This window comes from Elaeis guineensis, chromosome 9 (genome assembly GCF_000442705.2).
Source record: "Elaeis guineensis isolate ETL-2024a chromosome 9, EG11, whole genome shotgun sequence".
In the NCBI taxonomy this organism is placed as follows: Eukaryota; Viridiplantae; Streptophyta; class Magnoliopsida; order Arecales; family Arecaceae; genus Elaeis; species Elaeis guineensis.
This window is the reverse complement of record NC_026001.2, coordinates 21,095,396-21,162,997: the sequence shown is the minus strand read 5'-3', so window position 1 is coordinate 21,162,997 and position 67,602 is coordinate 21,095,396. Positions and strand designations below refer to the sequence as shown.

At 37.4% G+C, this 67,602-nt stretch overlaps 3 protein-coding genes across 32 annotated transcripts; 2 read left to right on the top strand and 1 right to left on the bottom strand.

The window, feature by feature from the left end:
* Positions 1-7,605: 7,605 nt before the first annotated feature.
* Positions 7,606-15,160, top strand: LOC105051309 (uncharacterized). Of its 10 annotated transcripts, none has more exons than XM_073243350.1 (5): positions 7,606-7,917; positions 7,994-8,089; positions 9,208-9,318; positions 9,396-9,479; positions 14,604-15,160. In XM_073243350.1, the coding sequence occupies exons 1-5, from the start codon at positions 7,825-7,827 to the stop codon at positions 15,099-15,101; spliced, it is 882 nt and encodes a 293-aa protein (XP_073099451.1). In that variant the 5' UTR covers positions 7,606-7,824; the 3' UTR covers positions 15,102-15,160. The 10 variants fall into 10 exon arrangements, with proteins under 10 accessions (XP_073099451.1, XP_010929973.2, XP_073099450.1 ...); XM_010931671.4 differs by having other exon boundaries at positions 14,568-15,160; XM_073243349.1 differs by having other exon boundaries at positions 7,607-7,917; positions 9,390-9,479.
* Positions 15,161-25,744: 10,584 nt separating this feature from the next.
* On the top strand, positions 25,745-45,459 carry LOC105051306 (uncharacterized). 21 transcript variants are annotated; one of them, XM_073243348.1, is made up of 7 exons: positions 25,745-26,102; positions 26,203-26,289; positions 27,127-27,255; positions 27,330-27,416; positions 28,337-28,393; positions 28,522-28,608; positions 44,874-45,459. In XM_073243348.1, exons 1-7 carry the CDS (start codon positions 25,845-25,847, stop codon positions 44,883-44,885), a joined length of 717 nt encoding a protein of 238 aa, XP_073099449.1. In that variant the 5' UTR covers positions 25,745-25,844; the 3' UTR covers positions 44,886-45,459. The 21 variants fall into 21 exon arrangements, with proteins under 21 accessions (XP_073099449.1, XP_073099448.1, XP_073099447.1 ...); XM_073243347.1 differs by lacking the exon at positions 44,874-45,459 and adding an exon at positions 37,819-38,435; XM_073243346.1 differs by having other exon boundaries at positions 25,748-26,102; positions 28,337-28,447; positions 28,525-28,608; positions 44,874-45,458.
* A 1,525-nt stretch (positions 45,460-46,984) lies between these two features.
* LOC105051305 (probable pectate lyase 5) lies at positions 46,985-50,661 on the bottom strand. Its single transcript, XM_010931660.4, is given in 6 exon segments — positions 46,985-47,538; positions 49,400-49,538; positions 49,621-49,639; positions 49,642-49,926; positions 49,929-50,359; positions 50,455-50,661. Coding segments are annotated over 6 exon segments (1,224 nt in total). The 5' UTR covers positions 50,583-50,661; the 3' UTR covers positions 46,985-47,316.
* Positions 50,662-67,602: the final 16,941 nt, after the last annotated feature.

Sequence of the window (67,602 nt, the reverse complement as noted above, 5' to 3'; positions counted from 1 at the left end):
GCTTCCATCTTCTCGGCCCCTCTTTTTTTCATCTTCTCTCTCTTTCTCCCTCTCTCTGGCTTTGGGGCCGATGCTGTTCCTCTCTCCCTCTCTTTATTCCTCTCTCCCCTCTCTTTCGCCTCCCTTCCCATCTTTATCTTTTCCGACTCTTCTCGTGAGATGGCGAGATCTCCTTTCTTTTTTCTTCGAGCATCGAGGCCTCCTCCAACGACCGACGGCCGGCGACCGACGAGCCCCTCTTTCTTTCTCCCTTCTCTCTCCCTCCCCTCACTTTCTTTCTCCCTTCTCTCTCCCTCCCTCCCTCTCTTCCCTGCTCTTCCCTCATCGTCTCCCCTCCTTCCGGCGGATGGCCAACTCCGAGGCCTTCTTTCTCTTCTCCGATTGATGGTGAGGGTATCCTAGCTCTTCCTACTACAAAAGAGGATTCCACTTACGTCTAATGTAATTAAGGCCAGATTTAAAGAACCACAACCCTATCATCATCCTGGCATTCCACAATCCAAGGTTCCTTATGTGCACCATCTAGAACCCACTACTTATAGTAGGTAACGATGGTTTCTCTTAGTCATTTTTTTTCTTTAGTGGTTGGTAGACAGATCTAAAGGATTTTGCATTCCAGGCTTATGAAGGCATGTGATTTGCTCAAAAAGAGTCAGGGTGAATATTGGGAAAACTAGATACATTTATGTCATGATTGTATTCATTACAATACTTGGTGCATTTTACAAGTAAATCTCTTGTTTTGGCATTTCCCTTACAGAGGTATTAAACTAGAGATGCATTAGCATGTTGGTACAATAGAAACTTCCATATAAAGGAGCTAGAGATGCACCATAAAGCAAACTCTATATGGTCCTTTATAGAAACTTCCATATAAAGCAAAACTTCCATTTATAGAAGTTCCTCCCTATAAAGCAAACTGTATAGAAACTTCCATTTTAGAGTTTGCTTTATATGGAAGTTCCTTTATATGGAACTAGAGATGTAGCTCCTCCCTAGGGACCATAGTATCCACTAGGCAACTCCCGCCTGCCGCCAATGGTCTCCAATCCAGACCACGAATAATGAATCCCGCTCCTCTTCTCGAGCCAGACACATTGCCATTGAAATTGATCTTAAAAAATATCGGGGTAGGGGCTCCTAAGAGATGAACATCTGACGGATCGCTGACGAGCCCAACAAGAGTCCAACAGTCCGCCATTCTCATGATTGTATCAGACAGTGAAGAATAAACAAACTCCATTGCTTGGACTAGTGCTCTCTCCATCACAATAGCCACTGATGATCTGTCTCAATTCGAACACCATATTATTCCTAGATAACCAAATGTGGTATACAATGTAGACCACACGAATCCCATCAAGTCTAACCAAATCTGAAGCTAAACTCTACTGAAAACTCCTCAAAGGTCTAGGATGGGGTTGTAGTCAGAATAGCAGTCGCAAGTGAACATATCCACTGCCAATCTAGACAGCTCTCAGGCAAAGGAGCAACACATGCTTCATAGTCTCCTCCACCTCACAACAAGGATAGGTAGAAGGGAGATCCAGACCCTTATTCCTCAGCATCGCTCTCAATAAGAGACAGCCCCGGCCACCTTCCAGAGAAATAGATGAACTCTTGGGTGAACAGCCATCCTCCAGATCTAAGCACCGTCAATACGTCGGATAGGCTACCTCCGGAGCATGTCATATAAGTCTCTTGTCGCAACCCTTGGTCTACATACAGAACTCCACACTTGCACATCTGAGCTAGAATGGATAGGAACAATGGTAGCGAGCACTCTATCCACCAAGTCAACCTTAAAAACTAGAGCCACTATCTCTGGGCTCTAGCCCCACCCTTAGGCAGAAATAGGTCACAATCCTCATAGATTCTCCATCTCAATATTGACAAAGATCGGCCACCTACTCAGGGAAGGTCGGCCAACCAGGAGTCATGATAAAAGCTCACTGTACGACCATTGCCCAGGATCCATTTGATTTGAGTCCTCACCGCAAAGGCACGAGAGGAGATGTCTTTTCATATAAAGGAGTTGATCCTACTCATTTGAATATCAACACTAGAAGTCCACGGGCCATAATTAATAACCATTAGCATACTCTAAGGGCTCTCTAGACACAGCAGCAGCCTAGCAGCATGTCTCTCCAATAGGGCCTCTCATCTCACCATCAAGGATTGGATGCCGAGGCCACCCTCACCAACTGGCTGACACAACACCTCCCAAGCTAAGAGATGCACCCCCTAACATCCTGGTGAGAACCCCAAAGGAACTGACGGAACTGTTGCTCCAGCTTCAATAGATAGGACTTTAGTATAATGAAGTTGGATTGTAAGTAGACAAGAATAATGCAAAGAACTGAGAGAGCTCTGACTTGCCATCCCTAGATGTGATCTTGAATCATCTGCACCACCCCTAAACACTTCGCTCTTCTCAACCTCCGACAAGAAATCGGGACCCCCAATTACTGTCAGACTCCACTCTACTCTGCAATACCCAGCCACCCTTTGATCAAACTCCTAAGATGAGCCTAGTCTTCAAGCTAAAGTAGACTACTGATTTGTGGAGGTTCACCCATTGTCCAAAGGCTTGACAGTAGTGATCGAGGATTCTTGCAAAGGCCTCCGTATTCTAGATTGACGCCTTATCCACCAAAAGACAATCATCTGCAAACAACAAGTGGGAGATCAGGAGGGCTCTAGGGGACAGCATGTATGGGTCCAAAGCTGAACCTAAAGCCACGCCCTCAAGGCTCGAGATAGAATATAAGCACAACAATAAAAGGAAGGGTGAAAGAGGGCAACCTTGGCAGAGATTGACGGTGGAATGAAAATAGTCTGACGATGTGCTATCGATGATGATGGAGAACAATGGATCTTGAACACATGCTAGGATCCATCAAATCTACTACTCATGAAACCCCATGCTCCAAAAAAACTCTAGCTTATACAGTCATAGGTGCGCTCCATATCCAGCTTAATTGCCATAAGACTATGCCGAATCGAGGCACACCGAAGGTCACGCATAAATTCTTGGGCAATCAAAATATTATCAATAATACTCGATCTCTGACAAAAGCCCCCTACTCCAGACAAATGAGGTGTGACAAAATGGGCTTCATTCTCTCCACCATCAGTTTGGCACAAATCTTGTACAGTATCGTGAATAAGCTGATCAATCTGTGATAGCTTAACTCAACTGCATCCTATCTCTTCAGGATTAGAGTGACAAAGGTCCTCATCCAAGACTCCGACATCACATCAATACCAAAAACTCGACCACAACCTCCACAATCTCCATCAGGACAATGGGCCAGGAAGGAAGCCATCTGGTCTGGGAGCTTTATCCTCCATCATGGATCAAAAAAACTCACAACATCCTCCATTGAGACCGACCTGATTAGCTTCTTGCTCTCCTGCTCGATGATCCAATTGGTGGGAGGCAGAAAAATAGGGGGGACCTAGCCCCCTATTTTGCCATCCATCAAGATCTGAAGAAGGTGACAATCTTCTGCCTGACCCCCCCTCATTATCCAACCACTGGCCACTACTATCCCTAACAATGTGGATTTGATTCCGTAACTCCTGATAATTGTGGCCTGATGAAAAATCCTATGTTTCTATCATCCTCCCTAGCCACTGAGTTCGTGATTTTTGCCTCCAGAACATCTCTGCTTCTTAGTAAAGAGTGATAAAGTAAAAGCTGCCCCCGGAGCTCAGCCAGCTTAGCAGTGGAGAGGCTGCCCTCACTGTCCTCCTGTTTTGGAGCTCAAAAATAGTAGCCTCAACCACCTCTAATCTCCGAAAGATATCTCCAATCTCGATCCTACTCTACCGCATAATCGCCGCCTTGTAAGCTCCAATCTCCAAGTCATCCGATATCTAACATCGCCCCAGATAGGAGCCACCACATCTCCCACACAATGTCCCATGACCAGGAGTAAGAGATCCAGAACTTCTCAAATTGAAGGGGCTCCGATACTGCAAGAAAATTGGGTCATAATCATAATACGATGATGATCAGAAGCAATTCTCGGGAGGTGGTGGACCTGATGATTAGGATGCGAGTGAAGCCTACTAGCAATCGTAAACACTCGGTCGATTCTCTCCCACACCCTAGCACCACCCTGCCTATTGTTGCACCAAGTAAAGCGAGGACCCGTGAAACCCAAATCCACTAGCCCATTAGCCTCAGTAAACTTTCAAAACTCCCTGGACTCCACACCACTACAAACGCCCTCCCTCTCTTTTTCTGTGGCCCATCAATATAGTTGAAATCCCCCACCACTAGAATGGGAATGCCTTGTCCAATTATACTGGACATCTCAGACCACAACTCCCTCCATCCTTGTAATCCATACTAACATATAATCAGACAAAAGCCAAGGATCACCATTCATTTTAGAAACAACCATAAAAGCTTAAGTACATTTGTGAAAAACATCAACACTAGCTGCTCCCACTCTCCAAGTGAAATAATACCCCCAGCCAACCCTTGTGACTCGATAGCATAGAACCCCAAGATTGTGGAAAGCGATGCCTTGCATGAACTAAACTCACACCAGATAATCATGTTTCTAACAAAACACATAATCTGGGCTATGAAGCTACATCAATCTCTGAAAAGTCAAGTAGAAAGCTGGTTTACCCGCTCTCCTTACATTCTACAATATAATCTTCATGATGGAATCAATCAGAGTATAGATCGGAACCTAGGTCCCCCCAACTCCCGACTTGCCGCCTGCTCTAGGCATCCCCAGAAGCTTCCAAGACTATGCCACAACACCCTAATATTGAGTCACCTCCAATCTGCTTAGTTGACTGAAGCATCAGGCTGCTTGGGCTCACCAGCACCCATCTCCATTGTCCTCGCCATGCTCGATCCAGTAGAGTGCCATCTTTTTTCTCTAATCTCCATAGACAATATCTGTGCGTCTGAGGACAGCCCCACCTGTGCCTTCGATCTAAGAGGGGGCCCATCTACCCGACCCCTTCCTTGCTGCCGTCAACCCACCAAACTCCCCACTACCGGACATCACTCCGCAAAGCATCGATCAGATCCATCACTCCCGGGGCCGACCATCTCTCCGTGGATGCCACCAAGGCATTCGTGATCGTCTTCTCCTGTCGGTAGGCAACCTCTGCTTTCCCCTCTAGTAATAAAGGCTATCTCTCCGAAGAACCACCATGGCGCACCTTCCAGCTTGAGATTTTCGACTAGCCTTGCCGTGTCAGGCCTAAGTTAGAGGCTCCTTCGACAAACCCCCAGATCTGCTCATCTGGTGGACCTTTGGTGGGCTTCTGGCCCACTTGAGACATGACCTTCCCAGGTCAACACGACCACTCCCTCGAGCTCGGGCCTTCATGATGGCCCAAGTCCATCTAATCCTCCATTGGGCCGTAGGTTAGTAGGGCCGGCCCTAAAAAGAACCCCGATCCTGGTTCGGACTCACCCGAGCTGACCCGCCCCTCCTCTAAAGATCCCCCCGTTCATTGGAGATCGACAATGGCAACCTTACTATGTGTTTGCCACCCATCCGAGTTAGTAGGGGAACCCGATGAGTTGGGCCTAGACAGAGATGAACTCAGACCAGATGAGTCAGGGTCAACTTAGTTTCCTTCCTCACCTTCAACCCTGCTCTTGGCGCCCACGGCTGTCGGATTTGAGAGGTGATCAATCAGGGCCCCATCCTCAACCAGCGACCCATCATGGAACTCTTAGCTTTGACCTCATCGACTGGGTCTCCCTTTTTCCAACAACCATTGGGGCCAGAGATCCTTGCTCAACTTCAACCACATTCCCTGGCTGTAGGGAGTAATCACTACTCTCTGACGATAGTTTGGCCCTTGGATGCCGGCAATCACTGTCCGAATACCCTAGCCACCCACATTGGAAGCACACAGAAAGATAGGTTTTCATATACAAATGGTTCCAAAACACCTCCGCCTTCCCCTAGGCAAGACCCTCGGCTTCAAAGACTTGTCGGAGTCGATCTCCACCCTGATACGAGCATAACCTATCTTTCAAAGCTACTCAGTGAAGTCATCAATGGAGATCGATTTGCCAGCCCCAGCTGCAATACCTAAAATAATGTGATCCTCCAAAACTCCATCGATAACCCCGTAAGCCGCATCCATATCACTGTCCGTCGGATGATCTTCATCCCCGGCACTTAGGGTTCCATGGCCATGAGTTGGCCCGCCACGAACCACGGACCCTCCTTGAGAGCCACTACACAGTCCCCCTTCGATCGAAACCGAAGAAGTTGATGATCCTCAGCGAGGGAGAACGCCTCCACCTTATAATCAAGTTTTCTTTCTCCTTCACTTCCTTAGCCACCCATTCCACTAGCACTTTACGACCCAAGCTATAGGTGAACACTGCCAACTTCTCCCATTGCCGCCTGGACTCATTCATCTGCGCTTTCGCATATTCCAGCACCTTGGTCCAATACCGCTGCAACTACTCGATCTCCACTTTAGAGGTCTTGTGCAAGGTCCACAGTGGCTGCCGTGGTTGTCCCTGCACCACTCTTGCCAAGACCTTCCTCCATCATAGGAGTCCAACGATGGTTGACCCCCCTTGCCGCTTCTGCTTTCCTATTTTTCCATCACAGAACCCCTCCATCCAGCGCCCACTAGGTGTTTAGTAAAAAGTCACAAAGGTGCACGAAGATTAAAGCAATCGCCCAACGACAAATCTCAACTGAACTGTTGGTGGTTTAATGTTTGTTCTCTTTGAGACAGTAAAATAAGAGAATACATTAGCTAAAAGTGAGATCCAAAACGGTGTAAATTGAATTTCTTCGAGTATATATAATATGGGGTGTGTTGGCTAAATTTTATATTTTTTTTTTATCATCTCCTCTCTTAATTTATTTATTAAATAAAATATATAAAGTAGCATGCCATTATTTTGCTGAGAAAGAAAATATTATAATAGCTATTTCTTTTAAACAAAATAATTATGGTCCTTAATATAATTATTTTTACTAAAACTGAACCCTAATATCTTATAAGCTTAGTTTTACGAGCCTAAGCTATTGGTGCAAACAACTTTAGCTAATGCAGCAAATAAATTAGGACAGATTGAATCAAATTTGAAAATCTATCAAGTACAATCTAATTTATTTATTAAATAAATTAAAATTTAAAATCAAATCTTTTTATTAAAAAAAAGGTAACCTGACCATTTCTATAATCTATTTAATAAATAAATTAAGTTAAGCTAAACATGTTAATGAGCTTAAACATTTTAATTAAATCAGCTCGTTCTAACTATTGAACTAATCAAAACGTGAAACCGGACTTTAATCCGGTTTATTTAGTAACTAAATAAATAAAAAAATTAAATAATAAATAATTCATCTTCTTTTACAATCCGTACAGAAAGATGAAAGAACGGTCGGGATGCTTTGAAAGTCGTGTAGGATGTGATTTGCTGCGGAAGAAGATTCATTCTTTGGCGCGAAAGATACAACCGAACCTGAAAGCTACAGCCACCCATCACATCACCTGGCAACCCGCCTCCCATCTTCGCAAACCGCTCGTTTCTTTGTTTTCCATCATTTTTCTACGTGTAGTCTTTGCAGAGGGCCTACCCAAGTCTTCCTTACGCGGTATGAACACGGCCACTCCTCTTAGAGCTCCCGAGCTCCATCAGCTCATCGGAGCTATCGGCTTCTGGGCTTAGAGGAAATTTCCCCAATCCTACTGTTTCGCGCGTCGATTCGTCGTCGTCCTCATTGCTCCTCTCAGACGTTCGACACCCTCTTTTTAATTTCTTCGATCTCTCTTTCCACTCTCCACAAACATCTCCAAGCCATGGCTCTATTCTGTGTTCTAGCTTTTCTCCAAGTTCTCGCACTCATCGCCATCGCCTCCGTCAAGAAGGCAAGTCGGCGCGGAAGCGACGAGGTAAGCCAATCCTCACTCTCAAATCCGTATACCAAAATTTCGGCAGCTCATTTGCTTCTACTCTTCTTCTTTTCAGGAAAACTGCGCCGAAGATGTCGAGAACCAGCTGGGGAAAGAGGCAAAAGCCGAGATAAACCCGACCACCCGGCAGAGCTACCATGAAGTCCATGAGGTAAATTGCTTCCAGTCCCATGCTGTTTATGTGGTGCTATATGTTGGAGCAAAACGCAATAATTGGAACAAAAATGCAATCGAAAATAGAATTGTATTTTTTTCCCTGGGAGGTGACAACACTAATTAGGGTAAGGCGTCAGAATCTTTGAGATGGATAACACTTTGTTGCCATCTGCAGGCTGCAGCCGTGCCAATGAGGATATATCATTTGGTATAGCTTGAAGTCCCATTAGCTCTGTTATGTCACCGAGATTTCGGTTGATTAACACCATGGAAGATGATGCTCAATTAAGGAAAGCAGTCAATAAAACCAAAAGGTGCAATAAAGAAAGCACTTTATCCATGAGGAGGGCTGAAATTTTTGCTTACCACTCTAGTTGTGATGGTACAATCTGTTTCTTGGACAATATATGATTATTGCAATGGTCAACACCTGATCGATGGAGTTTATGCAGAGATGGTGGTTCCAATGTCTGTTTATTTACATGATTTTTTTCCTTTCCTAGCCTATTGATCATATTTGTTCTTCAAATGAACGGATTATTGAATTTACAAATTCTACTAACTGATCAGAGTATTCATGTATTATTCAGAATTTCTGAAATATTGATGCTCGTTGTTGTTCCTTGGTAAGGATGATTGACAAATATGTATTGTAAAGCTTATATGAAGGGGCTTGATTGTCCTTTTTTTTTTTTTTTGTTCATGAACTCATGCTATTTGTTGCTATTGTAATTTCCACAATACAAAAATGCAATACAAATGCTGATTTGGCATAATTTGCATATGTATATTGATGAAGAACACGGTCCCCGCCAAGGCCCAGGGGTCATATATTATAGAGGTGTCTTGCATTTAGATTAGCATTGGCTACAAAGTTCATAGGGATCTTTCCATCTTGTACTTTGTAATCTCCAATATTGAAGATAGTGAAAAATCTCTAACCATCTCTGCCCATGGTTTTTCCTTTTGATGTAAAGGGCTTTCCATGCAAATCCTGAATTTGCATTGATCTTTATTTTCTTCGATTTCTCTTTTATTTGGCGTCTTGCTACAACATATATATCAATTTCTACATGCTTTTTAAATCAAGAGTGATTTGTTCTCTTCCTCTAGCAGCATTGTCTTTCACAAGCTGAAAAATCCTGTGGCAGAAAAGATAATCATCCCATGGTGAGTCAGTACCATGATGACATTGGGAACAACACATTAGATCAAACACTCCAGGTAAATTATATGTTACTTGTTTAAAGCAGTATGTTCTGAAGAGTAATATACTGACTCAAAGTTATGTATAGCATCAGCCAACTTCATCTGCAGCAACCACTGGTGGAGGTGCACATGAGCCAGCTGAAGATGATAGAGTAACTCATAGGAACTTAGAGTTGGTATGGTAACCTCCTAAGTATATAACTTAGATTTCTGCATGTTCCTTTTTATGATAATCTTGGCAATATGATTATACTAATATCCTGTGGTGTATAGGTATGACTTTCTAATTTTTGTATAGTTGTTCTCACCACTAACTTTGTCATGTTATTTGATAGCTAGCTCCATATAAAGGTTTTCAGTCAGTTGTTCCTCTCCTCCAACTAGTGCATAATATAACTAAAATAAAAACTAAGTTTTGCTGTCTCGATACCGGACCTCATACAGATACCATTCTATTACAATGTCAATACATGGTATGATACGATACAATACTGTTGATATAGCGGTACCGCATATCTATATGGTACCAGTATGGTACAGTATATCCCGTACCGGACGGTAAAGGGCAACACAGCAAACACTGTATGTTGAAACTTTTGGTGGCAATATTCATATTACCAGAAAATTTGATGTTGTTTAAAGGTCATATATGATTTATTTTTCTCTATTTTTGATGAGGAGTACCTGTGCAAGATCCCCCACTCTAACCACAGAAGAAAGAAAAACAAAAGTAACAAGATGAAAATAAAAAGAAATATGGTGGGCCATGACAAATGGTGATCCATCTTGTGGGCGACCTTTGCTCGATTCATGAGAAACATGAATTTATATTAGATGTTCTTGGTTAAACATGAGAAAATTGATTCTTAGGATTCTTGTTTGAAACTGATAATTACATTCATTAGGTACAGGAACTCATAAACTACCTCTATTTAAGTAGCTTTCTCTCTATTATTTTGATGCGGCAAAGACATGTTTTGTCCTTTTTCTATTTCAAGAACGGTCGAAAAATACGCATCAAGCTTGATTAGAGGTACGTATTCGATCCTAGCTCCCGTTCTTCACCTTCCCTCTTCTTTTTTTTTTAATTCATGAAAAATGGAAAAACTAGAGAAAATTATGTCAAAATTTTATTTTTTTGTTTGATTTTAATATATGTTGTAGATCTATGGAAGATCTATACAATGACACTAAAATCATTAATTTTTATTAAGTATATAATTTTTAGAATTAAAAATATTTTCAGAATAAAAAATTATTTAAAAAAATAAAATTCGAAAAAGAACTATAAAATTAGATTATGAATGAGGATCTTATAAGTTACTTTCGACATAAATTTGGTGTCGATTGATCAACGTTTTGACGCATCTTGCGCATAGTATTCTAGGCTTAAATTTCGAAAAAAAGCATTTTATCGCTCTCCATGGACTAAGAAATTTATATGTGGCATAAATAGTGGGATCCTACTTGGATCTAGGATCAGTTTTTTTCATAATTTTTTATTTTTTTAATATAATTATTTTTTAAAAAATAATAAAAATAATTAAATAATTCAAAACATGCCTCAGACTTTATAGTTCGGATATCGCTAGTTATAGTTCGGATATTGCTAGGTAAAAAGTGATCAAAAAATTACAAGATCATAGATATACTTAATGAAATTGAAAGGAAAAAAGGGCTGCCAACTTGTTAGGGCTGTCAATCCAAACATCTGGCCTCTCCTTTGAATTATTTGTTACTTAGTAAAAAGGTGGCATTTTTTTTGGATACTCATTCTTCCTAAAAACACAATTCGGGATCAAAGAATAGTTTTATTAATCAAATTTTCTCAAAAAACAAAAAAAAAGATCATTAAATACTCCTTACAAAAAAATAAAACAAAAAAATAAAAAAATTGGCGTGCCGGTTTGACTGGCACCCCTGCCGTACCATGTGTCGGTATGGTACCGAACCAGTATCATACCGTACCGGCTAGCGACCAGAATGATATCCGGTATCGGTTCAGAAAATCTTGGTCATGTGTTTTGTGCCCTCATATGCCTAAGTCCTTATTCATTGTGCCCTCATAGGCATGTCAACTTTTGCTTGTGCCCATGGTTATTGTCATCACCCTATGTTTGTAGTGTGAACTCATGCTTTCATACTTGTGCCCCATGCCATCATGCACCTACATTCTTCTCTACTTAATGCCTTCATGCACTTGTCTCCTCATGGTTATGCCCAAGGTCATGCCTGTTCTTTCTTAGTAGTGTCCCCTGCGGCCTCATGTACTCCGCACCATTATGCAACTGCACTCTTATCCACCTTGCACCTTCATGTACTTTTAACCCTTGTTGGTGCTCATGTTTTCCTCATTATCTCATGCTCATGCCATGCTCATGTGCCTCCCATCTTCATGAGCTCTTTGTAACTATGCATCTTGATGAACATCTTTCTGCATGCTCTCCTGATCTGCACAATGGACACCTAATTCTATAGCTCATACCAGCTGCTGTACTACTGTCTGGGGCTTCTTTTTCTTCCATTGGCAGATTGATTGATCTTAGCTTGTTAAGAACATAGTGTGTTTTTGGCCTTGCATATAATGCAGACACGCTGACCATGACATATTCTCTTTTTTCCTTATATGTGATGAGTCCATACGTGTTCATACCTATGCATGGCAGCTGACTTCAATCTGAGTCCTTGTGACTTGTGTATATTTGGCTGGAGCCCCCCAAAAAAACCTTGGACTCTTGAACTTGGCTTCTCAAACTCTTCAAATTTCACCATCTATCAACCTTATTTTGCATTGCAATTCTTTACTTAAAAGCTAATGCTCATAAGGAGAGGATTCTGAATTTCTTATGTTCATCGAGAGTTGAAATCTCTTGATACCAAGAAAACAATAACTTGTTCCTGCTGGAGGAGGAAAAAATGCAATTGAGATAGATGAGAGTAAATTGTTTAACATTTTCTAAATGCAACTTTGGACAGATTGAAACTAGGTTTCTAGATAAAGATACGCACAGATATATAGTAATCCTGAAACCATTCCTCAAGGGGCTGAGAATATTTATGTATAAGAATGATTATTTTTAGAAGAATGATTGAACATTTTGTGATTTTTTTGGGCTTAGGTTGCTTGTACCAGACACTTCCTATTTAAAGGTACTATGATGGTCCAGAAGCATATAACATTGCTTGTTATTAAATCTTTAATGAAAAGATTGTGCACATAACAGTGAATTAATGGTATATTCATGACAAGAGTGTGAAATAGGATCTAGACACACCATTCAATAATTCTTAAGATCATGTGGCTTATCTAGTCAAGAAAAAAGTTAGGAAGAAAAAAAAAAGTCTAGGTATTGTTCCAAGCTTGAGAACATAATATTTAGCTCCTTTTGGCGGTTCTTAAAGAATTGTTGGTTTTAATACATGACAAATGTCTGGATGTTATCCACAAAGTATGTACTGAATTAAAGAAATTCCTTAACCACCTTTTTTGGACCCAATCATTGTCGTATGATAACTTATAAGTGCGCAAACATTATGATCATTCAAGCATGAATTATTGCTCTCTCTCTCTCTCATGCTTTTTTTTTCCTTTTTTTGGTTTTAGGGGGGGTTATATAAATGTTTTCTACTTATTTATGGTGGGTAGGCATATTTATTAGATATTAAATGGATATGCATCTCAAAAAACTTAGATGCACCCATCAGAAGTTACATAAACACTTTCCACTTTCTATTATGTTAATTTTGAGGTGCATCATTCAAGAAACTTTGGGATGAATGGAGTCTTGTAGGTAAGTATTGTGAGTAGGCTGTGTACTCTACTTATTCTCCAATAGCATTTTAACAACCTAAGACCTCATCCAAAAGGGCTAGGTAAAAGGTATTATTTGAGTTTCTTGGTCCTGCATAAGTACCCAATATCTATTCAATGCATGGTTGATGTGGGACCAGACAAGTCCACACGGGTCCTCATATATGCCTTCTGTTTTAGCACTAGTGTCCTCACCAAGCTAAGGATCCAAGTCCATTCACATCCCATCACAAGTACCACAAATCCAATCACAACCATTATAATCAGCTCGTAGTCAATCCGAAATAGGCCTATACTATAATGTCCCCTAGTCCATATGGACTATGAGATGGATTTGCTCCGATACCATTTGTAACAGCTCAAGATCTCATCCAAAAGCTAGCTAGAAGATATTATTTGGGCTCCTTGGCCATGTATAAGTATCTAATATTTACCTAGTATATAGCCGATGTAGACTAAATACACATCTGTATGGGTCCTCGCAAGTATATATTGGGAATATTAAGTGAGACTCCTTTTTCTTTTCCCTTGTAAAAGAAAAATAATCCTGTAACCTTGATTTAGAATCTCTTTTGTTTTCAAGTCCATACAAGAAAAATTGCATGTCACAACTATTCATGAAGTATTCCTGCTTTCACATAATCACAACTATTTAATTAAATATTTGAATAATTAATTATGTTATTTGTTGTCTCTTCTGCTTTTCAATTTTTTTTTTCCACATGTAACATTCCTCTTAGTCAAATGTACATGTATACCAGATTTTCTGAATTCATCATTTTATTTTTTTTTATTTTAGAAAATTTCTGCTTTTTTCTCACCTAGCCAAATTCTAGCTTATTTTCTGACCTGCAATGGTGCAAGCTGGATAAAGCATTTTACTGGTCAAAAGAAAAAAAAAATGGCTTCTAGGTGTCTTGTTTAGTTTGCAGCAATTAGCAGTTGCAACCTAAGCCACCTGGATGCCTGCAGTGCATTTTATTACATGGTAGTCTCATTAAAACGATGGTAGCTCCTGGTTTTGGATGTGAAAAGGAGTCATGAGTTTGCCAATAAAGATATTTTCTTGATGTGGTAGCGCAAGCTGATGAGATTCTCTTTACAATGTGATCAAATAAATTCTGAGCAGTCTCTGTATCTTCTTTCTCCCTTTTTTTTCCTTCGCTGAGTGCATGCAACTTCAGAAGTTTGGTAGTCAGATATGTACCTTGTTCTTGACTAGCATTCATATGATGGCGGTCAATCCTTTTCAGAGAAAAGGATATATTTCTGTCTACACTCAGATATAATCAGAGTGCTATCTTGGCTTATAAGCATTTAAATCAATCATTATTTTTTCAAATTACATTTGGATTGTATTCATCCATTTCTGCTAGCTTGTTTTTTGTTTTTGATTCATACTACAATCTATTGTTACTTGAATGTCTGTTTTTACTTTTTTGATGAATCTGAGACCGAAGCCACTCTGTTCAAATGCAAGGATGGACAGAGAGAGAGCAGAGAAGAAGAGATGCATAGAGAGACAGAAGCAGAAGAGAGTAGAGAAGAAGAGAGGCATAGAGAGATGCAGTCTGCCTCAAAATTTTCTTACTTTTCAACTGGCGTTTCTGTTGCTGGAATCATAAGCATTTTCTCTGGATATCTTGGAGATCAAACAGGACATGCCCATACAGTCCCTCTAAAGATTTGCACCTTCTTCATGCTGGCCACCTTTGTATCTGGAGCCAGCATGCTGCTTCTGATACTCATCAATCTTAGCAGGCACATCTCTATTATATTCTTCAGAAGCCTCAAGTATACGGCATTCGGGTTCCTGACCCTTTCAATGTGTAGTGTCTCCATTCTTTTCCTAAAGATGTTTGCCATTCTTGCCTTTGTTCCGACGGTGTGTATAGTATTGATTTCATTCATTATGGCCTGGCATCCACGCAGTCATGACCGAGGTGATAGTGGCATGCCATTCAGTCGTTTATCAGAATCTGTTTGAAACATCTGGATGCTGTAGAATTGTGTTATTTTGAATCCTGGACTCCTGTTACTATGTAATATTAGTACTTTAACATTGTTTATGGTGATGATTGCATTCATTATGGCTTGGTTTCCATGATGTCGTCACCTGGGTAATGGGGTATATGTCATTCAGCCATTTATCCAAATCTGTTTGAAACATTTGGATGCTGTTAACTTGTGTTATTTTCAATCCTGGACTCCTGTTACCATGTAAAATTAGTACTTAACATTGTTTATGGTGATGATTGCATTCATTATGGCTGGGTTTCCACCGAGTCATCATCAAGGTAATCGTGTCATGTCACTCCCTCCTTTATCCGAAGCTGTCTGAAACATTAAGATTAAGGAACTCAAATGCTATTTGTTGGTTAGTCATTTTAGATGAGGTCCAGATCATGACATGTTGAACTAGTTTTCAAATTTTGGAAATTCAAGATAATTTTGATTATAATATTTTCACTGGCAATTAAGATCAACGCATTAACATACAATGCAATCAAGAGGATCAAACATATTGGGAGCAATAATTAAATAGGAGATAATCATTGTTGACCAACTCCACCCAAGATTATAAGTGAAAAGTATTCAACTGAGGAGGGTTCTACACCCTATGACGAGGCTAGATACTGAGCTCAGAATACTAAAATTGCTAATATATAATTTTCACTTGTAGAGTATCGATTTGCTATCATATAATCTCCACTGGCATGAAATCAATAGTTAACATATAATCTTATTAGCAACATATCAATATGCCAATATATAATCTTCATTGGCAAAGTATCGATATATTAATATACAACTCCTATTTATAGAATATTGATATACCAGCGTATAATATCTATTGGTAGAATATCAATGTACTAGCGTCTAACTTTCGCTAGTAGAACCAATGCACAACCTCTATTGATAAGATATAATGTATCAATGCATAACCCCTATTGGCAGAATATTGGTGTATAAAATATAACTACATTGCCAAGGTTCTGATGCACAGTCTACAAGTTAAAATTTGTGTCAAATCAAAGCCATTTTTCCATCAAATTGATTTAATATTCCAAATCGAACAATATGCAAAATAATCAGGAATTGAAATCAATCGATTATAATGCATAATAAAATCAATATTTTCGAACATGCATCAAATAGTATTTCATATAAAACATTCTTTAAGCAAATACTATGCTTCAAGTTCATTGATCACAAATAACATGATTTAAAATTTAATGATATAAATACTATATAGTTTGTCAATAAATCCATAAAAAAGTTATATTACTTATCTTACAAGTGAAACCAACTGATAGATTCAATTAATTTCAAGAATCTTCCTCGGAGCTTAATATCCAAAATCATATTCTATCAAAAGTTAACCATGATTAATTTAAGAATAGAAAATCTCAAATCCCATCATCTTTATAAGACTGGTCATGTGGTAGCACTCGACATCTTGGTCGGTTCGATCTAGGGCATCTAATGATCAATTATAAATCAAGAATTATGCTAAGATGCTAGGATGCAATTAAAGATGAAATTTAGTGGTGCCTTACTTGGCTGAGGTGGGGGATCGGCATATACCATCTGGCAGCCATGGATTTGGATCCTCTTCACTAGAATTGGATTAAAATTATTGAAGGAAGATTTTTATTATGTCAAACAACCCTATAGAGACAGTAGAGAGAGAGAAACTTATAGATAGAGAAAGTAGAGAGAAAGTAGGAAAGAGAGAGGGAAAGGAGAAAAGAGGAGAAAGAAACTATCTTCTTTTTCTTTTTTTTTCCTTTTCCTTTGTTTTCTTTTTTTTTCTTCCCTTTTTGCTTTCCTTCTTTCTTTTTCTTCTCTTTTCTACCTTTGGTTCTTGGGGAAACATGTTGAAATTTATTGCCAAGTCCAAATCTAACTAGGATTCAATTTTAAGTTGGTCATTAGTTTTAATGACTTTAAGATTCTATTTAACTATTCTTGGGTGTTTTGCATGTATACCCTTCCAAATATTCAAATTTGCATGAATACTCTCATAAAATTACTATTTACATATATATTCTTATAAATTTTTTTTGCACATCTATCCATAAAGATATTTTAGTCATTTTAATTTTAAATTATTAATTTTTAACTGTATTAGATGATATAGTACATATACAAAAAAAGATATTTTATGAGGATATATATATGCAAATATCAACTTTGAAAGGGTATTCATGTAAATTGAATGTTTGGGAGGATATACATATAAAAAATTTTAATTTTATTTGTGTGCAGATAATAGTCGATGCTCACAGTTATTGCAACCGACAACTTGATGTTTGTTGGGATAAGTTGAATACTCAAAAGAACCTTAGTATCATGATCGTGGAGTTATTGCCAAAAGAAGTACTACAAGAGATCATCATTTTCGACATGTACATCGAAAAGGATGAGCCAGCGAAAGAAATAATGTCCAAGCCAATAAAGAAGTTTTATTATTCAATTGTTGATTTAAAAAATTATTACATATTACTATTACTACGACAATGATAGCAATGGCTATGATGACGCTTCATGACATTGACAACTCCAGTACTGTCAGCATGAACTTTGTAATGAAAAAGAGCGTTAAGATTCATTGTCAAGTCCCAATCTAACTAGTATTCTATTTTTAGTTAGTCATTAGTTGTAATGTCTTGAAAACTCCATTTAATTATTTTTTGTGTCCTATTCAAATGAGGCTCTATCTCTAGTATTGCTATATCCATTTTAGAGTTTTATATTTTAGTAGATTTTGATTTTTGAGTTAAAATAGGAGTCAAACTCCTATGCATGTAGCGCTCCATATAGAAGGACTTTTGGTATTTCTTTTATGTGTGGAAGATGATGGAAGAAGTATGCATGGGCGGATGTGAGAGGTATGGGAAGAGAGTTAGAGATGTCCTTTTTAGTGAGGCATGAGAGAACCCTTTTATGTTGCTCAATTTGTTTAATAAAGATTTTTCTCCCTCTTAAATTTTCAATATTTCTTCTCTTTCTTTTTTTATATATATTTTTTGGATCTTAAGCCAACATGTTCGATCAACATTGAGTAGCATCTCATTCTACAAAATAGGGGGCCATTATTTTCCCTCCTTCCTAGAAGAGGAGAACCCACCAATCGATTGCGGCCAAGGCTGATGGTGGCTAGACCATGGTAGTGTAGCCGAGCTCACCCAATAAGCAGTTGGTGGTGATAATTAACACCGAAAAATCAAAGAAGAAAACAAAAAAATTAAACCAAAATAGGAGAGAGGTTTCACAACTTAATTTTCTTGCAGTTGACAAAATCCAGCCAATGGTGAGTCACTAAAGAAAAAAAAAAAAAAGACTAGCAAGGAAAAATAGAGGGGAATTGGATTTCCATACCTTATCCCCGATGAGGTTTCAAAGCCGACATAGTAAAAGATATTGGGAGGAAGAAGAGGAATAAGAGAAGTTTTGCCGGTGTTGATTTGATGGCTAACAGTGGTAAGGCTTGAAGAGAGTGAGAAGGTCTTTAAATAAAGTAGAAGGAAGCATCGGCCGGATTTTTCCAATAAAATCGGGAGGAAGAAGACTTCTTCTTCTTCTTCTATAGGATTTCCTTTCCTTCTCCCTTTTCTTTTTTTTTTTTCTTGTTTTGGGCCTAAATCAAGATTTTGGGCGGTCAAATGGATAAGCCCCAGCTTCTATTCAGGTCGGATCCTCACACTTATATCATGCAAGAAGTCTGCTTTCTTGTGATATGTGTCAAGCTTCCACCGGAGAGCAAAGAGAAGAGGAGGAAGGGAAGGGAAAAATCATCTGCTCTTGGTTTGAGATTTTTGTTTTTATCATAATTTCAAGTGTGATATGAATATCTTGTCCATGCTAACACTATCCATGGTGGCTACATTCTGCTCAATTTTTCACGCTAACATTGGCATGTAGAAAAGGTGTGGGTGATCATATTCGGGTGATATTATATTCTTAGATAGGAACTCTTTACAAAAAATTGATTCAAAAAATTGACCAAAAACATTTGGAAAGTTATTTGAATGGTTATGGTTGTATATCTGCACATACATAGAAATGCATAAAAATTATTTGTGCCAATGTTAAAAAATGAAATAAAATAAAATAATTTTTTTTGATATTTTATATATATAGAGAGAGAGAGTCAGACTAGAATCAGATTTACTTTCAGATTCGATCAGATCAAAACTCGATAATAGCAGTCCTACATCAATAATTCAAACGGTTGAATATGATCTACTACCTCAAAACTACTTATATATAAAAAATCATATGAGTTGAAGATCCCTGACCTATGCATCAAATGGTCAAAATTTGGATAGTTTAAATAAAATTAAATTACATATATTTTTTGATCACTTGATGCATAGATTAAGATCTTCAAATCACATGATTTTTTGTGTACAAGTAGTTATGAGATAGTAGCTCACATCCAATGATTTGGATCATTGATGTAGAACCCCATTGCTAGTTTTGACTGGACCGGATTGGAGTCTAAATCGATTGATCTTATTCAATTCTATCCCTATATATATATAACTCTTAAAAAACAATTGTACGTGGCTATATTATGGATGGGGTATTTGATGATGTTAAATTATATTATTATTCGTATGTATTAGATGCACTTACGCTACTAATTATATTGGAATTATAACCTCCACATGCAATGCAAAAAACAGAAGAAAAAGAGAATACGATGTTCCTTTTCTCCTTCGACACTGATGAAATGGGTTACAACGTCAGCCCTCTCACTCTGTTAAGAAGATGATGGGAAAAAAGAATGAAGGAGAGGAGGAAAGTTAAGGACGTAATTGTAGAAGTGACACAAATATGTATGCGTTAGCACTTCAATATGGTTAATTGGACCCTGTTAAAGAGTAGTCTCCAAAGTTAAATGATGTGGCAGTGATCTTAGGCTTTGCAGCCTCTTTGATGCAGTGGTTACAATTTGAATCCCTAGTTGTCATACCTTTTTCGTACAGTCAGAGATACTAGGTTGAAGTCTTGGTTAGCACATTTCTAATTATTTGGACTTGGATGAGTACAATGCAACTGGTCCCCTTCCCCCGCCTTTTTTTCTTCTCTCAGAAAAATGATTGGAACAAAAATATTCAAAGCTAGGGGACAATATGTTACAAAGACAACTAAATATATGATCTTGGAACCGGAGGCTAAGTTTTTGATACGGATGGGTCCAACGGCCATTTGGCTATCTTTCTGATATCTTACATTCACATCTTAGCAATCACCCTACTAACTCTGCATAATTAATCCATTAGATATTACATAGAAACATTTTGACCTCCAACATCTCCATGATTTTGCGTTTAGACGCGCGTGTTGCCATTTTGGTGCATGTCTTTGGCTCCACGAGCCCTTGTAATTACATAAGCGTGACATTTTGGAAATGCATCATGGGACTTGATTGATCTTTCAGAGCAACTTCATTAAAGAAGGTGTACGCAGCAAAGCATTGGACTGAATCTGTTTAGCAAAGAAATCAATACACAACCATCTACAATTTGACATCAAGTACATGAAAAGAAAAAAACATAAACATTAAATCTTAGTTGATTCAAGGCACTTGAAGATCTCCTGTTTCCTGGAGCTTTGCCATGTCATTCTTGCATGATATTTAGCATCACTTCCATTTCTTTTATTTTTGAAAATGAAAGAATAGAAATTTTATTTTCATTTTTCTAATTTTCAAAAATATAAACATGTTTGATATTGTCAACTAATCAAACATGGCAATAATAGTGAAGAGATTGATAGTTGCAACAGATATAGAGATGGCATAGATGATAGGTTTAGTGATGATACAGTAGAGGTAGTAAATATGGCAGTGGTAGTATAATGGAGGTGATGATAATGGTGAAGACAGTGGTGGCAACAATGCAAAAGCATTAATGATGTAGTGGAGCTACAACAATACAGTAATAGTAGCGGCAATAGTGGTGGAGGTAGTGGTGGCACCAACTATATTGTGAAAATGACAAAATAGCAGCAGTAATGAAGCAGCAACCGTAAAGATAGAAATAGTGGCAACAATGATAGAGATAGCAATGGTGATAGGCTATAGCAATTAGAGTGAAGGTAGTGTCAGCAACGATGGTAAAATAGAAATTTTTTATTCTTAAAAATATTAAAAGCAAGAATTCCTTACATAATCTTTTGGAAATAATAAATTTATTTCATGAATAAATAAATAATAAATTTATTTTTAAAAATAGAAAATAAAAATGTATCAACATATTTTTTGTCATGATTTTTTGTACTTATTTTTAAAAACAAAAATGATTAAATAAAAATGATGCTAATAAGATCTTTAGAGTACATTTTCTTTTCTTTTTCTTTTTTCAATTGCTTTATTCAAGTATGTATTAGATGAATATCATATCATATTATATATATATATATATATATATATATATATATATATATATATATATATATATATATATATATATATATATATATAATATATATATATATATATATATATATATATATATATCACAAACAAATAAATAATAAATTTATTTTTAAAAATAGAAAATAAAAATGTATCAACATATTTTTTTGTCATGATTTTTTGTACTTATTTTTAAAAACAGAAACCATTAAATAAAAATGATGCTAACAAGATCTTTAGAGTACATTTTTTTTTCTTTTTCTTTTTTCTATTGCTTTATTCAAGTATGTATTAGATGAATATCATATCATATTATATATATATATATATATATATATATATATATATATATATATATATATATATATATAATATATATATATATATATATGTTGGGGCAATTGGATCTACTTCTCCCTCGGTTCAATGACAACTCCCCCAACTTGTGGTCGGTCAACCCAACTCAGTGTCGAGAACAGATGATGGATCGTCAAAAAGAAATCTCCAAAAGAGTTATCGGTTCGACTGTAACGTCTACAGGATTCATCATCCGACTTTCTATCGGCATCACAGAATACAGATAGCCAACTATCAATCGGTAAGCTGGCTGCTTACCGATAACTCCTGATCATTTTTCTAGGTAGCAATCCATCTCAATGACTTAATCGACTGTATAGCTGATGGCCAATCGGTTTATCAAAATCTATAATTATGACATTACAATCGTGAATAACGATCCTAGATCACGATCGTTAGTGGGCACAAACCGCCCACTAACTCCATGATCATGGTCAATAATAGGGGTTAACTATCCTATCATGCCACAATAAGCGAGGCTCCATATGTTCGATAGTTACATCTAAAATGCCTATAAAAGAGAGGTAAGAGGGCAATAGTGGTAAGAGACCTTTTAACTAGGTAAAACTTTGTCAAATTTTATTCTTAATTTTATTGTTCACCACTCCTTACTAACTTAAACATCGGAGGGTCTCTATCGGATACAACTCTGATTAGTGTGGATTTGTTTTGCAGGTTGCTCATCATCAAACTCAGATGCACTCGAAGATTGACTGCAACAATATATATATATATATATATATATATATATATATATATATATAATATATATATATATATATATATATATATATATATATATATATATGAGATCTTCGCTCTCCCTAGCTCAACACATGCCCGAGAAACTTTATTTTAAAGAATGGATGGATATTTTTGGAGGTAGATTTGGCTAGATTAAACTAAAGAGGGGAATAAGTCTTAAACAGCTCAAACATCTTAATTATATCTACTTGATCTAACAACTGGACTAATCAAAGTATGAAACAAAACTTAAATCCAATTTATTTAGTAAAAAATAAATAAAATTTAAATATTTTTTTATAATTTAGTTTTTTATGTTGAACCTAAGTATTTAGTTCTAATCAGAATGGTGGGTTGGCTTCCCATTGTATCTTTCAAAAAAAAATGATTCCTCTCTTGTCCAATGTCAACTATCGAATTGCACAATATCTATTTAAGATTTTTGTAGTTAGATGGAATAAAGTGATTGGAGTGTTGTGAAGAACGTGATTTGTTGCTGTGAAAAGAAAACATATATCAATTATTTTATCATACAGAAGATACAACCAAACCCCAAGACTATAGCCAGCCACTACATCAACCAGCAATTTGGTTTCATCATTGAAATCGAAGGCAACAAAGTTTCTGGTTTCTTTGGTTTATATCGTCCAAAAACCGAACTCATTTCTTTTTACATGTAGACTTTTTAGAGTCATTACCTAAGTCTTCCTTTCTGAAAAGAGAATTTTATGCGGTTAGTACATGGCCACTCCTCTTAAGAGCTCCCACACTCAACAAGCTCATTGAAGCCATTAGCTTCTAGTCTTGCTTGCAACACCTGCGAGATAATTTCTCCCATCCTACTATTTAGTGTGTCATTCGCCGTTATTTGCCATCGTCATCCTCCAAACTTGCTCCTCTCAAATGGACGACATCCTTTTTATTTGTTCAATCTCTCTTTCCTCTCTCCACAAATATTCTCAAGCCATGGCTCTAATTTGAATCTTTTTATTTGCCCATCTTTATCCGCTAAAGAAACTTTCGTTTAAAGAATGAGTGGGTATTTTTGGAGGTTGATTTGGCTGCATTATGTTGGATGAGAAGGCAAATTCAATCGAGTTAAAATGTTATATGATCATAAATGAGGATCTCATTTGTGATTCTCTATCATTGAATTTGTTAATTCGCAATAGAGAATCTTAAAATATTTTTTTCTCTTTCTTTTCCTTTTTTGTAAATATTTTTTTAGCAATCAACGTATATTTTAGCCTACATTGCAATGGCTCTTTCTTTGATGGTCTTAAATACATGCTAATTACTAATGAAATATGTATTGGAAAGGAAAAGAAAAAAATAAAAATGGTTGTTTGTTTTCTATTATTTATTGTAATATGAATAAGTTGAAATTTCATGTAAACTAATTGCCGGTATTTTTCAATCATATTAGTTGGTAACATTTATCTCTTGAAAAGCCCATTTTCGAGTTGTTTAATATACCCTTCTATTTAATAAAAATAGCTTATTTCTAAGTTCCTTACTATAAATATCTATAATTAAAATCATAATTATTGACAACTACCATTTAAAGCTATGCATTTGACTGGATTTTCATTCAAGAATCTTGCATATAGTTAAATAAAAATTAAAACAAAGAAATCCTCGATATAGCTTCACATATCTTGCCCTATATATCTATGGATATCCTATTATTCGCACACTGCTGGTGGCTTAATATTTGTTCTCTTTAAGAGAGTAAACTAAGAGAAATACTTTGGCTAAAAGTGAGATCCAAAATAGTGTAGATTGAATTTCTTCAAGTGTATATAATATGGGGTGTGTTGGCTAAATTTATATTTTTTTTCCTTGCCATCTCCTCTTTTCTTATTTTATTTATTAAATGAAATTTGTGAAGTAGCTTGCCATTATTTAGCTGAGAAAGAAAATATTATAGCAGCCAATTTCTTTTAAACAAAGTAATTATGATCATTAGTGTAATTGTTTTTAGTAAAACTGGCACCCTAATATCTTATAAACTTAGTTTTTTGAGGCTAAACTATTGGTAGAGACAACTTTAGCTAACATGCAAATAAATTGGATTAGGTTGGATCAAATTTGAAAATCTGCCAACGACAGTCCAATATGTTTGCTAAACAAATTAAAAATTCAAAATCAAATCTTTTTATTAAAGAGGTACTCCTATAATCTATTTAATAAATAAATTAAATTATACCAAACATGTTGATGGGTTCTAAACAGTTTAAACATTTTAACTATATCAATTCGATCTAACTATTGGACTCATCAAAATACGAAACTGAACTTAAATGCAGTTCATTTAGTAACTAAATAAATAAAATTTAAATAATAAGTGATCCCTCTTTCTTCTGCAACGTACTATAATGTCCGCGTTGAGATCCATACAGAATGGTGAAAGGGCGATCAGGATGCTTTGGCATTCGTGTAGGGTGTGACCTAACGGTTTGTGCTGCAAAAAAATCATTCTTTCGCGCGAAAGATATGGCTCGGACCTACAGCCACCCATCACATCAACCAGCAACCCCTCCCGTCCGGACCAACAGAGTTTCTCGTTTCTCAGTTTTCTATCATCCTTTTCAGAGTTCCTACTCTCTTCCCTAAAAGTTTCTACTTTCTCGGATTTCTATCGTCTAAAGCTAGACTCTCCGGGTTCCTACCCACTTCCTTGAATAATTGCTGATCAAAAAATTTTCTATTCGTTTGAAACTAGATTTTATAAAATTTTATTCAGATTACCAAAATAATTTGGATTGTCATCCAAAAAAAACATAACCTAAAAATTTTTTGTTTCTCAATTTTCTATCATTTAAAACCAGGCTTTCGAGAGTTTCTATCGTTTCTTTAAATCATTGCTGATCAAAAAATCTTCCTTAAATCGTTCCTCAATTTTCTATCATTCTATCCAAGTTGCCCGCTACCAAACGCCACTTAAAAATTCTTTTGTTTGTCAGTTTTCTATCGTCTAAAACTAGACTTTCCGGAGTTCCTACCGACCTCCTTAAATCGTTGTTGACCAAAAAGTGTTTCAAAAAAAATTAAAATAAAATTAAAGTAAAAAAAAAAAAAAAAGAAGATCGTTTCTCGGTTTTCTATCGTTTGAAACAAGACTTTCTAGAATTCCTGCCCAAAGTCCTTCTTACGCGGTCTGTAGACGGGCCACTCCTCTTAGAGCTCCCGAGCTCAATGAGCTCATTGGAGCTATCGGCTTCTGGGCTTGGTCGCAGCACCTGCGAGGAAATTCCCCCATCCTACCGTTCCCGCATCGATTCGTCGTTCTTCGCCATCGTTGTCGTCGTTGCTCCTCTCAAAAGTTCGACACCCTTTTTTATTTCTTCGATCTCTCCTTCCACTCTCCACAAACAACTCCAAGCCATGGTTTTCTTCGGTGTTCTAGCTTCTCTCCAAGTCCTCGTCCTCATCGCCATCGCCTACATCAAGAAGGCAAGTCGCCACGGAAGCGACGAGCTAAGCCGATCCTCACTCTCAAATTCATATACCAAAATTTCGGCAGCTCATTTGCTTCTACTCCTTTCCTTTTCAGGACAACTGCGCCGAAGATGTCGAGAACCAGCTGGGGGAAAAGACAAAAGCCGAGAAAAACCCGACACCCCGACAGAGCTACCATGAAGTAAATTGCTTCTAGTCCCATTCTGTTTATGTGGTGCTTTATGTTGGAGCAAAACGCAGTAATAATTGGAACAAAAATGCAATTGAAAATAGATAATTTCTTTTTTTTTTTTTTCCCCCTTGGAGGTGACAACACTAATTAGGCTAAGGCGTCAGTCTTTGAGATGGAGAACACTTTGTTGCCATCTGCAGCCGTGCCAATGAGGATATCATTTGGTACAGTTTGAAGTCCATTTCTTCTGTTTTGTCACTGAGATTTCGGTTGATTAACACCAGTGCAGATGATGATCACTTTAGGAAATCGGTCAATAAAACTAAAAGGTGCAAGAAAGAAAGCACCTTATTCATGAATAGGGCTGAAATTTTCGCTTACCCCTCTAGTTGCGATGGTAGAATCTGTTTCTTGGACAATATAAGACTATTGCAATGGTTAATACCCAATCGATAGAGTTTATGCAGAGGTGGTGGTTCCAATGTCTGTTTATTTACATGATTTTTTTTTTTTTCCCCCTTTACTAGCCCGTTGACCGGATTTGTTCTTCAAATGAATGGTTCATTGAATTTACAAATTCTACCAGTCGATCAGAGTATTCATGATATATTCAGAATTACTGAAATATTGATGCTCGTTGTTGCTCCTTAGTAAGGATGATTGACAAATAAGTATCATAAACCTTATATGAAGGGCTTGATTGTCTTTTCCTTTTTTGGTTCATGACCTCATGCTATTTGTTGCTATTGTAATTTCCACAATACAAAAATGCAACATAAATGCTGATTTGGCATAATTTGCATATGTATATATCAATTTCTACATAATTTTTTAAATCAAGAGTAGTTTGTTGCCTTCCTCCAGCGGCACTGTCCTTCACAAGCTGAAAAATCCTGTGGCAGAAAAGATAATCATCCCATGGTGAGTCAGTACCATGATGACACTGGGAACAACACATTAGATCAAATACTCCAGGTAAATTATATGTTACTTGTTTAAAGCAGTATGTTCTGAAGAGTAATATACTGACTCAAAGTTATGTACAACAGCAGCCAGATTTATCTCCAGCAACCACTGGTAGAGGTGCACGTGAGCCAGATGAAGATGGTAGTGTAACTCATGGGAACTTAGAGTTGGTATGGTAACCTCCCAAATATATAACTTAGATTTCTGCATATTCTCTTCTATGATAATATCGGCAATATGATTATACTAATATCCTGTGGTGTACAGGTATGACATTCTAATTGTTGTACAGCACCATTCCTGCTACTGATTTTGTCATGTTATTTGATAGCTAGCTCCATATAGAGGTTTTCAGCCCATTGCTCCTCTCATCCCACAAGTGAGTAATATAACTAAAACAAAAGAACACTCAATATTGTTGCCATCTGCAGCCGTGCCGATGAGGATATCATTTCATAATTCAAATAGCTTAAAGTCCCATTACTTCTGTTATGTCACTGAGATTTTGGTTGATTAACACTAGTGAAGATGATGCTCGATTAAGGAAAGCAGTCAATAAAACTAAATGGTGCAAGAAAGAAAGCACTTTATTCATGAAAAGGGCTGAGATTTTCGCTTACCCCTCTAGTTGCGATGGTAGAATCTGTTTCTTGGACAATATAAGATTATTGCAATGGTCAATACACAATCAATCGAGTTTATGCAGAGATGGTAGTTCCAATATCTGTTCATTTACATGAACTTTTTCCTTTGCTAATCTATTGATCGGATTTGTTCTTCAAATGACTGGATTATTGAATTTACAAATTCTACCAACTGATCAGAGTATTCATGATATATTCCGAATTACTAAAATATGGATGCTTGTTGTTGTTCTTTTGTAAGGATGATTGACAAATAAGTATCTTAAAGGTTATAGCTTGATTGTCTTTTATTTTATTTTTGTTCATGAACTCGTGCTATTTGTTGCTATTGTAATTTCCACGATACAAAAATGCAACATAAATGCTGATTTGGCATAATTTGCATATGTATATATCAATTTCTACATAATTTTTAAAATCAAGATTGGTTTGTTGCCTTCCTCCAGCAGTACTGTCCTTCACAAGCTGAAAAATCCTGTGGCAGAAAAGATAATCATCCCATGGTGAGTCAGTACCATGATGATACTGGGAACAACACATTAGATCAAATACTCCGGGTAAATTATATGTTACTTGTTTAAAGCAGTATGTTCCGAAGAGTAATATGCTGACTCGAAGTTTTGTATGACAGCAGCCAGATTTATCTGCAGCATCCACTGGTAGAGGTGCACCTGAGCCAGATGAAGATGATATAGTAACTCATGGGAACTTAGAGTTGGTACGGTAGCCTCCCAAATATATAACTTAGTTTTCTGCATGTTGTCTTGTATGATAATCTTGGCGATATTATTATACTAATATCCTGTGGTGTATAGGTATGACATTCTAATTTTTGTACAGTGCTGTTCTTACCACTGACTTTTGTTGGAACATAACATAAAGAAGTTCTAAAATAATTTAAAAAAATTAAATAAGCTAACAAACTTTATTATAGAAAAATTATAATAGACTTATAGAATAATAAGAAATAAAAATAATGATCAAATCCAGAAGCATGTTGGACACTGTCCTAAGACGTATTTCCATCCCTCATATAGAAAAATCTGAAAAAACCATCCCGAGATATGATCAGGATCCTCTGTCTGCGAGCACGATCGTGGAGGAGGTTGATGAAGACTTTTCAAAACCCAGGAAGAGAAGAAGAAATATTGCAATAGAAAAGAAAAGTATTAGAAAAAGCTTGGAAAGAAGAAGAAGGGAAGGCTCTTAGATGGCTTATAGGATTAGGTCCCAAAGGGACCTTTTTATAGCCAATCAATATGACTGTTTATGATCGTTTGTGACTGTTGGGGCTTTTATTAACCCATCAAGGCCTTTAATAAGCAGTCCAACGGTCAAAATCTTTAATACAGAGTCCAACGATCATAAATTAAAAATAAAATTAAATACACATGACTATTGGTAATTAGGAATGCAACGGTCAAAAATTAAAATCATGATAATAAAGAAATTAAAATATTTAAACAGTAAAATTAAAATACTTGGAGGGATATTATAGGAAAATTTTGAGTTTTCCTCTAACAATCCCCCACAAAACTCAAAATTTTTTAAAAAATTATAAAATAAAATAATATAAATTTTTGAATGCTTATACTATACAATGGGCAAGATGACTTAACCTTATTTAGTGTAAATAGTTTCCATCTGAAGGAAACAAAATGAATCAGATCTTCAACTATATTTCTTTGACTCAGACTTCAACTATTACACATATAGTACAGAGTTTCTTCATCGCTAGTCTGTATATTAGTGGCCCTACATATGTATCTTGATTTTTCATGAGAGTTGCTAGAGATAGCCCAAATCTCATATCCGCAGCCATGTGCTCATTTAGGTGAGGCCCTCCAAGGATGTGTGTAGTGTCACATCTCGAAGAGTACCTCTCGGATCCTATTATGAGCTATAGCTCTTCGTAACCACTACATAGGAGCACTAATCATCATAGGGATGGGATGAATTCTATGACTCCTATATTAAATAAACCACATGTGCTCTCTGACCAACTAATTAACTTGTTATTACCATATTGAATCTCCTTCAAAGAATCTCCTATCACAGAGGTTGGATTCTCACCATTGAAAGGTTCATTATGGGCAAAGCCCCACCCCCTTCGATAACTTTAGGACCTTAGTCCTATTCAAACCTTTGTAAAGCAGACTGATATAAAAGGGTCTTCCCCCCACAATTTCTAAAATATACCAGAACTTATCTCATGACTATGTCTTGTAATTATTCAACCATGTCATTAGAATAAAGAAAATAAATAGAAGAAATTCTCATTATCACAGAATGCTATTCATCATTTCTTAAAAGATGATATTTCCATGAATAGATACAAAGGTTTATCAAAAATAACATATGCATTAAAACTCTAGCGTGTCCCTTTTATGCAACAATATTTAAAAGATTCATTTCATGAAATAAGTATTACTATAAAAGGAACATCAGTTTTAAAAGGAAAAATTCAAAATATTATTAAATCATCATTTGTATAACAGGCATTCTGAAAATCTCTAATCACAAGTTCTATTTAGAATAATTTCTAATTGTTTATATATTTTTCTTCCATCTAAATTTAACTTATTGACGTACAACTAAAATCTATCATGGTGCCATTAGTCACAGAACATGCTTAATGGGCAATTGCAAAATATAATAAATGAAGCAATTTAATCACAAAATTAAGAGGAAAGAGAAAATGATTGATGATAACTGAGCAAATAGATAGCAGGATAGAAAGAGTTTGGCGAAGAATTAACATGATAACAAAATGTTTTAATTCATTTACTTCCTGAGAAGACTTGTTTTTGTGAAACGTGCTTGCCACAGGTCTTGAATAAAGGAGTTTTCAGGATGACCGCAAGCACACAGTCATGGTATAAAAGTAAAGCAGATATAAAGCAATTCAGCGTTAGTAATAACAGTGCCTTTGTAACAACTGTGATGTCTACTTCCAAACATTTGAATGACTTAACAGAAACCAAAGAAGGGGAACATCTTTTCTTGTAGGCATTTCAACTTCACAGTTCGGTCAATATCAAAAGAAGCGGAAGAGAAAAGTATGAGAATATAAAACAAAGATAATTAATGGATGTCGGATAAGAAGGAAAGCAGTATCATACAAACCAGTGTTATTTACACGCTGAATTTCGTAAGGCAAATTATTCATTACCATAGACAACAAGTCACTGTACGGGAAGTCTATAAAATTTTCCTCATCTAAAAGAAATTTTATTCTATTAACAGTATAGATTAGCACTAGAACAAACAAGTTCTCTGTACAAGACCTTGATGCTTCCCTTGATACTAAACTGGGGATCAAAACAAATATAGTAAAGAATTCTGGGAGCAATACCTGACATTTAGCATTAGAATACGAATACATTATATGGTATTATATTCATGCAGTATCCAGTCATATATAGCAATAGACAAAGTTACAAAGAGCTAACCCCACAAAGAGTTGGAACAAACATGGGAAAATACTAAAATCATCACAACACAATTACTGTCACAAATTACTATTTATTAATAAACATGAAGAATGCCATTCATGTTGATCTCATCATTAAAAGATATCTAATGCATGCTTGTGTATAATACATTGCATATTTCTGAAGTTGCGTGATTTAATTTTATGCAATAGTAATTTTTCTTGATATTACTTTAGGCCTAATGTTTGAAAGATTATTATAGTCCTTTTATTTATTGGAAAACTGAAATAACAAATATTTTATTAGATTTACACTTTGATCTTAAAAAAATGCTGAAAACTGAGTGATGAGCAATTTATTGTGATATCTGTTTACATGATATCTCGGAGACATCCCATCTAAGTTATATTGTGTAATCTTGCAACTTAAAATTCAGGATTTGGACTACTGGGTTTTAGCAGAAAGTTTTGGTCTACTAGGTTTTAGTAGAAACCTTCTTCCATTTATTTTTCAATTCACAAGGGTATGAAGTAATATTAAATAAAGCATGATACTATCAAACAACAAAATTGATCTAAGGACAATGTTTTGAATTCTTGATCTCCATGAAAAAAACTTTCATCCTTTTAAATCCATCTTCTTATTTGGTTCATCGCACATACAGCAAATAAGGGAATAAATTTCTTTTGCCAATATCATCATACAGACCAATTAGACCGATAAAGAAAAATTTGTAAATTACCAGCACATAGCTACCTGTCAGAAGGAATAATTTTTCTCGTTGGTATCAGATTGTAACATTCTTAGAAACATCTGATGAAAATATGATTTATATTTCTCAACATTAGTTAATTCTACAACTTTTTAGGTCAACAGCTGGTCTAATCTTGCAATGGTGATTTGTTACTGATCCTAGGTACATCAGCTGTAACAATCCGTTGACATGTAATATAGCAGCAACAAAATAATCCATACTTTATGTGAAAATGTAACAGAAAGCAGGAATACTGTAAGATCACTAACAAAGATCAGTTTTCATATTAATAGCTAAGTATAGATGTAAAATATGACACTATCCAATTTAGCAATATCAAATGATGATCAGTTTCATATTAATAGCTAAGTATAGATGTAAAATATGACATTATCCAATTTAGCAATATCAAATGATGAAGTTTTTTTTTTTTTTTTTGGACAAAAAATATGCATTAGAATGTTGGAACATAACATAAAGAATTTCTAAGATGATTTAAAAAACTAAATAAACTAACAAACTTTATTATAAAAAATTATAATAGACTTACAGAATAATAAGAAATAAAATAATGATCAAATCCGGAAATGTGTTGGACACTGTCCTAAGGTGTATTTCCGTTCCTTATGCAGAAAAATCCGGGAAAATCACCCCAAGATATAATCGGGATTCTCCAGCCTGCAAGCATGATTGTGGAGGAGGTTGATGAAGACTCTTTCAGCACCTAGGAAGAAAAAAAGAAATATTGAAATAGAAAAAAAAAGTATTAGAAAAAATTTAGAAAGAAGAAGGGAAGGCTCTTAGATAGTTTATAGAATTAGATCCCAATGGGACTTTTTTATAGCCAACCAATATGACCGTTTATGACCATTTGTAACTGTCCATGACTGTTGGGATTTTTATTGACCCATTAAGGTCTTTAATAAGGAGTCCAACGGTCAAAACCTTTAATACAGAGTGTAATGGTCATAAAATAAAAATGAAATTAAATGCACATGACCATTGGTAATTAGGAACCCAATGGTCAGAAATTAAAATCTTGATAATAAAGAAACTAAAATATTTAAATGGTAAAATTAAAATACTTGGAGGGATATTATAGGAAAATTTTGAGTTTGCCTCCCACAACTTTGTCGTATTATTTGATGGCTAGCTCCATATAAAGGTTTTCAGTTAGTTGTTCCTCTCATCCCACTAGTGCATAATATAACTAAAACAAAAGATCAAGATTTGCTGTCTCAATACTGGATCCCATACAAATACCATCCTATTATTGTGTCAGTATACGGTACAATATGGTACAACAGTGTTAGTATGGGGTAATACGGCATATATGTATAGTATTGGTATAGTACGGTATATCCCATACCAGGTAGTAAGGGGCAGTGCAGCGAACACTGCAAAAAACACTCCATATTGTTGTACCTTTACACTTTTGGTTTCAATATCTGTATTACCAGAAAATTTGATGTTATTTAAAAGTCATATATGATTTATTTTTGTCTGATTTTGGTGAAGAGTACCTATGCAAGATCCTCCCGCTCTAACCACAGAAGAAAGAAAAGAAAAGTGACAAGATGAAAATAAAAAGAAATATAGTGGACCATGATAAATGGTGAATCCAGTCTTGTGGGCAACCTTCGTTTGATTCATGAGAAACATGAATTTATATAAAAGGTTCTCGGTTGAACATGAGAAAATTGTTTCTTACGATTCTTGTTTGAAACTAATAATTCCATTCATTAAATGCACCTATGAACTCATAAACTGCCTCTAGTTAAGCTGGCTGAGAATTTGTAACCCTTCCAATATGATAATGCCAACAAACTAATAATGAATTTTATTAATATGAACAAAAGTATACCATTTGATACAATATCATTTCATGAATGAATCGAAAAGTCTCTTCATCTAGGGATTGTTGACCCGTTATTTGTGTACGGTGAAATAACTTGGATCCCACTTGGACCATCCAGGGTAAAACATTTTTTACCTGGAGCATGTGTTGTGCACCTCCTCACTAGCGTGCGTACGTATGCATATGTATATAATTATGTATGTATGTGTATGAGTGCATACATTAGTATGCCGAAAGTTCTTTTGTCCAAGTTCCATCATCTATGTGCAGTATGACAAAGGAAATTATGCAGTATTTTGCATTGCAAGCTTAGAGAACAGTGATATATGTTGGTACTTTTCATGCTGGCCTTCACAGAGCATTATTGGCTCTTGCAAGAATATCCCAAACATAACCCTTAGGGTTGAAATCCTGTCCATCCAACCTTGTCATATCTTCGCTGGATTCTATCATCCCTCATGAAGGACTACCTTGTCTAGCCAAAATTCTTTCCAAACCCACCATACAGAGGTTCACCCATCTAACCCAATAGTGCTCCGATGGTCCAACAAGCCCCAAAGTACATTACTAAGCAACCCGAACTATTCTGGGTGAGTTCCCCAACCAATAGTAGCATCCACAATCATATTATGGTATCAAAGTTGGGTGCCATTCCTCTATCCATGCTTGTTCTTTTGTGCCACAGCCTATGTTTGTGCTTGAGCCCATGTTTGCATTGTCGCAATCAAGGGCTCATGGCTCGAATGGGTCAATCTCTACTCCTTCGTGTGAGATATTGTCCGTTTCGGCCTCTGGCCCATAACGCAGAATCCACGATTTTCTCTTTAAAAGATGCCTCACAGGAGAGAATGTCCCATTCCAAATAAGCCAGCTCTTCCCTTGACTCACAATCGATATGGGACTAATAATGCTATCCTCCCACAACATTAGCCGCCCCTAGTCAAGAGGGAGTCTGTGTGTAGGCAGGAGGCGGTTCCCACAGTTGGCATCAATATTGCGGTCAAGAGCTTGTGGCTCAGATGGGTCGGTCTTCGCTCCCGCATGTGTGAGATATTGTCCACTTCGGCCTCTGACCCATGGCATCGGGCCTCATAGTTTTGCCCTCTAAAATGTGCCTCATAGGAGAGAGAAGATTCCATTCCATATAAGCCAGACTCCTTAACTCACAACTGATGTAGGACTAATAATACCATCTCCCACAACAGCACCCTTTCTTACACATGCACCTTATAGACTTTGCGCCTTGTATGCCCATGGTCATGTGTTTTGTGCCCTTATAGGCATGTCAACTTTTGCATGTGCCCATGGTTATTGTCATCACCCTATGTTTGTAGTGTGAACTTGTGCTTTCATAGTTGTGCCCCATGCCATCATGCCCCTTCATTCTTCTCTGCTTAATGCCTTCATGCACTTGTCTCCTTATGGTTATGCCCAAGCTCATGCCGTTTCTTTCTTACCAGTGTCCCCCTGCGGCCTCATGCACTCTGCACCATTACCATTGTGCACCTGCACTCTTATCCACCTTGCACCTTCATGTACTTGAACCCCTGTTGGTGCCCATATTTTCCTCATTATCTCATGCTCATGCCCATGTTTGCATACTCATGTGCCTCCCATCTTCAAGAGCTCTTTTGTAACTATGCATCTTGATGAACATCTTTCTGCATGTTCTCCAGATCTGCAAAATGGACACCTAATTCTATAGCTCATACCAGCTGCTGCACCGCTGTGTGGGACTTCTTTTTCTTCCATTGGCAGATTGATTGGTCTTAGCTTGTTAAGGACATAGCGTGTTTTGGCCTTGCATATAATGCAGAGACTCTGACCATGATATACTCTTTTTTCCTTATATGTGATGAGCCTATAGATGTTCATACCTATGCATGGTGGCTGACTTCAATCTGAGTCCTTGTGACTTGTGTATTTTTGGCTGAAGCCCCCGCCAAAAAAACTTGGACTCTTGAAAACTTGGCTCCTCAAACTCTTCAAATTTCACCATCTATCAAACTCTATTTTGCATTGCAATTCTTTACTTAAAAGCTAATGCTCATAAGGAGAGGATCTGAATTTCTTATGTTCATCAAGAGATGAGATCACTTGATACCAATAAAACAATAACTTATTCCTGTTGGAGGAGGAAAAATGCAATTGATGTAGATGAGAGTAAATTATTTAACATTTTCTCAATGCAACTTTGGACAGATTAAAACTAGGTTTCTAGAAAAAGATAAGCACAGATCTATAATTATCGTGAAACCATTCCTCAAGGGGCTGAGCATATCTATGTACAAGAATGATTGAACATTTTGTGAATTTTTTTTTCGCTTATGTTGCTTGTACTCGAGACTTTCTATTTATAGGTACTATGATGGTCAAGAAGCATATAACATTGCTTGTTATTAAATCTTTAATGAAAAGATTGAGCGCGTAACAGCGAATTAATGGTATATTCATGACGAGAGTGTGAAATAAGATCTAGACACACCATTCAATAATTCTTAAGATCATGTGACTTATCGAGTCAAGAAAAAGTTTCAGAAGAAAAAAAATAGTCTTATTGTTCTAAGCTTGAGAACATAATATTTAGCTCCTCACGGTTCTTAAAGAATTGTTGGTTTGATTACATGACAAATTGTAAATGTTATCCACAAAGTATGTAGTGAATTAAGGATAGTCCTTAACCACCTTTTTTTTGGACCCAATCATTATTGTATGACAACTTATAACTGACAAACATTATGACCATTCAAGCATGAATTATTGCTCTCTCTCTCTCATGGTTTTTTTTCCTTTTTTTGGTTTCGGAGGTGGGGAGGTTGGGTTTATATAACTGTTTTCCACTTATTTATTGTGGGTAGGCATATTTATTAAATATTAAATGGATATGCACCTCAAAAAACTTAGATGCACCCATCGGAAGTTATATAAATGTTTTCCACTTTCTACTCTATTAATTTTGAGGTGCATCATTCAAGAAACTTCGGGATGAACAGGGCCTTGTAGGTAAGGATTGTGAGTAGGCAGTATACTCTACCTATGCTCCAATAGTATTTTAACAACCCAAGACCTTGTCCAAAAGGGCCAGCTGAAAGGTATTATTTAGATTTATTGGCCTTGCATAAGTACCCAATATCTATGTAATGCATAGTTGATGTGGGACTAAACACTCTTGTACCACAAGGATCCTCATGTATGCCCTCTATTTTAGCACTAGCGTCTTTGCTAAACTAAGGATCCAAACCCATTCACATCCTATCACAAGTACCGCAAATCGAATCACAACCATCACAATCAATTTGTGGTCAATCCTAAATGGGCTTGTGCTACAATGTCTCCTAGTCTATATGTGCTATGAGCTGGATTCACTTCGATACCATTTATAATAGCTCAGGACCTCATCCAAAAAAGCTGGCTAGAAGATAATTATTTAGGTTCTTTGGTCTTGTATAAGTATCCAATATTTATCTGGTATATAGCTGGTGTGGGACTAAATATACAGCTACATGGGTCCTCATAAGTATATATTGGGAATATTAAGTGAGACTTCTTTTTCTTTTCCCTTGTAAAAGAGAAATAATCCTATAACCTTTATTTAGAATCTCTTTTGTTTTCAAGACTGTACAAGGAAAATTGCATGTCACAACTGTTCATGAAGTATTCCTGCTTTCATGTACCCGCAACTATTAGTTAAATATTTGAATAATTAATTATGTTATTTGTTGTCTCTTATGTTTTCTTAATTTTTTTCCACATGTAACATTCCTCTTAGTCAAATGTACATGTATATCAGATTTTCTGATTTCATCTTTTTATTTTTTATTTTTGAAAATTTCTGCTTTCTTCTTACCTAGCCAAATTTTAGCTTATTTTCTGACCTGAAAGGTGCAAGCTGGATAAAGCATTTTACTTGTCAAAAGAAAAAAAAAAATGCTTCTAGGTGTCTTGTTTTAGTTGCAGCAATTAGCAGTTGCAACCTAAACCACCTGGATGCCTGCAGTGCATTATATTACCTGGTAGTCTCATTAAAATGATGATAGCTCCTGGTTTTGGAGGTGAAAAGGAGTCATGAGTTTGCCAATAAAGATATTTTGTTGATGTGCTAGGGCAAGCTGATGAGATTCTCTTTAAAAAGTGATCAAATAAATTTTGAGTGGCCTCTGTATCTTCTTTCTCTCTCTTTTTTCCTTCGATGAGTGCATGTAACTTCAGAAGATTGGTAGTCAGATATGTACGTTGTTCTTGACTAGCATTCACATGAGGGTGGTTGCTCCTTTTCAAAGAAAAGTATATATTTCTGTCTAAAATCAGATATAGTCTGAGTGCTCTCTTGGCTTATAAGCATTCAAATCAATCATTATTTTTTCAAAGTATATTTGGTTTGTATTCATGCCATTCCTGCTAGCTTGTTTCCTGTTTTTGATGCACTACCGCAATCTACTGTTACTTGAATGTCCATTGTTACTTTTTTGGTGAATCTGAGACTGAAGCCACTCTGTTCAAATGCAAGGATGGACAGAGAGAGAGCAGAGAAGAAGAGAGGCGTAGAGAGACAGAAGCAGAAGAGAGGCATAGAGAGATGAAGTCTGCCTCAAAATTTTCTTACTTTTCAACTGGCATTTCTGTTGCCGGAATCATAAGCATTTTCTCTGGATATCTTGGAGATCAAACAGGACATGCCCATACGGTCCCTCTAAAGATCTGCACCTTCTTCATGCTGGCCACCTTTGTATCTGGAGCCAGCATGCTGCTTCTGATACTCATCAATCTTAGCAGCCACATCTCTATTATATTCTTCAGAAGCCTCAAGTATACGACATTGGGGTTCCTGACCCTTTCAATGTGTAGTGTCTCCATTCTTTTCCTAAAGATGTTTGCCATTCTTGCCTTTGTTCCGACGTTGTTTATAGTATTGATTTCATTCATTATGGCCTGGTATCCATGCAGTCATCACCGAGGTAATCGTGTCAGGTCACTCCCTCCTTTATCCGAAGCTGTCTGAAACATTTGGATGCCGTACAATTGCATTGTTTTCAATACTATACTCCTATTGCTATGTAAATATTTATATGTAAATTGATAAGTGACAGAATAAAGATGCATGAAAAGTAGATTAAGATTCTGTGTACTAAAACCATTGTAGTGCTGTCTGATTTCATTGGGATACAGGAGAAAACTAGAGAATCAATAATAATGTAATATTTTCCTAATAACCAATTAACCTTTCAGACATGGAATTATGTTGGTTTTGAGCTGGGATTTCCTAGAGTGTAAAATGGGATCCTATATGGTGTGTGTTTTGTGCTTGCACTGTGAAAGCTTATGGTAGAGGTTAGTGTTATGCAAAGGTTTTAGCGCATATTTGGTGAGATCCATGGAGAGGTTGGTAGCCGAAAAGAATTCGATGAGACTCTGGAAGAGGATGGGAGCCGAAGGGGTTCGGTGAGATAGCCGAAGAGGACTTGGTGAGACTCTGAAAGACGATGGTAGCCGAAGAGATTCGGTGAGATTCAGGCTAGGATTGGTAGCCGAAGATGGCTGATGTATTGGCAACAATTATGAAAGTCAACAAGAAGGATCGACAGGTACCTGATTGGTAAGATATAATAGGTCTAACTATCCAACCTGCTGATTGAGGATGATCTAGCTTGATGTGGGTCAACTCAGGTGTGAAGTCCCTGTGCCTACTAGATAAAGGCTAATAAACCCTACCTCCCAACGGACATTTGTTTTTTGGGAAGTTGGTCAGGGGCTACGGTCCTAACATGTGGTATCAGAGCGAGGTTGCAAAGGTTCTAACATATATTTGGTGAGACTCAGGGAGAGATTGATAGCTGAAAAGATTCGGTGAGACTCTGGAAGAGGATGGTAGCCGAGAAGGTTCGGTGAGACTCAGGCTGGGGTTGGTAGCCGAAGGTGGCTGATGTATTAGCAACAATTATGGAAGTCGACAAGGAAGGTCGACTGATGTCTGATTAGTAAGATTAAATAGGTTTAACCACCCAGTCTGCTAATTGAAGGTGATCTAGCTTGATGCGGGTCAACTCAGGTGTGAAGCCCCTGTGCCTAGTGAATAAAGACTAATAAACCTTGCCTCCCAATGGGCATTTGCCTTTTGAAAAGTTGATTAGGGGCTACGGTCCTAATAGTTAGTGCATGTTTGAACAAGGGACACATCGCTCATCTCAAAAATAGATGGCTACCACCCATCTTTCAAACCATGTGTTTGGTGTACCAGTCATGTTTGGCACACCAACGAAATGGATGACAGCTACCATTTCCAAGATGGATGATGTGTCACCATTCAAAGATGCACCAGCCTCTACGGTGCTAAACATGTACCACACAAGATCTGAACTTGTTAGTTTTAATATTTCAGGTTCCATGTCATCACCTATAACATTTTATATGTTAGACATATATTTTCACATAAATTATTTGATTGATTTCTTTTATAATTTTATCATCATAAAGGGTTTTAGTATCAAGAATAGTTCATTTTAAAGGACAAATTTTTCCATCTTCACTCAAGCTTCAACTAAGAATGTTGAACTAGTTTTCAGCTTTGGAAATTCAAGATAATTTTGATTTTAATATTTTCACTGGCAGTCAAGATCAATGCATTAACATACAAAGCAATCAAGAGGATCAAACATATTGGGAGCAACAATTGAATAGGAGATAATCATTGTCTGCAAACTCCGCCCAAGATTATAAGTGAAAAGTACTTAGGAGGGTCCTGGTGTTTGGATCTTGGTGGTGGTATCCCTGTCCTAATTCCCAAAAAGGTAAACCCGAGGCTAATTTATATGCTTATTCTCATTTAAGCATCACAATTTTATATGTTTTGGAAGATGAATAGCTTATTTCTCTTTTGTCATCAATCATCATGGCATCTAGCTGGTTATCATTGATTCATTTCTTTCCTTGTAAGCACATGATAACTAAGAACAGTCTTCAGGCATTCTCCTAAAACATTTGGGTTTAGCTTTATGATTTCCAAGTCATCTATTAAATAATGCAAGCTTTTTCATGTTCCTTTTGACATCTTCCATCTGTAACAGCTTAATGTTACACATGGTCTTCCCAAATCCTTCTATAGATATAATTATCGGTCAGGGTTGGAAGTGGGCTTGGGCTGGCTTGATGACTGTTGGGCTAGCCTGACTGTGGCGGGGCTATGGGCTACGCCTGAGTATTTTCAGATCGGATGTAGGCTTCAAAGTAAAGCCGGCATATATTTTGTATGGGCCTGGGTAATTATTTGGCCCGACCCCAGCCCTACCCAAGTTTGAGCATGAATCATGCTCAAAAACAAAGGTCAAGGCTGACTTTGCATCTGGCCCAATGTGGGTTTGCAGGGTTTACTGGGCCAAGCCTCTCAATTCCTTATCCTCTCGAAGTATTCTCTGGTTCTAATTAAAACCCTAGCCCTTCTCTTCTCTCTACATCCCCTGCCTCTCTACCCAATAAGCACTTCCTCTCCTCTCGAGTCAGCTGATAGATACTTCGCTTGAAACCCTTCCCTAAATCCAAACATCTTCCTTGCTCTTCTCTGCTCCAATGGGCTCTCAAACGAGCTTTACAAAAACGAGCTTTGCAAAAACCCTAGAAACGGTGCAAAAAACCATAGAAATCCTTGAGAATTGGATTAGCTCTATCGTCAATCAAGCACTACTGGAGTCCTCTAATCCCTCACTACCTGCATGGTCTCTTTTAATCGTAGTCTAAATGTCGACACCTCCTAATTTGTCCCCAGGACGTTACAGGTAAGGCATCCATCTAGGGGTAAAAGTGGTATGGATATTATCCGTCCAAATCATTTTCATATCCGAATCAATCTAGATATGACTAGAAATTTGAGAAACCGACTAGTATCGTATTCATATCCACATCCGTCAAAGAAAATGGATATGGATATGGATAGACAACCATCCAACCCATATCCGAATATCCGAATTTGCATGTAATATATAAAATTTTATATAGCACTTATTCATTTTTAACAAAAATATACAATCATATAAACATGTTATTAGCTTGATTTATCATCTATTTAGTAATATTTTTGATTCTGTAGTTAGAAAGTTTAATTATGTAGGTTATATCCATAATTATATCCATACTTCCAATATCTGAATCATATCCATATCCGTTTAAAATAATTATGGATATAAATTTTTGTATCTGAATAATATCCATATCCGTATTTATATTTATCAAATGAAACAAATATGGATATAGATATGCTGGTATCCAATCCGATCTGATTTCAATCCTAATTCCACTTGTTGCTGCCTTCGCTCCAAATAAAGAGCTCATTCATTTTTCCAGTGTTGAACCATGGAAGTTTGAGTATTTTGAGTCCCTCAATATGATCATGCTGGAGGATTTGGGGAGAATGATAGAGCTTAAGCAATGACTAATATGGATCCTGCTCCTTCACTAGTGAAGGAGTGACTCTTTGAAGAGGTTGTCCAAGATCATGAAATAAGTCGGTGCTTAGGGCTGCATTCTTTGCCTCCCACTTCCTTTGGAAAAAACAAAGATCAGTGCTTTCTCCCACTAGCTAATCAGGTTTTGGGTTGGGCCTAGGCCTGGTTTTGGGCCAGGCTCAGGCGTATATTTTCTAAAATTTTTAGATCTAAGCCCAACCCAAAGACTGGAACAAAAAAAAATTCAGATCAGGCCCAGGTAGGGCATGTCCCAGCCCAGCCTGGCCTGTTTCCAACCTTGATATAGAATCCTCTCTTCTTTGGATATATCATCTGAATTATTTTTCTATTATCTTTAAAAGTAAGTTATTTAACTTTAGGATACTCATTTCTCACTTTCTCATCCATTATTTTGTGGCACATGTTTTTCAATAAATTTGCTTCAATTGCATTTAGCTCATTTCTTTAAAACCTTTTTCAATAAATATGTTAAAATCTAAAAAAGACATTTTGCTGAAGCTGTTGCCTCTTTCCTCAAAGCCTATATATAGGTTCCTCAAGGATTAACTCCTAAGCTTTCAAATCCAAAATCAATAAGGATCATGCTCCTAAATTAAAGACTCTTTGATTTTTGTATATCTTCATTTCACTAACCCCTTTTCCTTACTTCAATTAACATAGGATTGTTCATTCCCACCTTCAATTATGCAATCACACTCAATTATATCAACTCAACAATTTTCCTCGGTCTTAAGATAATTGATCTGTTTCAATCAATTCCACCTATGTTGAGCCATTTCAAACACAACTCTCTCTCTCTCTCTCTCTCTCTCTCACACATAATTCTACATTCAAGCTTAAACTTGTCATATCTTTAATGTAGAATTGTCAAGCCTGATTTACTCTCTTTGCATGCAATTAGTCATATTCTATTAAAAGGTACAGCTGCTTTACTCCATGAAACACTGAAACGGAGTAAAGTGGATTTAAACATGCATCAAAGGAGGAAGACAAGGTAGCCAATCTAATATATATATATATATATATATATATATATATCAAGCCTGATTTACTCTCTTTGCATGCAACTAGTCATATTCTATTAAAAGGTACAGCTGCTTTACTCCATGAAACACTGAAACGGAGTAAAGTGGATTTAAACATGCATCAAAGGAGGAAGACAAGGTAGCCAATCTAATATATATATATATATATATATATATATATATGAAAACAGAAATTTAGAGAAGATCAATTGTCTACGTAAATAGCACATTATCATCTATGAATGCCATTTGGATCAAAATCAACCTGCAATATGCCACATGTCTAGACTCTTTTACCTAACAATTCTTAAAGCTTTGAATTAAAGAATGATATCATTAAAGCCCACTTATGTGACTTAAATGATGTTCTTAAAGCCCATTTATGTGACTTAAATGATGTTCTTAAAATCTGATATTATGATCCTCTTGCAATAAAAACCTACTCATATATGTAGTTGAGAATGTGAATGGATATTAAAAATTTGGATGGACCTATTTATAAATAATTTTTTTAAAAATGATCCATTATGTGGTCTAGAACCCATGCGCAATGTGCGGTCTCAAAACTAGTTTATTAATAATTTAGATGACAAGCCCCATATAATCTTCTTCTTCTTCTTTTACGGCCTTTGAATGCTTCAAGGTTAGTACAGTTCCTAAAAAAAGCCTAGCATCATTTTGCTTCTTGATCATTTATGTTTGGATGGCTGAAAATGACCAATAACTTAAATGTAACCCACCTATAAGCAGTATCACCATAACCTTCAGTGTAGTGGTTGATATGATTGATTACTTTGGTCCATTAAATCAAGATACAGCCACTGCAACCAATCTGTGTACTTTATTGTGCATTAATAGTGCATATGGGCATCATATTTGTCTTAAACTAGTGCTTTTGATCTTGATTCTCCCCAATGTCTAACACTGGTCTAAGGTCCCTTGATGTAGTTTAGATTGGCCAATCTCCCCAAGCCACAAGGCATTTCAGGATATTGGCCTGCTTAATATGTTGAGAAAATACAACAGACAAGTGAGTGAATGAACCTGAAAAGCTGCAGGCTTTGCCTGTTGAATTTTCAGCCACAATTGCTGACCATCTGCTCATCCCATAATCTGACACCTTCATACATATACTTCATGAACACCTTCCAGTAGTTGCAATTTGCACATATGGTTGGCCTATCTTGTCCCACATCTCAATCTTCCACAAATTCCTCGATATAATTTGCAGGACCATATTTATGATCCATCTTAGGTCTAGCTTTCTTAATTTGTAGCATTTACTCCCATAGACTTCTTAAAGCTATCTTCATTTACTCCAATCCATTATGAGCCTCCATTTATGAAACCTAACTATGCAAACATGTTCATATATGTCTCAGTTTTAGCTTTCATCTTTAGTATTAGATTCTATCTCAACTTGTAATTAACATGCACATATGACAATCATGATCCACAGGACCCTAGTTGATGGACTACCAAGTTCAGCCAAATTTTTCGATGCACTTGCAAGATAGATGATCGATGAAGCATGCACATGAACACGATACTTCTTTTATGCCCATTTGGGAAGGGAAACATCCATGGACATAGCATCACTTGTCTTGAGTCGTTTAGCAATCATACAATGCTCACATGGTGGGGTTTTCAGAGACATCAACTTCATTTCATCACTTAGGAGCCACAGCCCCACTTCCAATAGCAATGGCTAACTAGCCCTAACATGCATCACCCCATCTTCTGATTTGTGCACAATGGCCTATGGTAAGATGGTCCCTACTAAAGTCTGAGCCACTTTCATTGGTTGGAATGCAATTTTTTCTGTCTGATTTGATCCTGACGACTAACAACCATCTACTGGTCTGTGGCTATAAATTGTGAGGGATGTAATTCTGCAAACATGTCGGTGAGCAACAGGGTCGGTTGTTTGTATGGGTCCCAAACTAAGTTTCTAGACCACCTTGTCCAAAACAATGTCCACAAGAGGACAACTTGTAGTATGCAAGCAGTTGCAATTATAACACTTCAACTAGAACAAGTATAAGTTTACACATGACTGAAAAAATTAATTATTTTCTTTGTGCACATTACAGTTGTTTACATTTAAAATTTAAGGACATCTTTTTAAAGGAAAGATTGGGCAAAGCATAATCACTTTCATTCAGTAAATGAAAGAGAGGGAGTACATTTAGAAGAATGAGAAAAGGAACGAAAGAGAGGATAGCAAGATGCCAATTATGTTGGCCAATACTGCTTATTCCAAGAATAACAATTCCAGGAGAACTGGAATAGCAGTATTCTTAGGATAAGGACCTCTTATTCCTCCCCACTTTTGCATGGACAAAGACAGCTATTTTGCAAGAAATAAAGAAATTTCATCCGAACAATCACAGGAGAAATGACTCATTCCTATATTGCTTTTTCTTGTTCTTGATCACAAAATACAACCTGAAATATTGGTTCAAGCAGGTCAGGTAGAATTTAGTCCAATGTATAGCTCAATTCAAGTCACGGCCAAGCCCACCCTCTATTCTAGACCAATGTACCAGATATAGGTATGAACTTAAGAACTGTGCTTCGGCTACATTTGTTATGAATCTCACAGAATTAGATCCAACTCAATAAGGATCTAACTTTAATCATTTCAAATCTGACATGAAAAGGACTTGTTATGCAGATTATTTGAGTCAAATCTTGATTCAAGTCAAGATCCAACTTAATCACATTTCTAAACTCTTTCAATTGAGAAAGCAATACTCGTGTAGCTAGCTGGTTGCACCTAGCTTTTGTGCTTTCTGCAAGTAAAGCAAGCAGCTTACCGACAGCTGCAACTCACTTCAATTAAAGGTTAATTCAAGTTCACTACCAAGCAGGTCAAGGCCAGGCCTCAATTTTTAGTTGGACTTGTGAACTACCCAAACTTTAATGACGGCCAACTCGCAGAAATGAGTAGCAATTCAAGTTCAACTCATTATGTGTCTGGGGAGCAAAATTTGTGCAGTCAAGTCTCTGAGCTCTGTTTTACAAAGTCTGATGTACATTGTTGTTTTTTAAGTTAATTGATTACTGACTCAATTATCCCTCCACATAGATAGTTATCCTTCAATACAAGTAGATAGTTTTGGAAGGAAGGTATTAAGCATGAAATATATTACTAATCCATTATCTATCAGTTTAAGTTTTGGAGATCAATTACTTAGTCAACAGTTTTAAGGATAAATCAAGTAGTCTAGACTAAAAAGTTTGCAAATTGGTGGCAATTCCTGTTCCTTATTCCTTCTAGCAGAACCTTCGTGAGTGTGGTACTTATTCCAGTGATAGATTGAATCAATTAATGGGGAACAAATCAGGCTGTGCGCCAAAGAATTTAAGTCCTTGGGGCAGGACTGCTCTGGTTCCAACCTCGCCAAACATGGCATGAGGCCAAAGTCCAAAATGTCAGAATCTTGAAAGAGAATTCCTCACATGCTCTTGTGCTCATCTTCCCAACGTCCCATCAATACCAACCCATTCTTTATATATATATATATATATATATATATACAGAGAGAGAGAGGAGAGAGAGAGAGATTGTTTTCAATAAGCATTTTCACTTCACACACAAATTTGGTAGTATCAACACATCAGTACTGGCTGCCTCTAAATGCCACTGGGTTTCCTGTTTGGAACCAAGGTGGTCATTGGAACAGCAGGCCGAGGTTGGTATTACAAGGGATAAGAACTGACAATGAAATGAAAGATAGTTAAAAAATGAAAAACGGAAACCAAGGCAGCAATTTGAAACATATATAGTAGACATGGCATTGAGATCCTACCCTCCAACTTCTAATATCTCTTTGTCAATTCTTGTTTCTGGAAGTCCAATGAATCAACACTCAATTAAGCAATCCTTGATTTGGCGTTCAACAACGCGAGCCCTTCTTGCAGACAAGTGCGCCGGCCGACATTGTGATCGAGCTCACCAGAGAGGATGGCCTTGCCCCTAAGCTTGAGGCCTTGGCGTAGCTCGATGAGGCTCCGGCACCGGAGGGTGTGAAGAAGGCACCATTTAACATTAGGTCCCCTTCTGATCTCCAGTTCCAGTTCTTCCACTGACTCTCTGAAGCATCCTCACGCTTGGTCACCTACACAGATAAGACCAATCAATTAGCATAGTTTACATCACTAAGTTGGTCATTCTTTTGCTTGTGTTCGGCACCTAGCACCTAATTTAGGGACAGTGCATGTTGCACTTCAATTCATTGGGAGTCAAAAATTTGTTTCACACTGGTCTCCATATTGTTCTTGAGTAGTCCTAATCAATGACCATTAAGTTCATGCATATGTGGTCTTCTATCACTATTTCTTGCAGACAGTATGGGTTAGGTGCAACCGAAATAATTGTTTGGCTGCTAGCCTGCTAGACCTTTATAAATTAGAGAGAGTCTAGACTCTAGGCACTCTAGTTAAGCACCAATGTTACACTGCAATTCATATCAATGCCCTCATTTCAGAAGTTCTAGTCCCTTAAAAATGCTTCTGCTCTAATACTTTTTGAGAACACTACCCTACTTTTATTTTAGTTGTAAACTTGTAATTGCAACATTTACAGAATTATATTAAAAAAAAAAAAAAAACAGTGCAAATATATAGGAGCAATTTATGTTAGCTTTCAGTGGAGCTACATTTTAGTGGCTCTTAAGGCAAGCACATGCAAGATATAACACAATAAACATAGTACTTTACCTAACTAAAAGAGTCACTATAAGAACATTGCAACGCAACATGATCATGAAAAGTACTGCACTGTCGGTGGCAACACATTATTTTACCCACCAAGCAGCCTAACTAATCATTCTGGCAAATTTGACAAGCATAGATGTTACCTAGCTTTTGTTGTTTTTAAGACACCTTTTTTTAAAAACTATGCAGGGAAACAACAAAGAACAACATAATTGAACTTCTTCACCGTTTCGTCTATCAATTACTCCATGTCTGAAGGCATGAGTTCCAACTCTCCCCAGTTCTCAGAATAGCTGAACAGTGTCCACCACCTTTGGTACAGCTAGGTCCCACTGATCAATGGCGGCAGATTGAATGGTCCATAGAATCAATTTGCATGATATATATGTTTTGCTCCTTTCAAAACAACATGTTTTAGTCCTTTCAATTACTGTTAAATGATGGGATCCACTTGTATAACTGGACTCTATTGTTGTATATGAAAATTGTCATCTTGTGATTACTCTAAATGGCGGGAGATTGAATGGTCCATAGAATCAGTTTGCATGATACATATGTTTTGCTCCTTTCCAAACAACATGTTTTAGTCCTTTCAATTACTGCTAAATGATGGGATCCACTTGTATAACTGGATTATATTGTTGTATATGAAAATTGTCATCTTGTGATTACTCTATTTACCATCTAAAATAACAAACCGCGATTGACCAAATATAGTTGGGCTCTAGCTGGTGCCATGTAAGGATAGGAGGTGTATTTTTCATACGGAAGAAAGATTCTTCTTTTTTGTCTGAATCCATCATTGGATCGCACAATATTAACTTTGAGATCTATATAATCAGATGAATGAAAGATTCAAGTAGCTTTATGATCTGTGCAAAGCATCATTCAATGATTGGTATCATAAACGAAGATCAATCATTTTATATCGATACAATCTGAATCTGCCATATAATCTCATTAATTATACTATTTTCTGACTGCTATATATAATTGATAAATTAAGCAGTGTCTAGGCAGATCATATGCAGTGGTACTTACAATTTATTGCACACATTATAGAGGATTCATGCACAAGAGCAAGAACATAAAATCTTTTATTTGACACCAAGAAATTTCAGCAAGAAAGAATTTACTAACTAAATGATACGAAGTTAATTTAGAAGGTCGGGGTGTGGTAAAAAAAAATAATAATAAATAAAATATAAAAAACTCTGGGAGGAGTTATGCGACAATAGCCAAATAGTGGAACATTGGTGTCACCTCTTTGGCGAACCGGTCATCTGGTGCCAAGAACCTATTCCCTTGGCTGTTTATAGTGGGGGCCGCGCTCCCTCCAATGGCGTACATCTCCCAGTGCGTATAGTCGTTATTCACCACATGGAAATACCCATGCCGACACCTGCCCATAACACCAGGAATAACTCATGGAATAACTATTCCAAAAGGAATAACCATCACCCACGAAAGGAATAAACGCTCACCTCGGCATCCTCTGAATGAGCCCTCCCCAAAGTGGTTGAAGGCAATGGTGACCTGCATGTTCTTGTCCACCATCAGGCTATCACTATGCCCCAAGAGCATCACCTTGTCATGGTGAGTCATGTAGTTGTTCGATATCGTGATCGCCGTCGAGCCATGGATCGCGTCGACGAGGCCGTCGTGGCAGCTCGACAGCGTGCAGTGGTCGACCCATACGTGGCTGCCTCCGAAGATGGACACGCCGTCGCCGTCCGACACCGTGCGCCACCCGTAGTGCTCGGGCGAGTCCCGGACGTAGGCATTCCCCCCTGCTTGCAGTCGTGGATGTGGACGCCGTGGATGATGATGTGGTCCACGTACTGGATGGTGATGCATGGCCCGCCGGCGATGTGCACGCTGGCGCCGCGGCCGTCGAGGGTCTTGTAGGAGTTCATGATCAGCTCCTCCTTGAGCTTGATCACCATGTCACGCTGGAAGATGATCCAGAGGGGCTCGTCTTGGATGACGGCGTACCGCAAGGTTCCGGGCTTCGGGTTGACCGGGTCGTCGTCGCCGCTGTCGGTGACGACGTAGATTTTGCCGTCACGGCCGCCGATGGCGTTCTTGCCGAACCCGATGGCGCAGTCGGCGAGGCGCTGGCGGTTGCTCTCCCAATTCTGGTCGCACCGCCAGCAGTCGTCGATCGGGTTGCCGGTGCCGCATGACAGGTAGCCCAGCCGCCGGCGAGAATTGTTCAAGCTCCTGCAAATGGACGTGAACTCATAGCCAATTGAGCAAACTTGTACAATTGAGACCTACATTGTGTTCGAGTAACAACATGAACTGGTCTTGGTTACCTGTGCACTTCTCGGACTACAAATTCTGGATCTTGAACTGCTGCTGATGGTTTGGGTGTGGGGGAGGAGGAAATGGGGATGGTGAGGAGTGAGAAAAGGAAGAGGAGAGTGAATGGTAGAGTGGCCATTTTCTAATTTGGTAGGGGAAGTGTGGAGAGAGAGAGGGGTTACGAGGGAGGGAAGAGGTAGGGGTGAGAGTGTGAGGAGAGGGAGAGGGGGTTATAAAGGAGAGCCAAAAGGGGCTGTGGGGAAGGGTGGCGTGATAGAACTAAGCATGCGGTGGGGCAGGCCTAGTAACGTGATTTAAGGATTCACCGGATCCAACTGAGTAGTTTAGGCCGTTGAGCAAGGGGGAAAAAATATTCTACCTCTCTCTCTCTCTCTCCCCCTATGTCTTCTTTCTTGTTTCTGTTGCTAAATTTATGGTATGGATAGGACTACTGACCTACCATGTCTAAAAAGTGCACCGCTAGAGAATGAGCCTTGTTATAAATATGCAAGCTTAAAATTTTTTAAAGATGATATACTATCATGTTTGAAAGATGTGTACTAATGAATATAGTTTATACAGTGTGAAAGGATAACTTCCAACTATCACATTATTAACAATTTAGAGTACCTTAACATTCTTGTTATGGTTTCAGGCTTTCAGATGCATGTATGTTGGTGGAACTTGATCTAGTTTGGTAGAAAAACTGGACAGCAAAACCGTGATGACAATCTAAATCAAGTAACAGTGAGAAAGTAGAATGGACAAGACCAAGTGGATGTGGGAACATTGCTGGAGAGATTTGAAGATCTAATGGGGAAGATTTCAAACCTCACCATCTACTCTTTATCTTGGAAACAAGCGAGGACATGGATGTCTGGAGAATCTAATGAATCGTATGGTCTGGTAATCCATTACCATCACATGGATATCACTCGATCTGAGTTACTAAAATATTTTGGAAAATGAGGGGAGATGTTATTGTTGGCATTAGTGGCCAGTGGAATACATGGATAGCACTCACATGGGCGATGTCAGAAGGGGTTGAAAACCCCAAAAAAATGTTTATTTTGATTGAGAGCGTGCATTCAATGATCACCTGTCGGCGTTACGCCTTCCAATCGACGGGCTTCTTTTAGATAGAGAAGAAGCTTTTTTTTTCCTCTTCCCGCAAATGTGTTGGGAAAAAAAAACTCCTTTGCATTATTGAATTGAGGACGGCCTGGATTTGCATGGGTGGACGCATTCACCCAAATCTTAGGACCCACTTTTGTTTGGGGACATGGTGGGGCTCAAATGGAAGCATTCAGCCAAAGATTGTAAGTTTATTAGGTTGGGTTTGGCTTCATTTCATGTTTTTGGAATTAGAGGGTTTGGTTCAATCATTCATGATCCATACATTAGTTGATAGTGGATGATTAGCATGCCAGAGTCTAATTTTATTCAATTATCCACCATCAGCCAGTGAATAGGATATCCTTCATATGTGATGTCTTTAGTGGACCATATATATATATATTGGCTAATGCATAGGGTATTTTCCAATTCGATGGGTGATCGAATCGGTTTTCCTACTAAACGAGGATGTTTAATGAGAACTGGTTTGATGTAAACTTGGTATAAACATGCAATATGTAATGTTGCGATCTTAGTCATACAAAACCTCCATCTAGATATACTATTTTCTGATTTAAGGTAGCATTGAGTCATTTTCTCTTATACTTTCTTTGCCGTGAATAAATTCAACCATTTAAGTATTGACCCTTACGCAAAAGAAGTTTGTAAAGTCATCTTCTAAGTGACTTTCTTTAGTTATTGGTATAGCACTTTCTGATTTACATCAATATCAAGTCCTTTTTTTTATTTTTTTTTTCTTTTATCACGGACTTTTCACAAAGATGGATTATAGAATCATACTCTTTGCGAACATTCTTCTTCATATTAATTTTTTGAAGAAATTACTTATATACATAAATCAAATTTTTATTTTTAAAAATCTAATTAATTATCTATTCATTATTTCTAGTAAGAATCAATTGGGCCAATAGGTTGGTGCTGATCCAATGCAGAATAATTATGTTCAAATCTTTTATCTTTTCTATCTTTTAGTAAATAAATCTTAAATAATAAAGTATTAGATATAAAGATTCTTGTCCTATCATGTATGAGCATAAAAAACATCCTATATTTTAAAAATATTTTAAAAAATTATAATCAAATCAGATAATTTTTTTTTATTTTTCTTAAATCATCATTAATTTCTTAGATAGTGATATCCAACAAACATATTTATAAAGATTGATACGATGTCTACAAGTGTGAATAAACTTATTACTAATGTGGCATGACACAATTCAATGATCCTTGAGCCCCTAGTCAATCATGTTGCACAAATATGAACATGTATCGATTTTTTGTTTTTTTTTTTTTCTAAATTAAACTTAAATAGAATGAAAAAAATTGACCATCCCAAATCAGAAAGCCAAGGCAGTATTGTGGGTGGGCACATGGGGGTGGGACTTTCAGGCTCCTTGTCAACCGCAAAATCCGCCGGGATTTATATCCAACTACCACCCAACCAAGCTGCTGACATGGATAACGTTCGTCAACTTCCATGCCACGTCAGCAACGGCAGGTTCGGTCCCTCCTGGGATGCCGTGGTCAGAGGACGTACCGTCCCAATGATAGCATTACGTTGCAGGCACGGCATGTTCTCCCATGTGGGCTTTGTTGCGGCCCACGCACTGGCGTGGGCCCCGCCAAACCGATTCCTGAAGGCACCATCGCCATCGATTTGGCGATCCGGATGATCTCTGCCGTCGGGTTGTTATGGGGTCCACTTTGGGCTAATGTGGGTGTGACTGTGGACCGTGGAGGAGGGCAAGTCTCGATCTAAGTGAAAGCTATGACCGTTGTCTTATAACAATATTAAGTAGTGGGTTTGGGTGCACCATAATTTGGGCCTGGCCTAGAGATGGAACAAAAGGCTCTCGCCTAGAAAGAGGGTTATGGCTCCTCCACGCCAGCTAATTTCTGAGGAGAATGATCCTCTGAAACTTAGGTTGTATGAAATTCTTACAACATGTCCACTTATGACAGGTGTTCTATTCCTCTCTTTACAATTTTTTAGCTGCTAGTGTTAACCACAACCCAAAAGTACTATTCAACAACAATGTTGCATTTTCTTGCCACTCAGAACCTATGATAAAGTGTAACATATTGTTATTTCATACATATAAACTACACAAGGAATGGATATATTTATGAGAGATACCATGCTGTCTTACATACAGAAGCATAGTGATTTCATGCAGCTGCCAAATTTGTGGCGCATTTTGCTTTTGTGAAGCCACTTCATCTTCTTAAGGATGGCTTAGGTCCATAAATTGATGATGTTTAAATGTGATGTAAATAATCTGATGACAAATTTATTTCTTTTAAGAAATAAAAATTTATTTTTATTTATATCTATCTATCTATCTATCTACCTGTTTAGTTCAATGAATATCTATCCATTACTCGATTAGTTCAGTGAGGTTCACAAATGATCTTATGTAGGCTCAGTATATGCTTAAAATTTTCCAATTTAATTACATACATCTGACTTTTCTCCGATTCCAGCAATGGTGGGAGCCCAATGCAATGGGATTCTCTTTTTATCTCTGATGATTAAAATCCAAAATATATCCAAAAAAGATAGGGAGAATCTGTCAATTCCTCTATACACCATATAATCTTGAGAGCATAGCTATCGCTATCTTTCAATAAAGCTAGACTGTGCTTTTGCCAAGAAAAGAAATAAAGGGTAAAGGAAAGAACAATACTGTCCCAATCAATTTGTTGCCGCTAAGAGAGGGAATGATGACTAGAAAGGTATAGCCTGTGGCATCAACTTATAAGTTATTTTGGAAGAGGATTGGTGGTCCTAAAACGCAGAGAAAAGTCCATGAGGTTATCACAGCGACACTTTTGTTATCCGTGTGAATTAAATGGTGAAAATTCAAGGATTGCAGAAAATTCTGCATATGACTATTGGTGTTGTAGATTTAGCTAGGAAAAAAATATGTAGTTTTTGCTAAGAAAATTTAATTGAAACATCTAGATTTTGTTCTCAAAGTCAATATGGTGGAATTGCCTTCTTATGATATGGTAACAAGTAAAACTTATTTAAAGTTGATAATGTATCATTTTCATCATGCTGACACAGGGTTGTAGAAGATGGTCAGTTTGTTTGTTATCTTTATGGACTGGGTGGACTAAAAAGATAGGGGCTTGTTTGCTTGCAAAAAGTTTGGGTCGGATAGCACTTTGCTTGTGCTATATAAGATTCTTGATTTTATTTGATGAAGGCATCCCTACCGGTCCCAGATGTGTTTCTATTTCCTTGTATTCCGAGTGCTAGCAAAAAAGAGGAGGCTTATCTTTTGATTGTTGAATGTCAAGATTAGGTCAGGGGTGTATCTTTTGCACGAAAGAAGGATTCCCCATCCTTCATGTGAATCCACCATTGGATCACCCAGCACAGAGATCCCAAAGCACTATGAACCCCATCATTCATCCACTCGCACATATCTCAAAGTGACTAGCAGATGATCCAATGGTGGATTTATTTGAAGGAAGATGATGTTAGAAAATATGTCTCAAGATTCGATCCATATTGAGCCCACAATGAGGTCCAGGATGAAAAATGAAGTCCAACGAGCCTAAGAACAGTCCAATCAGAGTTCAAATGGAGGAGATACGCTCGATTAAAGATAGCATACTATCCAAAATGACGGATGCCGGTGGCGGTGGCGCGGTCGCGCGCGGCAACGCGCGACCAGGCCACAAGCGTGCGCGCCCATGCATTCGCACGTGGCCCAGTGCGCAAATGCATGGGTGTGCGGGCGGGGTACGGGGCCCAGGCCCACATGCATGCATGGGCTAGCTCAGTGTGCGGGGCACCCAGGCCCAGCACCCCTGCGCGGTCCACCATGGACCGCGAGGTGCTGGCGGTCCATGGGAACCACGTGGACCGAAGTCGCAATCTATGCGTGGTTCAGATAGTTTTCTGCGCGATCCAATGGTCCAGATCGCAGCCGGTCATGATCAGATGGCTGAGAGCGATTCTGAGCTTGATCAGGTGATAATGACCCTGTTTTGCACAATCGAACAACTCTGGTGCGAGCCAGTCACGATCAGACAACCACGGATGATTTTAGGCTTGATTAGAACTATGTTTCCTACCGAAACAATATTTTTATGATTCTAAAGCCTATATAGCTCCGATTGACAAACCGTTTGTTGCGTTGGAGAGCTGGTGACGTCTTGCAGGTGTAGAAATGCTTCAACAAAGGTTTCAGAGAGCTTTTGTGAGGGTTTTGAAATTTTTTTGTGAGAAACTCTTGTATAAAGGTTGAGTGGTGAGTTCTTCTTGTATTGATTTTGTCTTATTCTCTCATAGTGAAGCTTGCACGCCCGTGGGGGTAGGCTTGAGGCTGATCCATGTATTTGTATGGTGTTTCTTATTTTGTTTCTTCTTTCTTTCTGCTGCACAGTATAGTACCGGATCCTGATGGCGCAATAATTGGTATCAGAGCAAGGTGGTGCCAGAGCGTAGGTTACAGCGGTGGTGATCGAGATAGAAGATGGAGAAGACAAATACAATCAAGATGGAGATAAATAGATTTGATGGAAAGAGCAATTTCTCCTTATAACAGGTAAGGATGAAAGACGTACTCATCCAGCAAAGGTTGATTGATTCTTTCATGTGCGACGAGAAGCCGACCACCATGGAGGTACAGGATTAGAGACGGCTCCAGATGCAGATGGTGAGTACGATCCGCTTGTACCTAGCGAATGAGGTGATGATCCATATGCTTGACGAGACTTCTCCGATGATGCTGTGGTCAAAACTCAATACTCCCTTCCTCTAGAGGCAGTTCTATTAGCTGCGGATGATTGAGAGACAGAGCATGCAGGAGCATCTCAGCCACTTCCAAAAAATCTTCATCGATCTTCTCAGCATTGATGAGAAAGTTGAGGAGAAGATCAGGACGTTGGCCTTGCTAGCGTCACTCCTCCCTTCATATGAGTCCTTGGTGACTGCTCTTCTAGTGGGGAAGAGCACCATTAAGATAAATAAGATTATCGTGGCGATTCTCCAGAATGAGGTTCTCAGGAGGGAGAACCCAGCTTTGAGCTTAAGTGGCGGTAGCTCAGCTTTAGTGATTTCTGAAGAAGCAGGAGGTGGCAGATAGGACGACAAGAGATCGCAACGAGGGTGGTCCAAGTCCAAGATGAGAGACCTGAGCAAGATCAGATATTACTGGTGTGATGAGTTGGGACATCTAGCCAGAGATTGTCCTCAATTCAGAGATCGAACGAGGGCTACTGCAGCGATAGCCAGTAGCAACTTAGAGGGTGATGCCCTAGAGATATCTGACGAGGTATCTACTTCTTTCCAGCAGTGGATTTTAGATTCTGCATGCACCTATCATGTATGTTGCAGAGAAGAGCAATTTGACTCTCTAGAGTGCAGTGAGGGTACTGTTTATCTGCCGAATGGATCGAGCTATGCGATCAGAGGCATCAAAATGGTCAACTGGAGGACACATGATGGTGTAGTGAGAAGATTGAGGGAGGTCTGATACATATCTTATTTCAGACGGAATCTTATCTCACTGAGCAGACTGAATTCAATAGGCTACAGGACGGTAGCTGGTCGAGAAATCCTGAAGGTGCTGCACGACGATAGGATTATTCTGGAGGAGAAGAAGAGGACGGGAGGGCATTACTACCTGATGGGGAGCCTAGTGCGAGGTGGAGCTTCAGGAGCCAGGAGGAGCCCAGAGCGAGGTAGAGCTCCAGATGGAGATGGATCGGGCACTAGACGAGAGATTCGGGAGGACGAGAGGTGACATCGCAGTGTGAGATTTCTATTGCCGCAGGATGATACCTCGAGCAGATCTTTGGTCAGATTGGACACAGCCCATGACGGAGGTGGGATCAAGCGGCCTGGCTCGACTCCCATATTTGCCCATCCATGAGACAGCAGGCATGCCCCAGGGCATGGGGGTGAGACAGATCACAGGCTCTGAGAGACAGATGGAGACTGAATATCGAGTCAATATTAAGATTATTAAAAAATATGCCTCAAGATTCGGTGCACATTGAGCCCATAGTGAGGTTCAGGACAAAAAATAGAGTCCAACAAGCTGAAGAATAGCTCAATCGGAGTTCAAACAGAGGAGATATGCTCATTTGAAGATGGCACAAAATTCAGAGCGATGGAGGTCGGTGGCGGGCCGGCGGAGACAGGGGTGGTGCGTCCGCATGCGGCAGCGTGTGGCCCAACGTGCAAACATGCTGGTGCACGTGCACAAGGTGCGCGGCCCATGCCCATGCACATGCGTGGGCTGGCCCAATGCATGTGAGGCGGCTAGGCCCAGCGCCCCTGCACGATCCATTGTGGACCGCGGGGTGCTGGCGGTCCATGGGAATCATGTGGACCAAAGTGGCAGTCCACAGGTGGTTCAGGTGGTTTTCTGTGCGATCTGACGGTCCATATCGCAGTCGGTCATGATTGGATGGCTGAGAGTGTTTTCGAGCTTGATCAGGTGATTAATGGCCCTATTTTACATGATCGGATGGTTCTGGTGCGAGCCGATCACGATCGGACAGCCACGGATGATTCTAGATTTGATTGAGACTCTGTTTCCTACTGAAACAATATTTTTATGATTCTGGAGCCTATATAGCTCCGATTGATGAACCGTTTGTTGCATTGGAAAGCTGATGACGTTCTGGAGGTGCAGAAAGGCTTCAACAAAAGTTTCAGAGAGCTTTTATAAGGGTTTTGAAAATTTTTTTATGAGAAATTTTTATACAAAAATTGAGTGGTGAGTTCTTCTTGTATTGATTTTATTTTATTTTCTCATAGTGAAGGTTGTACATCCCGTGGAGATAAACTTGAGATCGATCCATGTATTTGTATTATATTTTTTATTTTATTTTATTTTTTTTTCTACTGCATCGTGTAGTATCAATTCCTGGTGGCGCAACAGATGAACCCTTCTTTTATGCTTATGATGCACTCCCGACCAGTCAAGGTTTGTTATATTACTGGCAACCAAACAAAGATTTAGATATTGATTTCCCTTAGCCATTGGGAAAGCGCTTACTTTTCAACATGAAGTTTGTGATTTAATTGTGGTTTTCTGACACTGTGATCAATTTTCTTTGGGCTTAAAAGATGGCTTTTGAACCTTGTACTTTATATATATATATATATATATATATATATATATATATATATATATATATATATGGAGACTGCCAGAAGTTCTCAATCTTATTTTATTAAGAATTTTACAGAAAAATGCTAATTTTATTCTTATTTTTGAAAGTTAATTTATTTTGTAGAAAATCTTCAAACGTTAAAAAGTTTGGATGATTCTGGGCCTCAAGATATTTAGGTGCATCATTCAAATTAAGTATGCCAATTTGATATTGAAAATATATGCATTTGATACTAAAAAGATACATCTATTTATCATAAAGAACTATGTGCTTTTTTAAAAATAAATTAATAAAAGATGCACATTCAACTTCACATAAAAGTATGGTTGAAATCCATTATAGAGTCAGAGGCAAAAGTATTTAAAATTTCAAAATTAAATAAAAATTATCCAAATTCCAAAAAATATAAAAATATATATTTTTATAATTTTTTTTAAAAAAAATTACTTTAGCTGATCTTTCTCTTTGACAAATTTGATGCGAACGTCGGTGACTATCTTTGAACCGTGGACTTGATCCTCTCAACGTTAAGTGAGGAAGAGATGTGCTAACCAACATATAAAGATAAATATTTCCTACACATGAATTAGAAAGTATATTTTCATACAATTTAGACAATAGGAGCTTCTCATGAAGTAGACCAAATACTTGTTGATATTGATAATTATATTTTTGATAATAGAGGGCTTCTGGGTTCTCCATTAGTGAATATAGGGGAGGCAATTTACTTCATCCCATTAAGTACCTGATCTAACTCAATCCTAATGAGGTGGATTTAATCTAACCGGCAGTTGATGTGGGTAGTCATAAAACACACACCAAATTTGATCCGAATATATATAAATTTTCACAAATGCTTTCCTCGAAGCAAAAAAAAAATTAATTTATATAAAAGATAAATATATAGTTTTACACAATTTGATCCATCCAACCTATTATATCTAACCTTATCAGTTTTGTCTAACTCTACCCGCTCCATCCCGAGATGAGTATGAAGCGGATATAGATAATAGTCTAATTGACCAATTACCATCCTTAAGTGAATATATATTGTTGGCGTACCTACCTTTGTGATCATAAGTCATTTTTTTACATTGCACTCCCCATATGGAGAGAAATTTTTCCCCATGCATGCATAGTTAAAAAGCATCTATCAATGTAAAAGTAGGCAATGAGAGGAGAAATTATTAGATAGACTTATTCTATCATGTACGATATAGGCATAAAACCATTAACAGCTTGAGAGTTTTGATTGGTTGTGAGGTGAAAAGATAAATCATGTTTTGAATAAAATAAGAGATGGCATCCATCATATTTTGAATAAAATATTTGCTGGTTGTGAGTGTGGAGAGGTGAAAAGATGAATCCACCAAGATAGTGGGGCTCATCATAGGATTAAGAAAACTTCGGACCAAAAAGCTTTTTCTCCTATAGTGGGCCCACTACCATGGTGGATCCATCTTTTCACATCTTCTCACACAACCGACGATTTTATTCAAAATATGGTGGATCCTATCTCTTTTTGTTATTCAAAATACAGTTCACCTCTTCACCTCATAGCCAATTAAAGCTTTTAAGCCGTTAATGGTTTCCTGCTAAATCATGGTTAATCATGTATGCTTAGCAATTAATGAGAAATCAGCTGATGTATGGAACTTTTATTGGCTTTGCCTATAGCCTATATGGTAGAACGAGTCTATCTAATAATTACTCAGAGAAGAGGCTTTGTGATGCTATATAAGATGGTGAGGCAGTAACTCATCTTAATCTAATTCAAAGCAAGTGAATAGTTGGTTTTCAGCTACTTTGCCATTAAGAAGACTGTGATGCCCCAGCCACCACCAAGTGAGGTTAACATCAGCCCTCTGTATGATGCATTTAGTTACTCTCTTCATCTTCTTTCAAGGAATACTTATAGCATATATATACCATGATTAAGTAACCACCAGAACTAGTGTTCAGGTGATTGTCACCAACCATCGTTGTATCATCAACTATCAACATCATCTAGCTATCCAGGTAAAAAGAAATCAAAATCATGGCAACAGTTATTAGAAAGTGAACTTTATTGTCTCTAATGTAAACATTATTATATGCATGTTTATGAGTGCATTTGTAATCATCAAAAATAATTTTGGATCTAAAAATAGATTTTTAAATATTTGATTGTAATCTGAAAATAATTTTAGATAATATTTAAGATCTCTTAAAATATGATTTACATAAAGTTGACCTCCTCTGGCTTTCTATAAACATAGTACTACAAGCTAAATATCGTACTTGGAGAAAATTATTCTTTAAAAAAAAATTATATGCTACCCTCTCAATACCTTTTGTATGTCCTTTTTTTCTACTTTCTTATCTATCAGAATTTTTTCTTTCTTCAGATTAATCTCATCTTATCTCTATCCATATCTTCGATTAATCTCCCTTTTCTCTATTTATATTTCTATTTTTTTTATTTTTATAATTATTAATCTCTTTTCTTCTCTATCTATATCTCTTTGAGATTATCAATCTCCTTTCATCTGCATCTACGTCCACTTTTGTCTGACTTTCTTATCTATTAGAGCTCTTTCTTTCTTCAGATTAATCTCATTTCATCTCCATCTATATCTCTGATTAATTTTTTCTCATCTCTATCTATGTTTCTTTTTTTTTTATTTTTAGAGTTATTAATCTCATTTCATCTTTTTCTTTTTGTCCGACTGTTTTTGCTATCATCACTTTTTCTTTCTTCACATTAATCTCCTATAAAATAGCAAATTTTATATCCAAACAATTTTAAAAGACATTTGCTATGGTACTCCTCTATAATATTTTATTATAAAGAACATTAAGATATTACTCTACCATCATTTTTATATTTTATTATTTTTTAAAAAATAATATTTTATTATTTTTTAATCCTCATTCTTCATAACTTCTCCTAACTGCTGCCCACCTCTTTGCCATCACCTGCCACCCCCCTTCCTCCTCCTATGCCTACCTCTCCACCGTTTGCTTTCCTGCCACTGCATGCCGCCCCTTTCTCCTCCTCCACCCACCTTTTCCTTCGTTGCCTGCCACCATCCTCCTCCTCCTCCGCCCACATCTCGTCCACTCAAGCTGCTAGTCGAGCTTTAGACCGTCGAAATCAGAACTAGAGGGATAAAGTGGTCGGATCTGGAGAAAAAGACAGTTAAGGTGGGGGAAGAGAGGTGGCCATAATAGTACAGTCGAGGCGACAGAGGAGGGGTGGAGCTTGATTAGAGGTGGTTGAGCGGTGAGGGGAGAGGTGGTGACGGTAGTCGAAGGCAAAGGAGAAAAGAAGAGGATTGAGTGGGGCTTGATCACACCAACCGATGAAGGAGAAGTGGAGTGTAGGGTGAGGCTTGATCACTAATCGGAGATTGAGAAGGAGGTGGCAAGGAAGAAGGAGCCACAACAGTTGGAGGAGAAATTGAAGGAGCAAAGGTGGATAGGGCTTGATTGCCAACTGGAGATCAAGAAGGAGATGATTGAGGCGACGAGGAAGGGATAAGGCTTGATCAGTGGTAGTCGAAGCAGTGAAGGGAAAGGAGGCTACAGCAGTTGGAGGCAAAGAAAAAAAATTGAGAAATGAAGGGAAAGAAGTAAGGAGTAACTTCCAAAATAATCAATTTTCAAACATATCCATAAACTTCTAATTATTTGCAACATCGAGTCAACTTTTTATTTTCTAATCACCTCCATAATTTGACTTATTTTTCGCACCAGCCATGCATATAGCTAGTTAAAACTGATTATAGATGGATAATTTGGTGTTGTCTATCCTAAATCGAATGGTCAGAAAAAGACTCGCAATAAAAAGATTAAAAAGGACTTTGGAGCATCATAGCAAAATCTATTTTAAAATTATTTTAGATATTTATCTTTTTTGATCATTTTGTTATTTAAAAGCAGCTTTTAGATCTATTTACCAAGCATATAATAAATTATTTCTGCAACTTCAGAATAGTTTTAGGATATTGAATGTCATATAAAAAATCAATTTATCCTAAAGTAGCTTTTGATGTCAAAACATAATTTTTACTAAAAATTATTTTTTGGCAAAAAGCTATAGCATCCTCAAACATATCCTATATGTTCCAAAGGCTTGGCATTTTCTCTATAATTCCTTTTTGACTACATGTCCAAAAAATTGATATAGCTCAATTTGGTTTTGTTGTCATCATGATCTAGATTGAAGAGTGCTCGCATGTGATTACATCAATTCTATGCTTAATGTGGTTACATCCATCAGCTAGAGTAAGGCTTTGAGAATTAGGCATATCCTACACTAGCCATATTTAGACTTGACTTAACCATGGAATGGTGGATATTAGGCCTTGGGACTGCTTTACTGCTAGTTTTGATAGAGATGCAATTGAGTCGAGCTAAGTCGAGTAACTAGAGGCTTGAGCTTAAGTCGATTCAAAATACTCAGACTTAAAATTCGATTCAAGATTGATCGAAACTTAATATGCCAAGTTTGAGTTCGATTCAATAAAAAAAAAATAATACTTGCAATCGACTGGACTCGAGTATTAAAAAAGTCATACTCGAGTTTGAGCTCAAATTTGAGCCTTAGCCTACTCATTATATATATAGGAAGCATATCAAGTGAGAGGAGTGGCTTAATGTGAGAGGTGAGAGAACATAATAATAATCATTGAATCCATATTAATAGTTCAGATGAAAACGTGGTTGTCCAAACTGTCCAAATACCCCTAGGGTTTATTCATGATAGAAAAATATAGAGTTTCATGCATGCATTTTAAAAATTTTATAGTGGAATAAATCTAGATTAAACCTTTTAATTTACAAATACATACATAAGATCAGATTTTAAAATATCTATGGAAAAATCTATGACATGGTATACAATGCATGAAAAATTTAAATTTAAAATCAGCAAGTATGTGAAAAAATCAGTACAATGAATAGATCATATCTACAGCTACTAAGATTCTGAACCCTATACCTAAGTGCGGGTAGATGAACACCGTAATTGAAACTCGTGGACCAGAGGCTCTGTTGGTCACTCACAACTGCACAAGGTATCCGACCTCTATAGATCGCCCACATGAAGTCTTCGAATCGATCAGCCTTCTACGGGAGTGCTAGCTCACGTAGATGACTTCTAATGGCATATCTGATTTGATCTCCTTCTTCGATCAACTCGGACCCTTCCGATATTCAAGATGGATCAGCGGAGGTTGCTGGATAGTGGAGAAAAATTAGATAAAAACTCTCTTCTCTTTAGTTTTTCTCTCACTCAAAAATCCTAGAATGATTCTAGATCTCTTACTCTAAGAGGAGTTGGATCTCCTCCAATGCTCACGCCAAAGAGATAGAAGCCCACCCCAAACCTCATGCCCCTAAGAGAGGTTCAGCTCCTCTCTTTCTCAGCCCTCTCTCGATGAAAAATCTTAGAATAGTTGGCGCACAAAAGATCATATCTTTTATGGTTGCCGAACATAAGGTGAAGAGGTTGGATAGGGATCAAATTGAATTCGAATTCAAAATTGAATTCGAATTCAAAATCATTTTGAATTCAAACTCTACCAAATTTGATCTTCACCCAAACCCATCCTAAGAAGGGCCGAATAAGAGATGTGGGGCATGGAAGAAACATCGAGAGCACTCTCCTTTTGCCGCACAAAAGGAGTCCTTCACAAGATGGCCGATGGATGGTTTGAATAGGATAGGGATTAGGTTTTTGAATTCAAATCCTTTTGAATTCAAATTAAAACCAACTCTTTCTTATCCATGGTGAGTGACAACAAGGGGCTCTTGCTTGAGCTTTTCTCATGCACAAACTCATTTTATGCGATGAGAAGTGGCATGGAGAAGAGATATGGTGTAAGGGAGGAAGTCCAACTAATTTGGACTCTAGGATTTTGGTTATTTGCTTCATAATTAGGTTTCATTCAAACCTAATTAGTTTAGACCCAAATAAAGATGAGTTTGCCTAATCTAATTAGATACCCAAAATCTTAATCTAATTAGGAATAGATGGAACCCAAATTCTAATAAAATCAGGACTAATTCTTTCTTAGCGATTAGGTCATCCCATAACTTAATCGGATTCGATCTAATTGAATCTAATTCAATTAGACTTGATCCAAACTTTAATGCTCAATCAAATTGAGTTAATCAACAATCTAATTATTGACTAATCCTCCTAAATTTCACTAACACTTAGCGAATAATATTATTGCAACTATTGCATAGGGTTAATCATCAATCGTATTGATGATTTTATCCTCAAACGATTTTCAATCGTCAATCTGTCAATTGATTGAAAAGGATCTTCTAATATATATGACCCCATAGATTCGAACCTAAATCAATAGCATAAGAATAAATTTATGTACCAATCGAAGTAACCATCTAGCAATGGTACCCGATGTTCGAATAGGTCGAATGTATGCAAAACAACACTCAGAATCTACTGGTATATGATTACCGTATAATTCATCTCTTTGATCCTCGATGCTCAAGATGACTTAAAGTTTAAACTATCAATTCTTAACAGTACATCTATTATATGTCTCAACCTAATAAATTCTGTGACTTCTCACAAGGATTGCCCTGGTCAAGATCTTACTAAATTAAAACACAAAGCATTCTCTCCAATTTTTTGGAGTGGTCAATCCCATCTTGACTTACGCACCGACTTCACAAGTACTTGACTATGCCCAAAAATCTTTCAATCCTGAATTAAAAATTCAGGTAGTCCGACATCAAAGCACAATAAGTTATTTGCAAGTCACCGTGGTGATCCCAGATCGGAAGGACACTTATATCCATATCCCTTCGGAGTAACTCTTGACAGCAGAGTGCTCTAAAATTGGTCACGTTCAGTGAAATATACTCATATATTTCATCTACATGCTATACCAGCATCTCCATATTTTTTGGTTAAGAGGACAACCAACCTATATGGCACATGACGACCTATACTTGATATAGCTATCGTCCTAACAATAGCATGTCATTTGGTTACGAACTCATTTAAAGACTAAATGATAAATCCTTCTTTATCGATTTAAAATGATCCTAAGGACTTTCATCATAACATAAAAGTTTGATATAAAAGATGTACAAGCTTATAATAAAAAATTATCAAATAATATTTTATTAATAATTAATTCATATATAATTACATCAATTAACTCAGCCGTTAACAGACTGACGATTGATTTTGGAATATAATTTCCAACAACTCCCACTTTGACTTAAGTCAATCGGTAAAGTATCGTATATCCATCTTCGATTTATAGTCTTCGAACTCTTTGATCGCAAGGGCTTTAGTGTATGGGTCAGTCAGGTTCTCCTTTTCGTCGATCTTCTGAAGCTTGACATCACTTCGATCTACGATCGCTCAGATAAGGTGGTAGTGATACAGAATACACTTCATCCGCTAATGTGCCTTTGGCTCCTTTGCCTGAGCTATGGCTCTAGTACTGTCATAGTAGAGCAGAACTGGACCATCAATGAAGGGTGCCACTCTAAGCTCGCTAATAAACTTTCTTAGCGATACAGCTTCTTTTGCAGCATCAGATATTGTGATGTTCTCTGCCTCGCATACTGAGTCAGTCACAGTGTGCTACTTGAAACTTTTCTAGCAGATTGCTCCATCATTTAAGATAAATATGTATTCCGATATGCTCTTGCTATTGTCACGATCTGACTGAAAACTGAAATCAGTGTATCCCATGAGTTTCAAGTCAAATTCTCCATAAATGAGCCACTAGTCTTTAGTATTTCTCAAATACTTAAGGATAGCTTTTACAACCTTCCAATAGTTCTTATCCAGATCTGATTAGTATTTGCTCACTACTCCTAGTGAGTATGCCACATCTGATCTTATACATGTCATGACGTACATTATAGAATTCACTACCGAGGCATATGAAATTCTACTCATATGCTCTCTTTCTTAAGGGGTTGCTGGACAATCCTTCTTCAAGAGAGAAATTTCATGGTCTATCGAAAAATAGTCTTTCTTAGAATTCTCCATGCTGAATCGTTTCAGTATTGTATCTATGTATGTAGACTAGGAGAGCCCAAGTAGCCTCTTAGATCTATCTCTATAGATCTTCATCCCTAGGATGTAGGCTGTTTCTCTAGATCTTTCATGGAGAATTATGACGACAGTCACATTTTTATTTTTTGTAATGTAGAGATATTATTTTTAATTAAAAAAATATTATTCACATACAAAATAAGAAATACAACCACTGAACCATTAGCCCATTTGTATATGTAAAATTCCTCTCCATTCTTAATGAAGCCATATATTTTGATCACTTTATCAAAATGTATGTTCCAACTCTAAGATGCCTGCTTTAATCCATAAATGGATCTCTGAAGCTTGCATACTTTGAACTCGTCTGTGGATATGAACCCTTCAGATTATATCATATACATTTTTTCATTTAGCTCTCCATTTAGGAAAGCTATTTTCATATCCATTTATCAGACTTCATAGTCCAAGTATGCTGCTATCGCAAGCATGATCCAAATGGATATGAACATTGTCACAGGAGAAAATATCTCGTCATAATCAATATCATAATGCTGACGATATTCTTTGATAACCAGACATACTTTATACGTCTCTACCTTCCCATCTATGCTCTTTTTTCTTTTGAAGATCCACTTATACCCTATGAATTTTATCCCTTCAGGTGGATTAACTAATATCCACACATCATTGACCTTCATAAACTTCATTTCGGACTTCATGACTTCAAGCCATTTCTCAGAGTTGGACCTCTGCATCATATCCATATAAGTGATCGGATCCTCATTATTTTCATCGAGCTTAATAGGATCACCATTCCAAATCAAAAAATTATAGTATCTAT

Bases quoted from the DNA above. Each gene is read 5' to 3' on its own strand.
- LOC105051306 (XM_029266515.2), top strand. From the start codon at position 25,845: ATGAGCTCATTGGAGCTATCGGCTTCTGGGCTTGGTCGCAGCACCTGC. The intron at 26,103-26,202 runs GCAAGTCGCCAC...TTTCCTTTTCAG, and splicing joins CCATCGCCTACATCAAGAAG to GACAACTGCGCCGAAGATGT. The intron at 27,256-27,329 runs GTAAATTATATG...TATGTACAACAG, and splicing joins CATTAGATCAAATACTCCAG to CAGCCAGATTTATCTCCAGC.
- LOC105051309 (XM_010931669.4), top strand. From the start codon at position 7,825: ATGGCTCTATTCTGTGTTCTAGCTTTTCTCCAAGTTCTCGCACTCATC. The intron at 7,918-7,993 runs GTAAGCCAATCC...TCTTCTTTTCAG, and splicing joins GTCGGCGCGGAAGCGACGAG to GAAAACTGCGCCGAAGATGT. The intron at 8,090-9,207 runs GTAAATTGCTTC...CTCTTCCTCTAG, and splicing joins GCTACCATGAAGTCCATGAG to CAGCATTGTCTTTCACAAGC.